Below are 69,811 nucleotides of genomic sequence, written 5' to 3' on the forward strand. Positions count from 1 at the left end.
AAAGGAAAGGAAAGTATAAATGAAAGGAAAGTCTAAGTTTAAAAATAGGAATTGAAATGAAAGTGTAAAGGAAAAGAAAGTATACAGAAAAGGAAAGGGAAAGTATAAAAGAAAGGAAAGCGAAGGTAAGTATATTGGAAAGGATAAGAAAGTATAAATGAAAGGAATGGGTAAGTTTAAAAATAGGAATGGAAAGGAAAGTATAAGGGAATGGAAAGTATAAAGGAAGGGAAAGTATAAAAGAAAGGAAGCAAAGGTAAGTATAAAGGAAGGGAAAGGAAGGGAATAGAAAAGAAAGGAAAGGTAGATATAATGGAAAGGAAAGCAATGTATAAAGAAAAATCAATATATGTAGAATTGTAAGTATGGGGAAGTATATAAAAAAGGAAAGGAAAGGTTAATTTAAAAAAAAAAAAGGAATGGAAAGGAAGGTCTAAAGGAAAATGTTACAGAACAGAAAGGGAATGTAGGTATAATGCAAAGGGAAGGGAATTATAAAAGAAGGGAATTTATAAAACATAGGAAAGCAAAGGTAAGTATGAAAGGAAAGGAAAGTATAAATGAAAGGAAAGTCTAAGTTTAAAAATAGGAATTGAAATGAAAGTGTAAAGGAAAAGAAAGTATACAGAAAAGGAAAGGGAAAGTATAAAAGAAAGGAAAGCAAAGGTAAGTATATTGGAAAGGATAAAAAAGTATAAATAAAAGGAATGGGTAAGTTTAAAAATAGGAATGGAAAGGAAAGTATAAGGGAATGGAAAGTATAAAGGAAGGGAAAGTATAAAAGAAAGGAAGCAAAGGTAAGTATAAAGGAAGGGAAAGCAAGGGAATAGAAAAGAAAGGAAAGGTAGATATAATGGAAAGGAAAGCAATGTATAAAGGAAAGTCAATGTATGTAGAATTGTAAGGATAGGGAAGTATATAAAAAAGGAAAGGAAAGGTTAATTTAAAAAAAAAAAAGGAATGGAAAGGAAGGTCTAAAGGAAAATGTTACAGAACAGAAAGGGAATGTAGGTATAATGCAAAGGGAAGGGAATTATAAAAGAAGGGAATTTATAAAAGAAAGGAAAGCAAAGGTAAGTATGAATGGAAAGGAAAGGAAAGTATAAATGAAAGGAGAGGCTAAGTTTAAAAATAGGAATTGAAATGAAAGTGTAAAGGAAAGGAAAGTATACAGAAAAGGAAAGTATAAAGGAAAGGAAAGTATAAAGAAAAGGAAAGTATAAAGGAAGGGAAAGTATAAAGGAAAGGAAAGTATAAAGGAAGGGAAAGTATAAAAGAAAGGAAAGCAAAGGTAAGTATATTGGAAAGGATAAGAAAGTATAAATGAAAGGAATGGGTAAGTTTAAAAATAGGAATGGAAAGGAAAGTATAAGGGAATGGAAAGTATAAAGGAAGGGAAAGTATAAAAGAAAGGAAGCAAAGGTAAGTATAAAGGAAGGGAAAGGAAGGGAATAAAAAAGAAAGGAAAGGTAGATATAATGGAAAGGAAAGCAATGTATAAAGGAAAATCAATGTATGTAGAATTGTAAGTATAGGGAAGTATATAAAAAAGGAAAGGAAAGGTTAATTTAAAAAAAAAAAAAGGAATGGAAAGGAAGGTCTAAAGGAAAATGTTACAGAACAGAAAGGGAATGTAGGTATAATGCAAAGGGAAGGGAATTATAAAAGATGGGAATTTATAAAAGAAAGAAATGCAAATGAAAGGAAAGGAAAGGAAAGTATAAATGAAAGGAGAGGCTAAGTTTAAAAATAGGAATTGAAATGAAAGTGTAAAGGAAAGGAAAGTATACAGAAAAGGAAAGTATAAAGGAAAGGAAAGTATAAAGAAAAGGAAAGTATAAAGGAAGGGAAAGTATAAAAGAAAGGAAAGCAAAGGTAAGTATATTGGAAAGGAGAAGAAAGTATAAATGAAAGGAATGGGTAAGTTTAAAAATAGGAATGGAAAGGAAAGTATAAGGGAATGGAAAGTATAAAGGAAGGGAAAGTATAAAAGAAAGGAAGCAAAGGTAAGTATAAAGGAAGGGAAAGGAAGGGAATAGAAAAGAAAGGAAAGGTAGATATAATGGAAAGGAAAGCAATGTATAAAGGAAAATCAATGTATGTAGAATTGTAAGTATAGGGAAGTATATAAAAAAGGAAAGGAAAGGTTAATTTAAAAAAAAAAAAGGAATGGAAAGGAAGGTCTAAAGGAAAATGTTACAGAACAGAAAGGGAATGTAGGTATAATGCAAAGGGAAGGGAATTATAAAAGAAGGGAATTTATAAAACATAGGAAAGCAAAGGTAAGTATGAAAGGAAAGGAAAGTATAAATGAAAGGAAAGTCTAAGTTTAAAAATAGGAATTGAAATGAAAGTGTAAAGGAAAAGAAAGTATACAGAAAAGGAAAGGGAAAGTATAAAAGAAAGGAAAGCAAAGGTAAGTATATTGGAAAGGATAAAAAAGTATAAATGAAAGGAATGGGTAAGTTTAAAAATAGGAATGGAAAGGAAAGTATAAGGGAATGGAAAGTATAAAGGAAGGGAAAGTATAAAAGAAAGGAAGCAAAGGTAAGTATAAAGGAAGGGAAAGCAAGGGAATAGAAAAGAAAGGAAAGGTAGATATAATGGAAAGGAAAGCAATGTATAAAGGAAAGTCAATGTATGTAGAATTGTAAGGATAGGGAAGTATATAAAAAAGGAAAGGAAAGGTTAATTTAAAAAAAAAAAAGGAATGGAAAGGAAGGTCTAAAGGAAAATGTTACAGAACAGAAAGGGAATGTAGGTATAATGCAAAGGGAAGGGAATTATAAAAGAAGGGAATTTATAAAAGAAAGGAAAGCAAAGGTAAGTATGAATGGAAAGGAAAGGAAAGTATAAATGAAAGGAGAGGCTAAGTTTAAAAATAGGAATTGAAATGAAAGTGTAAAGGAAAGGAAAGTATACAGAAAAGGAAAGTATAAAGGAAAGGAAAGTATAAAGAAAAGGAAAGTATAAAGGAAGGGAAAGTATAAAGGAAAGGAAAGTATAAAGGAAGGGAAAGTATAAAAGAAAGGAAAGCAAAGGTAAGTATATTGGAAAGGATAAGAAAGTATAAATGAAAGGAATGGGTAAGTTTAAAAATAGGAATGGAAAGGAAAGTATAAGGGAATGGAAAGTATAAAGGAAGGGAAAGTATAAAAGAAAGGAAACAAAGGTAAGTATAAAGGAAGGGAAAGGAAGGGAATAAAAAAGAAAGGAAAGGTAGATATAATGGAAAGGAAAGCAATGTATAAAGGAAAATCAATGTATGTAGAATTGTAAGTATAGGGAAGTATATAAAAAAGGAAAGGAAAGGTTAATTTAAAAAAAAAAAAAGGAATGGAAAGGAAGGTCTAAAGGAAAATGTTACAGAACAGAAAGGGAATGTAGGTATAATGCAAAGGGAAGGGAATTATAAAAGATGGGAATTTATAAAAGAAAGAAATGCAAATGAAAGGAAAGGAAAGGAAAGTATAAATGAAAGGAGAGGCTAAGTTTAAAAATAGGAATTGAAATGAAAGTGTAAAGGAAAGGAAAGTATACAGAAAAGGAAAGTATAAAGGAAAGGAAAGTATAAAGAAAAGGAAAGTATAAAGGAAGGGAAAGTATAAAAGAAAGGAAAGCAAAGGTAAGTATATTGGAAAGGAGAAGAAAGTATAAATGAAAGGAATGGGTAAGTTTAAAAATAGGAATGGAAAGGAAAGTATAAGGGAATGGAAAGTATAAAGGAAGGGAAAGTATAAAAGAAAGGAAGCAAAGGTAAGTATAAAGGAAGGGAAAGGAAGGGAATAGAAAAGAAAGGAAAGGTAGATATAATGGAAAGGAAAGCAAAGTATAAAGGAAAGTCAATGTATGTAGAATTGTAAGGATAAGGAGGTATATAAAAAAGGAAAGGAAAGGTTAATTTAAAAAAAAAAAAAGGAATGGAAAGGAAGGTTTAAGGGAAAATGTTACAGAACAGAAAGGGAATGTAGGTATAATGCAAAGGGAAGGGAATTATAAAAGAAGGGAATTTATAAAAGAAAGGAAAGCAAAGGTAAGTATGAAAGGAAAGGAAAGGAAAGTATAAATGAAAGGAGAGGCTAAGTTTAAAAATAGGAATTGAAATGAAAGTGTAAAGGAAAGGAAAGTATACAGAAAAGGAAAGTATAAAGGAAAGGAAAGTATAAAGAAAAGGAAAGTATAAAGGAAGGGAAAGTATAAAGGAAAGGAAAGTATAAAGGAAGGGAAAGTATAAAAGAAAGGAAAGCAATAGTAAGTACATTGGAAAGGATAAGAAAGTATAAATGAAAGGAATGGGTAAGTTTAAAAATAGGAATGGAAAGGAAAGTATAAGGGAATGGAAAGTATAAAGGAAGGGAAAGTATAAAAGAAAGGAAGCAAAGGTAAGTATAAAGGAAGGGAAAGGAAGGGAATAGAAAAGAAAGGAAAGGTAGATATAATGGAAAGGAAAGCAATGTATAAAGGAAAATCAATGTATGTAGAATTGTAAGTATAGGGAAGTATATAAAAAAGGAAAGGAAAGGTTAATTTAAAAAAAAAAAAAGGAATGGAAAGGAAGGTCTAAAGGAAAATGTTACAGAACAGAAAGGGAATGTAGGTATAATGCAAAGGGAAGGGAATTATAAAAGATGGGAATTTATAAAAGAAAGAAATGCAAATGAAAGGAAAGGAAAGGAAAGTATAAATGAAAGGAGAGGCTAAGTTTAAAAATAGGAATTGAAATGAAAGTGTAAAGGAAAGGAAAGTATACAGAAAAGGAAAGTATAAAGGAAAGGAAAGTATAAAGAAAAGGAAAGTATAAAGGAAGGGAAAGTATAAAAGAAAGGAAAGCAAAGGTAAGTATATTGGAAAGGAGAAGAAAGTATAAATGAAAGGAATGGGTAAGTTTAAAAATAGGAATGGAAAGGAAAGTATAAGGGAATGGAAAGTATAAAGGAAGGGAAAGTATAAAAGAAAGGAAGCAAAGGTAAGTATAAAGGAAGGGAAAGGAAGGGAATAGAAAAGAAAGGAAAGGTAGATATAATGTAAAGGAAAGCAAAGTATAAAGGAAAGTCAATGTATGTAGAATTGTAAGGATAGGGAAGTATATAAAAAAGGAAAGGAAAGGTTAATTTAAAAAAAAAAAAAGGAATTGAAAGGAAGGTTTAAGGGAAAATGTTACAGAACAGAAAGGGAATGTAGGTATAATTCAAAGGGAAGGGAATTATAAAAGAAGGGAATTTATAAAAGAAAGGAAAGCAAAGGTAAGTATGAAAGGAAAGGAAAGGAAAGTATAAATGAAAGGAGAGGCTAAGTTTAAAAATAGGAATTGAAATGAAAGTGTAAAGGAAAGGAAAGTATACAGAAAAGGAAAGTATAAAGGAAAGGAAAGTATAAAGAAAAGGAAAGTATAAAGGAAGGGAAAGTATAAAGGAAAGGAAAGTATAAAGGAAGGGAAAGTATAAAAGAAAGGAAAGCAAAGGTAAGTACATTGGAAAGGATAAGAAAGTATAAATGAAAGGAATGGGTAAGTTTAAAAATAGGAATGGAAAGGAAAGTATAAGGGAATGGAAAGTATAAAGGAAGGGAAAGTATAAAAGAAAGGAAGCAAAGGTAAGTATAAAGGAAGGGAAAGGAAGGGAATAGAAAAGAAAGGAAAGGTAGATATAATGGAAAGGAAAGCAATGTATAAAGGAAAATCAATGTATGTAGAATTGTAAATATAGGGAAGTATATAAAAAAGGAAAGGAAAGGTTAATTTAAAAAAAAAAAAAGGAATGGAAAGGAAGGTCTAAAGGAAAATGTTACAGAACAGAAAGGGAATGTAGGTATAATGCAAAGGGAAGGGAATTATAAAAGATGGGAAATTATAAAAGAAAGAAATGCAAATGAAAGGAAAGGAAAGGAAAGTATAAATGAAAGGAGAGGCTAAGTTTAAAAATAGGAATTGAAATGAAAGTGTAAAGGAAAGGAAAGTATACAGAAAAGGAAAGTATAAAGGAAAGGAAAGTATAAAGAAAAGGAAAGTATAAAGGAAGGGAAAGTATAAAGGAAAGGAAAGTATAAAGGAAGGGAAAGTATAAAAGAAAGGAAAGCAAAGGTAAGTATATTGGAAAGGATAAGAAAGTATACATGAAAGGAATGGGTAAGTTTAAAAATAGGAATGGAAAGGAAAGTATAAGGCAATGGAAAGTATAAAGGAAGGGAAAGTATAAAAGAAAGGAAGCAAAGGTAAGTATAAAGGAAGGGAAAGGAAGGGAATAGAAAAGAAAGGAAAGGTAGATATAATGGAAAGGAAAGCAATGTATAAAGGAAAGTCAATGTATGTAGAATTGTAAGGATAGGGAAGTATATAAAAAAGGAAAGGAAAGGTTAATTTAAAAAAAAAAAAGGAATGGAAAGGAAGGTCTAAAGGAAAATGTTACAGAATAGAAAGGGAATGTAGGTATAATGCAAAGGGAAGGGAATTATAAAAGAAGGGAATTTATAAAAGATAGGAAAGCAAATGTAAGTATGAAAGGAAAGGAAAGTATAAATGAAAGGAAAGTCTAAGTTTAAAAATAGGAATTGAAATGAAAGTGTAAAGGAAAAGAAAGTATACAGAAAAGGAAAGGGAAAGTATAAAAGAAAGGAAAGCGAAGGTAAGTATATTGGAAAGGATAAGAAAGTATAAATGAAAGGAATGGGTAAGTTTAAAAATAGGAATGGAAAGGAAAGTATAAGGGAATGGAAAGTATAAAGGAAGGGAAAGTATAAAAGAAAGGAAGCAAAGGTAAGTATAAAGGAAGGGAAAGGAAGGGAATAGAAAAGAAAGGAAAGGTAGATATAATGGAAAGGAAAGCAATGTATAAAGGAAAATCAATGTATGTAGAATTGTAAGGATAGGGAAGTATATAAAAAAGGAAAGGAAAGGTTAATTTAAAAAAAAAAAAAGGAATGGAAAGGAAGGTCTAAAGGAAAATGTTACAGAACAGAAAGGGAATGTAGGTATAATGCAAAGGGAAGGGAATTATAAAAGAAGGGAATTTATAAAAGAAAGGAAAGCAAAGGTAAGTATGAAAGGAAAGGAAAGGAAAGTATAAATGAAAGGAGAGGCTAAGTTTAAAAATAGGAATTGAAATGAAAGTGTAAAGGAAAAGAAAGTATACAGAAAAGGAAAGGGAAAGTATAAAAGAAAGGAAAGCAAAGGTAAGTATATTGGAAAGGATAAAAAAGTATAAATGAAAGGAATGGGTAAGTTTAAAAATAGGAATGGAAAGGAAAGTATAAGGGAATGGAAAGTATAAAGGAAGGGAAAGTATAAAAGAAAGGAAGCAAAGGTAAGTATAAAGGAAGGGAAAGCAAGGGAATAGAAAAGAAAGGAAAGGTAGATATAATGGAAAGGAAAGCAATGTATAAAGGAAAGTCAATGTATGTAGAATTGTAAGGATAGGGAAGTATATAAAAAAGGAAAGGAAAGGTTAATTTAAAAAAAAAAAAGGAATGGAAAGGAAGGTCTAAAGGAAAATGTTACAGAACAGAAAGGGAATGTAGGTATAATGCAAAGGGAAGGGAATTATAAAAGAAGGGAATTTATAAAAGAAAGGAAAGCAAAGGTAAGTATGAAAGGAAAGGAAAGGAAAGTATAAATGAAAGGAGAGGCTAAGTTTAAAAATAGGAATTGAAATGAAAGTGTAAAGGAAAGGAAAGTATACAGAAAAGGAAAGTATAAAGGAAAGGAAAGTATAAAGAAAAGGAAAGTATAAAGGAAGGGAAAGTATAAAGGAAAGGAAAGTATAAAGGAAGGGAAAGTATAAAAAAAGGAAAGCAAAGGTAAGTATATTGGAAAGGATAAGAAAGTATAAATGAAAGGAATGGGTAAGTTTAAAAATAGGAATGGAAAGGAAAGTATAAGGGAATGGAAAGTATAAAGGAAGGGAAAGTATAAAAGAAAGGAAGCAAAGGTAAGTATAAAGGAAGGGAAAGGAAGGGAATAGAAAAGAAAGGAAAGGTAGATATAATGGAAAGGAAAGCAATGTATAAAGGAAAATCAATGTATGTAGAATTGTAAGTATAGGGAAGTATATAAAAAAGGAAAGGAAAGGTTAATTTAAAAAAAAAAAAAGGAATGGAAAGGAAGGTCTAAAGGAAAATGTTACAGAACAGAAAGGGAAAGTAGGTATAATGCAAAGGGAAGGGAATTATAAAAGATGGGAATTTATAAAAGAAAGAAATGCAAATGAAAGGAAAGGAAAGGAAAGTATAAATGAAAGGAGAGGCTAAGTTTAAAAATAGGAATTGAAATGAAAGTGTAAAGGAAAGGAAAGTATACAGAAAAGGAAAGTATAAAGGAAAGGAAAGTATAAAGAAAAGGAAAGTATAAAGGAAGGGAAAGTATAAAAGAAAGGAAAGCAAAGGTAAGTATATTGGAAAGGAGAAGAAAGTATAAATGAAAGGAATGGGTAAGTTTAAAAATAGGAATGGAAAGGAAAGTATAAGGGAATGGAAAGTATAAAGGAAGGGAAAGTATAAAAGAAAGGAAGCAAAGGTAAGTATAAAGGAAGGGAAAGGAAGGGAATAAAAAAGAAAGGAAAGGTAGATATAATGGAAAGGAAAGCAATGTATAAAGGAAAATCAATGTATGTAGAATTGTAAGTATAGGGAAGTATATAAAAAAGGAAAGGAAAGGTTAATTTAAAAAAAAAAAAAAGGAATGCAAAGGAAGGTCTAAGGGAAAATGTTACAGAATAGAAAGGGAATCTAGGTATAATGCAAAGGGAAGGGAATTATAAAAGAAGGGAATTTATAAAAGAAAGGAAAGCAAAGGTAAGGAAAGGAAAGGAAAGTATAAATGAAAGGAGAGGCTAAGTTTAAAAATAGGAATTGAAATGAAAGTGTAAAGGAAAGGAAAGTATACAGAAAAGGAAAGTATAAAGGAAAGGAAAGTATAAAGAAAAGGAAAGTATAAAGGAAGGGAAAGTATAAAAGAAAGGAAAGCAAAGGTAAGTATATTGGAAACAAGAAGAAAGTATAAATGAAAGGAATGGGTAAGTTTAAAAATAGGAATGGAAAGGAAAGTATAAGGGAATGGAAAGTATAAAGGAAGGGAAAGTATAAAAGAAAGGAAGCAAAGGTAAGTATAAAGGAAGGGAAAGGAAGGGAATAGAAAAGAAAGGAAAGGTAGATATAATGGAAAGGAAAGCAAAGTATAAAGGAAAGTCAATGTATGTAGAATTGTAAGGATAGGGAAGTATATAAAAAAGGAAAGGAAAGGTTAATTTAAAAAAAAAAAAAGGAATGGAAAGGAAGGTTTTAGGGAAAATGTTACAGAACAGAAAGGGAATGTAGGTATAATGCAAAGGGAAGGGAATTATAAAAGAAGGGAATTTATAAAAGAAAGGAAAGCAAAGGTAAGTATGAAAGGAAAGGAAAGGAAAGTATAAATGAAAGGAGAGGCTAAGTTTAAAAATAGGAATTGAAATGAAAGTGTAAAGGAAAGGAAAGTATACAGAAAAGGAAAGTATAAAGGAAAGGAAAGAATAAAGAAAAGGAAAGTATAAAGGAAGGGAAAGTATAAAGGAAAGGAAAGTATAAAGGAAGGGAAAGTATAAAAGAAAGGAAAGCAAAGGTAAGTATATTGGAAAGGATAAGAAAGTATAAATGAAAGGAATGGGTAAGTTTAAAAATAGGAATGGAAAGGAAAGTATAAGGGAATGGAAAGTATAAAGGAAGGGAAAGTATAAAAGAAAGGAAGCAAAGGTAAGTATAAAGGAAGGGAAAGGAAGGGAATAAAAAAGAAAGGAAAGGTAGATATAATGGAAAGGAAAGCAATGTATAAAGGAAAATCAATGTATGTAGAATTGTAAGTATAGGGAAGTATATAAAAAAGGAAAGGAAAGGTTAATTTAAAAAAAAAAAAAGGAATGGAAAGGAAGGTCTAAAGGAAAATGTTACAGAACAGAAAGGGAATGTAGGTATAATGCAAAGGGAAGGGAATTATAAAAGATGGGAATTTATAAAAGAAAGAAATGCAAATGAAAGGAAAGGAAAGGAAAGTATAAACGAAAGGAGAGGCTAAGTTTAAAAATAGGAATTGAAATGAAAGTGTAAAGGAAAGGAAAGTATACAGAAAAGGAAAGTATAAAGGAAAGGAAAGTATAAAGAAAAGGAAAGTATAAAGGAAGGGAAAGTATAAAAGAAAGGAAAGCAAAGGTAAGTATATTGGAAACAAGAAGAAAGTATAAATGAAAGGAATGGGTAAGTTTAAAAATAGGAATGGAAAGGAAAGTATAAGGGAATGGAAAGTATAAAGGAAGGGAAAGTATAAAAGAAAGGAAGCAAAGGTAAGTATAAAGGAAGGGAAAGGAAGGGAATAGAAAAGAAAGGAAAGGTAGATATAATGGAAAGGAAAGCAAAGTATAAAGGAAAGTCAATGTATGTAGAATTGTAAGGATAGGGAAGTATATAAAAAAGGAAAGGAAAGGTTAATTTAAAAAAAAAAAAAGGAATGGAAAGGAAGGTTTTAGGGAAAATGTTACAGAACAGAAAGGGAATGTAGGTATAATGCAAAGGGAAGGGAATTATAAAAGAAGGGAATTTATAAAAGAAAGGAAAGCAAAGGTAAGTATGAAAGGAAAGGAAAGGAAAGGAAAGTATAAATGAAAGGAGAGGCTAAGTTTAAAAATAGGAATTGAAATGAAAGTGTAAAGGAAAGGAAAGTATACAGAAAAGGAAAGTATAAAGGAAAGGAAAGTATAAAGAAAAGGAAAGTATAAAGGAAGGGAAAGTATAAAGAAAAGGAAAGTATAAAGGAAGGGAAAGTATAAAAGAAAGGAAAGCAAAGGTAAGTATATTGGAAAGGAGAAGAAAGTATAAATGAAAGGAATGGGTAAGTTTAAAAATAGGAATGGAAAGGAAAGTATAAGGGAATGGAAAGTATAAAGGAAGGGAAAGTATAAAAGAAAGGAAGCAAAGGTAAGTATAAAGGAAGGGAAAGGAAGGGAATAAAAAAGAAAGGAAAGGTAGATATAATGGAAAGGAAAGCAATGTATAAAGGAAAATCAATGTATGTAGAATTGTAAGTATAGGGAAGTATATAAAAAAGGAAAGGAAAGGTTAATTTAAAAAAAAAAAAAGGAATGGAAAGGAAGGTCCAAAGGAAAATGTTACAGAACAGAAAGGGAATGTAGGTATAATGCAAAGGGAAGGGAATTATAAAAGATGGGAATTTATAAAAGAAAGAAATGCAAATGAAAGGAAAGGAAAGGAAAGTATAAATGAAAGGAGAGGCTAAGTTTAAAAATAGGAATTGAAATGAAAGTGTAAAGGAAAGGAAAGTATACAGAAAAGGAAAGTATAAAGGAAAGGAAAGTATAAAGAAAAGGAAAGTATAAAGGAAGGGAAAGTATAAAAGAAAGGAAAGCAAAGGTAAGTATATTGGAAAGGAGAAGAAAGTATAAATGAAAGGAATGGGTAAGTTTAAAAATAGGAATGGAAAGGAAAGTATAAGGGAATGGAAAGTATAAAGGAAGGGAAAGTATAAAAGAAAGGAAGCAAAGGTAAGTATAAAGGAAGGGAAAGGAAGGGAATAGAAAAGAAAGGAAAGGTAGATATAATGGAAAGGAAAGCAAAGTATAAAGGAAAGTCAATGTATGTAGAATTGTAAGGATAGGGAAGTATATAAAAAAGGAAAGGAAAGGTTAATTTTAAAAAAAAAAAAGGAATGGAAAGGAAGGTTTAAGGGAAAATGTTACAGAACAGAAAGGGAATGTAGGTATAATGCAAAGGGAAGGGAATTATAAAAGAAGGGAATTTATAAAAGAAAGGAAAGCAAAGGTAAGTATGAAAGGAAAGGAAAGGAAAGTATAAATGAAAGGAGAGGCTAAGTTTAAAAATAGGAATTGAAATGAAAGTGTAAAGGAAAGGAAAGTATACAGAAAAGGAAAGTATAAAGGAAAGGAAAGTATAAAGAAAAGGAAAGTATAAAGGAAGGGAAAGTATAAAGGAAAGGAAAGTATAAAGGAAGGGAAAGTATAAAAGAAAGGAAAGCAAAGGTAAGTACATTGGAAAGGATAAGAAAGTATAAATGAAAGGAATGGGTAAGTTTAAAAATAGGAATGGAAAGGAAAGTATAAGGGAATGGAAAGTATAAAGGAAGGGAAAGTATAAAAGAAAGGAAGCAAAGGTAAGTATAAAGGAAGGGAAAGGAAGGGAATAGAAAAGAAAGGAAAGGTAGATATAATGGAAAGGAAAGCAATGTATAAAGGAAAATCAATGTATGTAGAATTGTAAGTATAGGGAAGTATATAAAAAAGGAAAGGAAAGGTTAATTTAAAAAAATAAAAAGGAATGGAAAGGAAGGTCTAAAGGAAAATGTTACAGAACAGAAAGGGAATGTAGGTATAATGCAAAGGGAAGGGAATTATAAAAGATGGGAATTTATAAAAGAAAGAAATGCAAATGAAAGGAAAGGAAAGTATAAATGAAAGGAGAGGCTAAGTTTAAAAATAGGAATTGAAATGAAAGTGTAAAGGAAAGGAAAGTATACAGAAAAGGAAAGTATAAAGGAAAGGAAAGTATAAAGAAAAGGAAAGTATAAAGGAAGGGAAAGTATAAAAGAAAGGAAAGCAAAGGTAAGTACATTGGAAAGGATAAGAAAGTATAAATGAAAGGAATGGGTAAGTTTAAAAATAGGAATGGAAAGGAAAGTATAAGGGAATGGAAAGTATAAAGGAAGGGAAAGTATAAAAGAAAGGAAGCAAAGGTAAGTATAAAGGAAGGGAAAGGAAGGGAATAGAAAAGAAAGGAAAGGTAGATATAATGGAAAGGAAAGCAATGTATAAAGGAAAATCAATGTATGTAGAATTGTAAGTATAGGGAAGTATATAAAAAAGGAAAGGAAAGGTTAATTTAAAAAAAAAAAAGGAATGGAAAGGAAGGTCTAAAGGAAAATGTTACAGAACAGAAAGGGAATGTAGGTATAATGCAAAGGGAAGGGAATTATAAAAGATGGGAATTTATAAAAGAAAGAAATGCAAATGAAAGGAAAGGAAAGTATAAATGAAAGGAATGGGTAAGTTTAAAAATAGGAATTGAAATGAAAGTGTAAAGGAAAGGAAAGTATACAGAAAAGGAAAGTATAAAGGAAAGGAAAGTATAAAGAAAAGGAAAGTATAAAGGAAGGGAAAGTATAAAAGAAAGGAAAGCAAAGGTAAGTATATTGGAAAGGAGAAGAAAGTATAAATGAAAGGAATGGGTAAGTTTAAAAATAGGAATGGAAAGGAAAGTATAAGGGAATGGAAAGTATAAAGGAAGGGAAAGTATAAAAGAAAGGAAGCAAAGGTAAGTATAAAGGAAGGGAAAGGAAGGGAATAGAAAAGAAAGGAAAGGTAGATATAATGGAAAGGAAAGCAATGTATAAAGGAAAGTCAATGTATGTAGAATTGTAAGGATAGGGAAGTATATAAAAAAGGAAAGGAAAGGTTAATTTAAAAAAAAAAAAGGAATGGAAAGGAAGGTCTAAGGGAAAATGTTACAGAACAGAAAGGGAATGTAGGTATAATGCAAAGGGAAGGGAATTATAAAAGAAGGGAATTTATAAAAGAAAGGAAAGCAAAGGTAAGTATGAAAGGAAAGGAAAGGAAAGTATAAATGAAAGGAGAGGCTAAGTTTAAAAATAGGAATTGAAATGAAAGTGTAAAGGAAAGGAAAGTATACAGAAAAGGAAAGTATAAAGGAAAGGAAAGTATAAAGAAAAGGAAAGTATAAAGGAAGGGAAAGTATAAAAGAAAGGAAAGCAAAGGTAAGTATATTGGAAAGGAGAAGAAAGTATAAATGAAAGGAATGGGTAAGTTTAAAAATAGGAATGGAAAGGAAAGTATAAGGGAATGGAAAGTATAAAGGAAGGGAAAGTATAAAAGAAAGGAAGCAAAGGTAAGTATAAAGGAAGGGAAAGGAAGGGAATAGAAAAGAAAGGAAAAATAGATATAATGGAAAGGAAAGCAATGTATAAAGGAAAGTCAATGTATGTAGAATTGTAAGGATAGGGAAGTATATAAAAAAGGAAAGGAAAGGTTAATTTAAAAAAAAAAAAGGAATGGAAAGGAAGGTCTAAAGGAAAATGTTAGAGAACAGAAAGGGAATGTAGGTATAATGCAAAGGGAAGGGAATTATAAAAGAAGGGAATTTATAAAAGATAGGAAAGCAAAGGTAAGTATGAAAGGAAAGTATAAATGAAAGGAAAGTCTAAGTTTAAAAATAGGAATTGAAATGAAAGTGTAAAGGAAAAGAAAGTATACAGAAAAGGAAAGTATAAAGGAAAGGAAAGTATAAAGAAAAGGAAAGTATAAAGGAAGGGAAAGTATAAAGGAAAGGAAAGTATAAAGGAAGGGAAAGTATAAAAGAAAGGAAAGCAAAGGTAAGTACATTGGAAAGGATAAGAAAGTATAAATGAAAGGAATGGGTAAGTTTAAAAATAGGAATGGAAAGGAAAGTATAAGGGAATGGAAAGTATAAAGGAAGGGAAAGTATAAAAGAAAGGAAGCAAAGGTAAGTATAAAGGAAGGGAAAGGAAGGGAATAGAAAAGAAAGGAAAGGTAGATATAATGGAAAGGAAAGCAATGTATAAAGGAAAATCAATGTATGTAGAATTGTAAGTATAGGGAAGTATATAAAAAAGGAAAGGAAAGGTTAATTTAAAAAAATAAAAAGGAATGGAAAGGAAGGTCTAAAGGAAAATGTTACAGAACAGAAAGGGAATGTAGGTATAATGCAAAGGGAAGGGAATTATAAAAGATGGGAATTTATAAAAGAAAGAAATGCAAATGAAAGGAAAGGAAAGTATAAATGAAAGGAGAGGCTAAGTTTAAAAATAGGAATTGAAATGAAAGTGTAAAGGAAAGGAAAGTATACAGAAAAGGAAAGTATAAAGGAAAGGAAAGTATAAAGAAAAGGAAAGTATAAAGGAAGGGAAAGTATAAAAGAAAGGAAAGCAAAGGTAAGTACATTGGAAAGGATAAGAAAGTATAAATGAAAGGAATGGGTAAGTTTAAAAATAGGAATGGAAAGGAAAGTATAAGGGAATGGAAAGTATAAAGGAAGGGAAAGTATAAAAGAAAGGAAGCAAAGGTAAGTATAAAGGAAGGGAAAGGAAGGGAATAGAAAAGAAAGGAAAGGTAGATATAATGGAAAGGAAAGCAATGTATAAAGGAAAATCAATGTATGTAGAATTGTAAGTATAGGGAAGTATATAAAAAAGGAAAGGAAAGGTTAATTTAAAAAAAAAAAAGGAATGGAAAGGAAGGTCTAAAGGAAAATGTTACAGAACAGAAAGGGAATGTAGGTATAATGCAAAGGGAAGGGAATTATAAAAGATGGGAATTTATAAAAGAAAGAAATGCAAATGAAAGGAAAGGAAAGTATAAATGAAAGGAATGGGTAAGTTTAAAAATAGGAATTGAAATGAAAGTGTAAAGGAAAGGAAAGTATACAGAAAAGGAAAGTATAAAGGAAAGGAAAGTATAAAGAAAAGGAAAGTATAAAGGAAGGGAAAGTATAAAAGAAAGGAAAGCAAAGGTAAGTATATTGGAAAGGAGAAGAAAGTATAAATGAAAGGAATGGGTAAGTTTAAAAATAGGAATGGAAAGGAAAGTATAAGGGAATGGAAAGTATAAAGGAAGGGAAAGTATAAAAGAAAGGAAGCAAAGGTAAGTATAAAGGAAGGGAAAGGAAGGGAATAGAAAAGAAAGGAAAGGTAGATATAATGGAAAGGAAAGCAATGTATAAAGGAAAGTCAATGTATGTAGAATTGTAAGGATAGGGAAGTATATAAAAAAGGAAAGGAAAGGTTAATTTAAAAAAAAAAAAGGAATGGAAAGGAAGGTCTAAGGGAAAATGTTACAGAACAGAAAGGGAATGTAGGTATAATGCAAAGGGAAGGGAATTATAAAAGAAGGGAATTTATAAAAGAAAGGAAAGCAAAGGTAAGTATGAAAGGAAAGGAAAGGAAAGTATAAATGAAAGGAGAGGCTAAGTTTAAAAATAGGAATTGAAATGAAAGTGTAAAGGAAAGGAAAGTATACAGAAAAGGAAAGTATAAAGGAAAGGAAAGTATAAAGAAAAGGAAAGTATAAAGGAAGGGAAAGTATAAAAGAAAGGAAAGCAAAGGTAAGTATATTGGAAAGGAGAAGAAAGTATAAATGAAAGGAATGGGTAAGTTTAAAAATAGGAATGGAAAGGAAAGTATAAGGGAATGGAAAGTATAAAGGAAGGGAAAGTATAAAAGAAAGGAAGCAAAGGTAAGTATAAAGGAAGGGAAAGGAAGGGAATAGAAAAGAAAGGAAAAATAGATATAATGGAAAGGAAAGCAATGTATAAAGGAAAGTCAATGTATGTAGAATTGTAAGGATAGGGAAGTATATAAAAAAGGAAAGGAAAGGTTAATTTAAAAAAAAAAAAGGAATGGAAAGGAAGGTCTAAAGGAAAATGTTAGAGAACAGAAAGGGAATGTAGGTATAATGCAAAGGGAAGGGAATTATAAAAGAAGGGAATTTATAAAAGATAGGAAAGCAAAGGTAAGTATGAAAGGAAAGTATAAATGAAAGGAAAGTCTAAGTTTAAAAATAGGAATTGAAATGAAAGTGTAAAGGAAAAGAAAGTATACAGAAAAGGAAAGGGAAAGTATAAAAGAAAGGAAAGCAAAGGTAAGTATATTGGAAACAAGAAGAAAGTATAAATGAAAGGAATGGGTAAGTTTAAAAATAGGAATGGAAAGGAAAGTATAAGGGAATGGAAAGTATAAAGGAAGGGAAAGTATAAATGAAAGGAAGCAAAGGTAAGTATAAAGGAAGGGAAAGGAAGGGAATAGAAAAGAAAGGAAAGGTAGATATAATGGAAAGGAAAGCAAAGTATAGAGGAAAGTCAATGTATGTAGAATTGTAAGGATAGGGAAGTATATAAAAAAGGAAAGGAAAGGTTAATTTAAAAAAAAAAAAAAGGAATGCAAAGGAAGGTCTAAGGGAAAATGTTACAGAATAGAAAGGGAATGTAGGTATAATGCAAAGGGAAGGGAATTATAAAAGAAGGGAATTTATAAAAGAAAGGAAAGCAAAGGTAAGTATGAAAGGAAATGAAAAGGAAACTATAAATGAAAGGAGAGGCTAAGGTTAAAAATAGGAATTGAAATGAAAGTGTAAAGGAAAGGAAAGTATACAGAAAAGGAAAGTATAAAGGAAAGGAAAGTATAAAGAAAAGGAAAGTATAAAGGAAGGGAAAGTATAAAAGAAAGGAAAGCAAAGGTAAGTATATTGGAAACAAGAAGAAAGTATAAATGAAAGGAATGGGTAAGTTTAAAAATAGGAATGGAAAGGAAAGTATAAGGGAATGGAAAGTATAAAGGAAGGGAAAGTATAAAAGAAAGGAAGCAAAGGTAAGTATAAAGGAAGGGAAAGGAAGGGAATAGAAAAGAAAGGAAAGGTAGATATAATGGAAAGGAAAGCAAAGTATAAAGGAAAGTCAATGTATGTAGAATTGTAAGGATAGGGAAGTATATAAAAAAGGAAAGGAAAGGTTAATTTAAAAAAAAAAAAAGGAATGGAAAGGAAGGTTTTAGGGAAAATGTTACAGAACAGAAAGGGAATGTAGGTATAATGCAAAGGGAAGGGAATTATAAAAGAAGGGAATTTATAAAAGAAAGGAAAGCAAAGGTAAGTATGAAAGGAAAGGAAAGGAAAGTATAAATGAAAGGAGAGGCTAAGTTTAAAAATAGGAATTGAAATGAAAGTGTAAAGGAAAGGAAAGTATACAGAAAAGGAAAGTATAAAGGAAAGGAAAGTATAAAGAAAAGGAAAGTATAAAGGAAGGGAAAGTATAAAGGAAAGGAAAGTATAAAGGAAGGGAAAGTATAAAAGAAAGGAAAGCAAAGGTAAGTATATTGGAAAGGATAAGAAAGTATAAATGAAAGGAATGGGTAAGTTTAAAAATAGGAATGGAAAGGAAAGTATAAGGGAATGGAAAGTATAAAGGAAGGGAAAGTATAAAAGAAAGGAAGCAAAGGTAAGTATAAAGGAAGGGAAAGGAAGGGAATAAAAAAGAAAGGAAAGGTAGATATAATGGAAAGGAAAGCAATGTATAAAGGAAAATCAATGTATGTAGAATTGTAAGTATAGGGAAGTATATAAAAAAGGAAAGGAAAGGTTAATTTAAAAAAAAAAAAAGGAATGGAAAGGAAGGTCTAAAGGAAAATGTTACAGAACAGAAAGGGAATGTAGGTATAATGCAAAGGGAAGGGAATTATAAAAGATGGGAATTTATAAAAGAAAGAAATGCAAATGAAAGGAAAGGAAAGGAAAGTATAAATGAAAGGAGAGGCTAAGTTTAAAAATAGGAATTGAAATGAAAGTGTAAAGGAAAGGAAAGTATACAGAAAAGGAAAGTATAAAGGAAAGGAAAGTATAAAGAAAAGGAAAGTATAAAGGAAGGGAAAGTATAAAAGAAAGGAAAGCAAAGGTAAGTATATTGGAAACAAGAAGAAAGTATAAATGAAAGGAATGGGTAAGTTTAAAAATAGGAATGGAAAGGAAAGTATAAGGGAATGGAAAGTATAAAGGAAGGGAAAGTATAAAAGAAAGGAAGCAAAGGTAAGTATAAAGGAAGGGAAAGGAAGGGAATAGAAAAGAAAGGAAAGGTAGATATAATGGAAAGGAAAGCAAAGTATAAAGGAAAGTCAATGTATGTAGAATTGTAAGGATAGGGAAGTATATAAAAAAGGAAAGGAAAGGTTAATTTAAAAAAAAAAAAAGGAATGGAAAGGAAGGTTTAAGGGAAAATGTTACAGAACAGAAAGGGAATGTAGGTATAATGCAAAGGGAAGGGAATTATAAAAGAAGGGAATTTATAAAAGAAAGGAAAGCAAAGGTAAGTATGAAAGGAAAGGAAAGGAAAGTATAAATGAAAGGAGAGGCTAAGTTTAAAAATAGGAATTGAAATGAAAGTGTAAAGGAAAGGAAAGTATACAGAAAAGGAAAGTATAAAGGAAAGGAAAGTATAAAGAAAAGGAAAGTATAAAGGAAGGGAAAGTATAAAGGAAAGGAAAGTATAAAGGAAGGGAAAGTATAAAAGAAAGGAAAGCAAAGGTAAGTATATTGGAAAGGAGAAGAAAGTATAAATGAAAGGAATGGGTAAGTTTAAAAATAGGAATGGAAAGGAAAGTATAAGGGAATGGAAAGTATAAAGGAAGGGAAAGTATAAAAGAAAGGAAGCAAAGGTAAGTATAAAGGAAGGGAAAGGAAGGGAATAAAAAAGAAAGGAAAGGTAGATATAATGGAAAGGAAAGCAATGTATAAAGGAAAATCAATGTATGTAGAATTGTAAGTATAGGGAAGTATATAAAAAAGGAAAGGAAAGGTTAATTTAAAAAAAAAAAAAGGAATGGAAAGGAAGGTCTAAAGGAAAATGTTACAGAACAGAAAGGGAATGTAGGTATAATGCAAAGGGAAGGGAATTATAAAAGATGGGAATTTATAAAAGAAAGAAATGCAAATGAAAGGAAAGGAAAGGAAAGTATAAATGAAAGGAGAGGCTAAGTTTAAAAATAGGAATTGAAATGAAAGTGTAAAGGAAAGGAAAGTATACAGAAAAGGAAAGTATAAAGGAAAGGAAAGTATAAAGAAAAGGAAAGTATAAAGGAAGGGAAAGTATAAAAGAAAGGAAAGCAAAGGTAAGTATATTGGAAAGGAGAAGAAAGTATAAATGAAAGGAATGGGTAAGTTTAAAAATAGGAATGGAAAGGAAAGTATAAGGGAATGGAAAGTATAAAGGAAGGGAAAGTATAAAAGAAAGGAAGCAAAGGTAAGTATAAAGGAAGGGAAAGGAAGGGAATAGAAAAGAAAGGAAAGGTAGATATAATGGAAAGGAAAGCAAAGTATAAAGGAAAGTCAATGTATGTAGAATTGTAAGGATAGGGAAGTATATAAAAAAGGAAAGGAAAGGTTAATTTAAAAAAAAAAAAAGGAATGGAAAGGAAGGTTTAAGGGAAAATGTTACAGAACAGAAAGGGAATGTAGGTATAATGCAAAGGGAAGGGAATTATAAAAGAAGGGAATTTATAAAAGAAAGGAAAGCAAAGGTAAGTATGAAAGGAAAGGAAAGGAAAGTATAAATGAAAGGAGAGGCTAAGTTTAAAAATAGGAATTGAAATGAAAGTGTAAAGGAAAGGAAAGTATACAGAAAAGGAAAGTATAAAGGAAAGGAAAGTATAAAGAAAAGGAAAGTATAAAGGAAGGGAGAGTATAAAAGAAAGGAAAGTATAAAGGAAGGGAAAGTATAAAAGAAAGGAAAGCAAAGGTAAGTATATTGGAAAGGATAAGAAAGTATAAATGAAAGGAATGGGTAAGTTTAAAAATAGGAATGGAAAGGAAAGTATAAGGCAATGGAAAGTATAAAGGAAGGGAAAGTATAAAAGAAAGGAAGCAAAGGTAAGTATAAAGGAAGGGAAAGGAAGGGAATAGAAAAGAAAGGAAAGGTAGATATAATGGAAAGGAAAGCAATGTATAAAGGAAAGTCAATGTATGTAGAATTGTAAGGATAGGGAAGTATATAAAAAAGGAAAGGAAAGGTTAATTTAAAAAAAAAAAAGGAATGGAAAGGAAGGTCTAAAGGAAAATGTTACAGAATAGAAAGGGAATGTAGGTATAATGCAAAGGGAAGGGAATTATAAAAGAAGGGAATTTATAAAAGATAGGAAAGCAAATGTAAGTATGAAAGGAAAGGAAAGTATAAATGAAAGGAAAGTCTAAGTTTAAAAATAGGAATTGAAATGAAAGTGTAAAGGAAAAGAAAGTATACAGAAAAGGAAAGGGAAAGTATAAAAGAAAGGAAAGCGAAGGTAAGTATATTGGAAAGGATAAGAAAGTATAAATGAAAGGAATGGGTAAGTTTAAAAATAGGAATGGAAAGGAAAGTATAAGGGAATGGAAAGTATAAAGGAAGGGAAAGTATAAAAGAAAGGAAGCAAAGGTAAGTATAAAGGAAGGGAAAGGAAGGGAATAGAAAAGAAAGGAAAGGTAGATATAATGGAAAGGAAAGCAATGTATAAAGAAAAATCAATATATGTAGAATTGTAAGTATGGGGAAGTATATAAAAAAGGAAAGGAAAGGTTAATTTAAAAAAAAAAAAGGAATGGAAAGGAAGGTCTAAAGGAAAATGTTACAGAACAGAAAGGGAATGTAGGTATAATGCAAAGGGAAGGGAATTATAAAAGAAGGGAATTTATAAAACATAGGAAAGCAAAGGTAAGTATGAAAGGAAAGGAAAGTATAAATGAAAGGAAAGTCTAAGTTTAAAAATAGGAATTGAAATGAAAGTGTAAAGGAAAAGAAAGTATACAGAAAAGGAAAGGGAAAGTATAAAAGAAAGGAAAGCAAAGGTAAGTATATTGGAAAGGATAAAAAAGTATAAATAAAAGGAATGGGTAAGTTTAAAAATAGGAATGGAAAGGAAAGTATAAGGGAATGGAAAGTATAAAGGAAGGGAAAGTATAAAAGAAAGGAAGCAAAGGTAAGTATAAAGGAAGGGAAAGCAAGGGAATAGAAAAGAAAGGAAAGGTAGATATAATGGAAAGGAAAGCAATGTATAAAGGAAAGTCAATGTATGTAGAATTGTAAGGATAGGGAAGTATATAAAAAAGGAAAGGAAAGGTTAATTTAAAAAAAAAAAAGGAATGGAAAGGAAGGTCTAAAGGAAAATGTTACAGAACAGAAAGGGAATGTAGGTATAATGCAAAGGGAAGGGAATTATAAAAGAAGGGAATTTATAAAAGAAAGGAAAGCAAAGGTAAGTATGAATGGAAAGGAAAGGAAAGTATAAATGAAAGGAGAGGCTAAGTTTAAAAATAGGAATTGAAATGAAAGTGTAAAGGAAAGGAAAGTATACAGAAAAGGAAAGTATAAAGGAAAGGAAAGTATAAAGAAAAGGAAAGTATAAAGGAAGGGAAAGTATAAAGGAAAGGAAAGTATAAAGGAAGGGAAAGTATAAAAGAAAGGAAAGCAAAGGTAAGTATATTGGAAAGGATAAGAAAGTATAAATGAAAGGAATGGGTAAGTTTAAAAATAGGAATGGAAAGGAAAGTATAAGGGAATGGAAAGTATAAAGGAAGGGAAAGTATAAAAGAAAGGAAGCAAAGGTAAGTATAAAGGAAGGGAAAGAAAGGGAATAAAAAAGAAAGGAAAGGTAGATATAATGGAAAGGAAAGCAATGTATAAAGGAAAATCAATGTATGTAGAATTGTAAGTATAGGGAAGTATATAAAAAAGGAAAGGAAAGGTTAATTTAAAAAAAAAAAAAGGAATGGAAAGGAAGGTCTAAAGGAAAATGTTACAGAACAGAAAGGGAATGTAGGTATAATGCAAAGGGAAGGGAATTATAAAAGATGGGAATTTATAAAAGAAAGAAATGCAAATGAAAGGAAAGGAAAGGAAAGTATAAATGAAAGGAGAGGCTAAGTTTAAAAATAGGAATTGAAATGAAAGTGTAAAGGAAAGGAAAGTATACAGAAAAGGAAAGTATAAAGGAAAGGAAAGTATAAAGAAAAGGAAAGTATAAAGGAAGGGAAAGTATAAAAGAAAGGAAAGCAAAGGTAAGTATATTGGAAAGGAGAAGAAAGTATAAATGAAAGGAATGGGTAAGTTTAAAAATAGGAATGGAAAGGAAAGTATAAGGGAATGGAAAGTATAAAGGAAGGGAAAGTATAAAAGAAAGGAAGCAAAGGTAAGTATAAAGGAAGGGAAAGGAAGGGAATAGAAAAGAAAGGAAAGGTAGATATAATGGAAAGGAAAGCAATGTATAAAGGAAAATCAATGTATGTAGAATTGTAAGTATAGGGAAGTATATAAAAAAGGAAAGGAAAGGTTAATTTAAAAAAAAAAAAGGAATGGAAAGGAAGGTCTAAAGGAAAATGTTACAGAACAGAAAGGGAATGTAGGTATAATGCAAAGGGAAGGGAATTATAAAAGAAGGGAATTTATAAAACATAGGAAAGCAAAGGTAAGTATGAAAGGAAAGGAAAGTATAAATGAAAGGAAAGTCTAAGTTTAAAAATAGGAATTGAAATGAAAGTGTAAAGGAAAAGAAAGTATACAGAAAAGGAAAGGGAAAGTATAAAAGAAAGGAAAGCAAAGGTAAGTATATTGGAAAGGATAAAAAAGTATAAATGAAAGGAATGGGTAAGTTTAAAAATAGGAATGGAAAGGAAAGTATAAGGGAATGGAAAGTATAAAGGAAGGGAAAGTATAAAAGAAAGGAAGCAAAGGTAAGTATAAAGGAAGGGAAAGCAAGGGAATAGAAAAGAAAGGAAAGGTAGATATAATGGAAAGGAAAGCAATGTATAAAGGAAAGTCAATGTATGTAGAATTGTAAGGATAGGGAAGTATATAAAAAAGGAAAGGAAAGGTTAATTTAAAAAAAAAAAAGGAATGGAAAGGAAGGTCTAAAGGAAAATGTTACAGAACAGAAAGGGAATGTAGGTATAATGCAAAGGGAAGGGAATTATAAAAGAAGGGAATTTATAAAAGAAAGGAAAGCAAAGGTAAGTATGAATGGAAAGGAAAGGAAAGTATAAATGAAAGGAGAGGCTAAGTTTAAAAATAGGAATTGAAATGAAAGTGTAAAGGAAAGGAAAGTATACAGAAAAGGAAAGTATAAAGGAAAGGAAAGTATAAAGAAAAGGAAAGTATAAAGGAAGGGAAAGTATAAAGGAAAGGAAAGTATAAAGGAAGGGAAAGTATAAAAGAAAGGAAAGCAAAGGTAAGTATATTGGAAAGGATAAGAAAGTATAAATGAAAGGAATGGGTAAGTTTAAAAATAGGAATGGAAAGGAAAGTATAAGGGAATGGAAAGTATAAAGGAAGGGAAAGTATAAAAGAAAGGAAACAAAGGTAAGTATAAAGGAAGGGAAAGGAAGGGAATAAAAAAGAAAGGAAAGGTAGATATAATGGAAAGGAAAGCAATGTATAAAGGAAAATCAATGTATGTAGAATTGTAAGTATAGGGAAGTATATAAAAAAGGAAAGGAAAGGTTAATTTAAAAAAAAAAAAAGGAATGGAAAGGAAGGTCTAAAGGAAAATGTTACAGAACAGAAAGGGAATGTAGGTATAATGCAAAGGGAAGGGAATTATAAAAGATGGGAATTTATAAAAGAAAGAAATGCAAATGAAAGGAAAGGAAAGGAAAGTATAAATGAAAGGAGAGGCTAAGTTTAAAAATAGGAATTGAAATGAAAGTGTAAAGGAAAGGAAAGTATACAGAAAAGGAAAGTATAAAGGAAAGGAAAGTATAAAGAAAAGGAAAGTATAAAGGAAGGGAAAGTATAAAAGAAAGGAAAGCAAAGGTAAGTATATTGGAAAGGAGAAGAAAGTATAAATGAAAGGAATGGGTAAGTTTAAAAATAGGAATGGAAAGGAAAGTATAAGGGAATGGAAAGTATAAAGGAAGGGAAAGTATAAAAGAAAGGAAGCAAAGGTAAGTATAAAGGAAGGGAAAGGAAGGGAATAGAAAAGAAAGGAAAGGTAGATATAATGGAAAGGAAAGCAAAGTATAAAGGAAAGTCAATGTATGTAGAATTGTAAGGATAAGGAGGTATATAAAAAAGGAAAGGAAAGGTTAATTTAAAAAAAAAAAAAGGAATGGAAAGGAAGGTTTAAGGGAAAATGTTACAGAACAGAAAGGGAATGTAGGTATAATGCAAAGGGAAGGGAATTATAAAAGAAGGGAATTTATAAAAGAAAGGAAAGCAAAGGTAAGTATGAAAGGAAAGGAAAGGAAAGTATAAATGAAAGGAGAGGCTAAGTTTAAAAATAGGAATTGAAATGAAAGTGTAAAGGAAAGGAAAGTATACAGAAAAGGAAAGTATAAAGGAAAGGAAAGTATAAAGAAAAGGAAAGTATAAAGGAAGGGAAAGTATAAAGGAAAGGAAAGTATAAAGGAAGGGAAAGTATAAAAGAAAGGAAAGCAATAGTAAGTACATTGGAAAGGATAAGAAAGTATAAATGAAAGGAATGGGTAAGTTTAAAAATAGGAATGGAAAGGAAAGTATAAGGGAATGGAAAGTATAAAGGAAGGGAAAGTATAAAAGAAAGGAAGCAAAGGTAAGTATAAAGGAAGGGAAAGGAAGGGAATAGAAAAGAAAGGAAAGGTAGATATAATGGAAAGGAAAGCAATGTATAAAGGAAAATCAATGTATGTAGAATTGTAAGTATAGGGAAGTATATAAAAAAGGAAAGGAAAGGTTAATTTAAAAAAAAAAAAAGGAATGGAAAGGAAGGTCTAAAGGAAAATGTTACAGAACAGAAAGGGAATGTAGGTATAATGCAAAGGGAAGGGAATTATAAAAGATGGGAATTTATAAAAGAAAGAAATGCAAATGAAAGGAAAGGAAAGGAAAGTATAAATGAAAGGAGAGGCTAAGTTTAAAAATAGGAATTGAAATGAAAGTGTAAAGGAAAGGAAAGTATACAGAAAAGGAAAGTATAAAGGAAAGGAAAGTATAAAGAAAAGGAAAGTATAAAGGAAGGGAAAGTATAAAAGAAAGGAAAGCAAAGGTAAGTATATTGGAAAGGAGAAGAAAGTATAAATGAAAGGAATGGGTAAGTTTAAAAATAGGAATGGAAAGGAAAGTATAAGGGAATGGAAAGTATAAAGGAAGGGAAAGTATAAAAGAAAGGAAGCAAAGGTAAGTATAAAGGAAGGGAAAGGAAGGGAATAGAAAAGAAAGGAAAGGTAGATATAATGTAAAGGAAAGCAAAGTATAAAGGAAAGTCAATGTATGTAGAATTGTAAGGATAGGGAAGTATATAAAAAAGGAAAGGAAAGGTTAATTTAAAAAAAAAAAAAGGAATTGAAAGGAAGGTTTAAGGGAAAATGTTACAGAACAGAAAGGGAATGTAGGTATAATTCAAAGGGAAGGGAATTATAAAAGAAGGGAATTTATAAAAGAAAGGAAAGCAAAGGTAAGTATGAAAGGAAAGGAAAGGAAAGTATAAATGAAAGGAGAGGCTAAGTTTAAAAATAGGAATTGAAATGAAAGTGTAAAGGAAAGGAAAGTATACAGAAAAGGAAAGTATAAAGGAAAGGAAAGTATAAAGAAAAGGAAAGTATAAAGGAAGGGAAAGTATAAAGGAAAGGAAAGTATAAAGGAAGGGAAAGTATAAAAGAAAGGAAAGCAAAGGTAAGTACATTGGAAAGGATAAGAAAGTATAAATGAAAGGAATGGGTAAGTTTAAAAATAGGAATGGAAAGGAAAGTATAAGGGAATGGAAAGTATAAAGGAAGGGAAAGTATAAAAGAAAGGAAGCAAAGGTAAGTATAAAGGAAGGGAAAGGAAGGGAATAGAAAAGAAAGGAAAGGTAGATATAATGGAAAGGAAAGCAATGTATAAAGGAAAATCAATGTATGTAGAATTGTAAATATAGGGAAGTATATAAAAAAGGAAAGGAAAGGTTAATTTAAAAAAAAAAAAAGGAATGGAAAGGAAGGTCTAAAGGAAAATGTTACAGAACAGAAAGGGAATGTAGGTATAATGCAAAGGGAAGGGAATTATAAAAGATGGGAAATTATAAAAGAAAGAAATGCAAATGAAAGGAAAGGAAAGGAAAGTATAAATGAAAGGAGAGGCTAAGTTTAAAAATAGGAATTGAAATGAAAGTGTAAAGGAAAGGAAAGTATACAGAAAAGGAAAGTATAAAGGAAAGGAAAGTATAAAGAAAAGGAAAGTATAAAGGAAGGGAAAGTATAAAGGAAAGGAAAGTATAAAGGAAGGGAAAGTATAAAAGAAAGGAAAGCAAAGGTAAGTATATTGGAAAGGATAAGAAAGTATACATGAAAGGAATGGGTAAGTTTAAAAATAGGAATGGAAAGGAAAGTATAAGGCAATGGAAAGTATAAAGGAAGGGAAAGTATAAAAGAAAGGAAGCAAAGGTAAGTATAAAGGAAGGGAAAGGAAGGGAATAGAAAAGAAAGGAAAGGTAGATATAATGGAAAGGAAAGCAATGTATAAAGGAAAGTCAATGTATGTAGAATTGTAAGGATAGGGAAGTATATAAAAAAGGAAAGGAAAGGTTAATTTAAAAAAAAAAAAGGAATGGAAAGGAAGGTCTAAAGGAAAATGTTACAGAATAGAAAGGGAATGTAGGTATAATGCAAAGGGAAGGGAATTATAAAAGAAGGGAATTTATAAAAGATAGGAAAGCAAATGTAAGTATGAAAGGAAAGGAAAGTATAAATGAAAGGAAAGTCTAAGTTTAAAAATAGGAATTGAAATGAAAGTGTAAAGGAAAAGAAAGTATACAGAAAAGGAAAGGGAAAGTATAAAAGAAAGGAAAGCGAAGGTAAGTATATTGGAAAGGATAAGAAAGTATAAATGAAAGGAATGGGTAAGTTTAAAAATAGGAATGGAAAGGAAAGTATAAGGGAATGGAAAGTATAAAGGAAGGGAAAGTATAAAAGAAAGGAAGCAAAGGTAAGTATAAAGGAAGGGAAAGGAAGGGAATAGAAAAGAAAGGAAAGGTAGATATAATGGAAAGGAAAGCAATGTATAAAGGAAAATCAATGTATGTAGAATTGTAAGGATAGGGAAGTATATAAAAAAGGAAAGGAAAGGTTAATTTAAAAAAAAAAAAAGGAATGGAAAGGAAGGTCTAAAGGAAAATGTTACAGAACAGAAAGGGAATGTAGGTATAATGCAAAGGGAAGGGAATTATAAAAGAAGGGAATTTATAAAAGAAAGGAAAGCAAAGGTAAGTATGAAAGGAAAGGAAAGGAAAGTATAAATGAAAGGAGAGGCTAAGTTTAAAAATAGGAATTGAAATGAAAGTGTAAAGGAAAAGAAAGTATACAGAAAAGGAAAGGGAAAGTATAAAAGAAAGGAAAGCAAAGGTAAGTATATTGGAAAGGATAAAAAAGTATAAATGAAAGGAATGGGTAAGTTTAAAAATAGGAATGGAAAGGAAAGTATAAGGGAATGGAAAGTATAAAGGAAGGGAAAGTATAAAAGAAAGGAAGCAAAGGTAAGTATAAAGGAAGGGAAAGCAAGGGAATAGAAAAGAAAGGAAAGGTAGATATAATGGAAAGGAAAGCAATGTATAAAGGAAAGTCAATGTATGTAGAATTGTAAGGATAGGGAAGTATATAAAAAAGGAAAGGAAAGGTTAATTTAAAAAAAAAAAAGGAATGGAAAGGAAGGTCTAAAGGAAAATGTTACAGAACAGAAAGGGAATGTAGGTATAATGCAAAGGGAAGGGAATTATAAAAGAAGGGAATTTATAAAAGAAAGGAAAGCAAAGGTAAGTATGAAAGGAAAGGAAAGGAAAGTATAAATGAAAGGAGAGGCTAAGTTTAAAAATAGGAATTGAAATGAAAGTGTAAAGGAAAGGAAAGTATACAGAAAAGGAAAGTATAAAGGAAAGGAAAGTATAAAGAAAAGGAAAGTATAAAGGAAGGGAAAGTATAAAGGAAAGGAAAGTATAAAGGAAGGGAAAGTATAAAAAAAGGAAAGCAAAGGTAAGTATATTGGAAAGGATAAGAAAGTATAAATGAAAGGAATGGGTAAGTTTAAAAATAGGAATGGAAAGGAAAGTATAAGGGAATGGAAAGTATAAAGGAAGGGAAAGTATAAATGAAAGGAAGCAAAGGTAAGTATAAAGGAAGGGAAAGGAAGGGAATAGAAAAGAAAGGAAAGGTAGATATAATGGAAAGGAAAGCAATGTATAAAGGAAAATCAATGTATGTAGAATTGTAAGTATAGGGAAGTATATAAAAAAGGAAAGGAAAGGTTAATTTAAAAAAAAAAAAAGGAATGGAAAGGAAGGTCTAAAGGAAAATGTTACAGAACAGAAAGGGAAAGTAGGTATAATGCAAAGGGAAGGGAATTATAAAAGATGGGAATTTATAAAAGAAAGAAATGCAAATGAAAGGAAAGGAAAGGAAAGTATAAATGAAAGGAGAGGCTAAGTTTAAAAATAGGAATTGAAATGAAAGTGTAAAGGAAAGGAAAGTATACAGAAAAGGAAAGTATAAAGGAAAGGAAAGTATAAAGAAAAGGAAAGTATAAAGGAAGGGAAAGTATAAAAGAAAGGAAAGCAAAGGTAAGTATATTGGAAAGGAGAAGAAAGTATAAATGAAAGGAATGGGTAAGTTTAAAAATAGGAATGGAAAGGAAAGTATAAGGGAATGGAAAGTATAAAGGAAGGGAAAGTATAAATGAAAGGAAGCAAAGGTAAGTATAAAGGAAGGGAAAGGAAGGGAATAGAAAAGAAAGGAAAGGTAGATATAATGGAAAGGAAAGCAAAGTATAGAGGAAAGTCAATGTATGTAGAATTGTAAGGATAGGGAAGTATATAAAAAAGGAAAGGAAAGGTTAATTTAAAAAAAAAAAAAAGGAATGCAAAGGAAGGTCTAAGGGAAAATGTTACAGAATAGAAAGGGAATCTAGGTATAATGCAAAGGGAAGGGAATTATAAAAGAAGGGAATTTATAAAAGAAAGGAAAGCAAAGGTAAGTATGAAAGGAAATGAAAAGGAAACTATAAATGAAAGGAGAGGCTAAGGTTAAAAATAGGAATTGAAATGAAAGTGTAAAGGAAAGGAAAGTATACAGAAAAGGAAAGTATAAAGGAAAGGAAAGTATAAAGAAAAGGAAAGTATAAAGGAAGGGAAAGTATAAAAGAAAGGAAAGCAAAGGTAAGTATATTGGAAACAAGAAGAAAGTATAAATGAAAGGAATGGGTAAGTTTAAAAATAGGAATGGAAAGGAAAGTATAAGGGAATGGAAAGTATAAAGGAAGGGAAAGTATAAAAGAAAGGAAGCAAAGGTAAGTATAAAGGAAGGGAAAGGAAGGGAATAGAAAAGAAAGGAAAGGTAGATATAATGGAAAGGAAAGCAAAGTATAAAGGAAAGTCAATGTATGTAGAATTGTAAGGATAGGGAAGTATATAAAAAAGGAAAGGAAAGGTTAATTTAAAAAAAAAAAAAGGAATGGAAAGGAAGGTTTAAGGGAAAATGTTACAGAACAGAAAGGGAATGTAGGTATAATGCAAAGGGAAGGGAATTATAAAAGAAGGGAATTTATAAAAGAAAGGAAAGCAAAGGTAAGTATGAAAGGAAAGGAAAGGAAAGTATAAATGAAAGGAGAGGCTAAGTTTAAAAATAGGAATTGAAATGAAAGTGTAAAGGAAAGGAAAGTATACAGAAAAGGAAAGTATAAAGGAAAGGAAAGTATAAAGAAAAGGAAAGTATAAAGGAAGGGAAAGTATAAAGGAAAGGAAAGTATAAAGGAAGGGAAAGTATAAAAGAAAGGAAAGCAAAGGTAAGTACATTGGAAAGGATAAGAAAGTATAAATGAAAGGAATGGGTAAGTTTAAAAATAGGAATGGAAAGGAAAGTATAAGGGAATGGAAAGTATAAAGGAAGGGAAAGTATAAAAGAAAGGAAGCAAAGGTAAGTATAAAGGAAGGGAAAGGAAGGGAATAGAAAAGAAAGGAAAGGTAGATATAATGGAAAGGAAAGCAATGTATAAAGGAAAATCAATGTATGTAGAATTGTAAATATAGGGAAGTATATAAAAAAGGAAAGGAAAGGTTAATTTAAAAAAAAAAAAAGGAATGGAAAGGAAGGTCTAAAGGAAAATGTTACAGAACAGAAAGGGAATGTAGGTATAATGCAAAGGGAAGGGAATTATAAAAGACGGGAAATTATAAAAGAAAGAAATGCAAATGAAAGGAAAGGAAAGTAAAGTATAAATGAAAGGAGAGGCTAAGTTTAAAAATAGGAATTGAAATGAAAGTGTAAAGGAAAGGAAAGTATACAGAAAAGGAAAGTATAAAGGAAAGGAAAGTATAAAGAAAAGGAAAGTATAAAGGAAGGGAAAGTATAAAGGAAAGGAAAGTATAAAGGAAGGGAAAGTATAAAAGAAAGGAAAGCAAAGGTAAGTATATTGGAAAGGATAAGAAAGTATAAATGAAAGGAATGGGTAAGTTTAAAAATAGGAATGGAAAGGAAAGTATAAGGCAATGGAAAGTATAAAGGAAGGGAAAGTATAAAAGAAAGGAAGCAAAGGTAAGTATAAAGGAAGGGAAAGGAAGGGAATAGAAAAGAAAGGAAAGGTAGATATAATGGAAAGGAAAGCAATGTATAAAGGAAAGTCAATGTATGTAGAATTGTAAGGATAGGGAAGTATATAAAAAAGGAAAGGAAAGGTTAATTTAAAAAAAAAAAAGGAATGGAAAGGAAGGTCTAAAGGAAAATGTTACAGAATAGAAAGGGAATGTAGGTATAATGCAAAGGGAAGGGAATTATAAAAGAAGGGAATTTATAAAAGATAGGAAAGCAAATGTAAGTATGAAAGGAAAGGAAAGTATAAATGAAAGTCTAAGTTTAAAAATAGGAATTGAAATGAAAGTGTAAAGGAAAAGAAAGTATACAGAAAAGGAAAGGGAAAGTATAAAAGAAAGGAAAGCGAAGGTAAGTATATTGGAAAGGATAAGAAAGTATAAATGAAAGGAATGGGTAAGTTTAAAAATAGGAATGGAAAGGAAAGTATAAGGGAATGGAAAGTATAAAGGAAGGGAAAGTATAAAAGAAAGGAAGCAAAGGTAAGTATAAAGGAAGGGAAAGGAAGGGAATAGAAAAGAAAGGAAAGGTAGATATAATGGAAAGGAAAGCAATGTATAAAGGAAAATCAATGTATGTAGAATTGTAAGTATAGGGAAGTATATAAAAAAGGAAAGGAAAGGTTAATTTAAAAAAAAAAAAGGAATGGAAAGGAAGGTCTAAAGGAAAATGTTACAGAACAGAAAGGGAATGTAGGTATAATGCAAAGGGAAGGGAATTATAAAAGAAGGGAATTTATAAAAGAAAGGAAAGCAAAGGTAAGTATGAAAGGAAAGGAAAGGAAAGTATAAATGAAAGGAGAGGCTAAGTTTAAAAATAGGAATTGAAATGAAAGTGTAAAGGAAAGGAAAGTATACAGAAAAGGAAAGTATAAAGGAAAGGAAAGTATAAAGAAAAGGAAAGTATAAAGGAAGGGAAAGTATAAAAGAAAGGAAAGCAAAGGTAAGTATATTGGAAAGGAGAAGAAAGTATAAATGAAAGGAATGGGTAAGTTTAAAAATAGGAATGGAAAGGAAAGTATAAGGGAATGGAAAGTATAAAGGAAGGGAAAGTATAAAAGAAAGGAAGCAAAGGTAAGTATAAAGGAAGGGAAAGCAAGGGAATAGAAAAGAAAGGAAAGGTAGATATAATGGAAAGGAAAGCAAAGTATAAAGGAAAGTCAATGTATGTAGAATTGTAAGGATAGGGAAGTATATAAAAAAGGAAAGGAAAGGTTAATTTAAAAAAAAAAAAAGGAATGGAAAGGAAGGTTTAAGGGAAAATGTTACAGAACAGAAAGGGAATGTAGGTATAATGCAAAGGGAAGGGAATTATAAAAGAAGGGAATTTATAAAAGAAAGGAAAGCAAAGGTAAGTATGAAAGGAAAGGAAAGGAAACTATGAATGAAAGGAGAGGCTAAGTTTAAAAATAGGAATTGAAATGAAAGTGTAAAGGAAAGGAAAGTATACAGAAAAGGAAAATATAAAGGAAAGGAAAGTATAAAGAAAAGGAAAGTATAAAGGAAGGGAAAGTATAAAGGAAAGGAAAGTATAAAGGAAGGGAAAGTATAAAAGAAAGGAAAGCAAAGGTAAGTATATTGGAAAGGATAAGAAAGTATAAATGAAAGGAATGGGTAAGTTTAAAAATAGGAATGGAAAGGAAAGTATAAGGGAATGGAAAGTATAAAGGAAGGGAAAGTATAAAAGAAAGGAAGCAAAGGTAAGTATAAAGGAAGGGAAAGGAAGGGAATAGAAAAGAAAGGAAAGGTAGATATAATGGAAAGGAAAGCAATGTATAAAGGAAAGTCAATGTATGTAGAATTGTAAGGATAGGGAAGTATATAAAAAAGGAAAGGAAAGGTTAATTTAAAAAAAAAAAAGGAATGGAAAGGAAGGTCTAAAGGAAAATGTTACAGAATAGAAAGGGAATGTAGGTATAATGCAAAGGGAAGGGAATTATAAAAGAAGGGAATTTATAAAAGATAGGAAAGCAAATGTAAGTATGAAAGGAAAGGGAAGTATAAATGAAAGGAAAGTCTAAGTTTAAAAATAGGAATTGAAATGAAAGTGTAAAGGAAAAGAAAGTATACAGAAAAGGAAAGGGAAAGTATAAAAGAAAGGAAAGCGAAGGTAAGTATATTGGAAAGGATAAGAAAGTATAAATGAAAGGAATGGGTAAGTTTAAAAATAGGAATGGAAAGGAAAGTATAAGGGAATGGAAAGTATAAAGGAAGGGAAAGTATAAAAGAAAGGAAGCAAAGGTAAGTATAAAGGAAGGGAAAGCAAGGGAATAGAAAAGAAAGGAAAGGTAGATATAATGGAAAGGAAAGCAATGTATAAAGGAAAGTCAATGTATGTAGAATTGTAAGGATAGGGAAGTATATAAAAAAGGAAAGGAAAGGTTAATTTAAAAAAAAAAAAGGAATGGAAAGGAAGGTCTAAGGGAAAATGTAACAGAATAGAAAGGGAATGTAGGTATAATGCAAAGGGAAGGGAATTATAAAAGAAGGGAATTTATAAAGGAAAGGAAAGCAAAGGTAAGTATGAAAGGAAAGGAAAGGAAAGTATAAATGAAAGGAGAGGCTAAGTTTAAAAATAGGAATTGAAATGAAAGTGTAAAGGAAAGGAAAGTATACAGAAAAGGAAAGTATAAAGGAAAGGAAAGTATAAAGAAAAGGAAAGTATAAAGGAAGGGAAAGTATAAAAGAAAGGAAAGCAAAGGTAAGTATATTGGAAAGGATAAGAAAGTATAAATGAAAGGAATGGGTAAGTTTAAAAATAGGAATGGAAAGGAAAGTATAAGGGAATGGAAAGTATAAAGGAAGGGAAAGTATAAAAGAAAGGAAGCAAAGGTAAGTATAAAGGAAGGGAAAGGAAGGGAATAGAAAAGAAAGGAAAGGTAGATATAATGGAAAGGAAAGCAATGTATAAAGGAAAATCAATGTATGTAGAATTGTAAGTATAGGGAAGTATATAAAAAAGGAAAGGAAAGGTTAATTTAAAAAAAAAAAAGGAATGGAAAGGAAGGTCTAAAGGAAAATGTTACAGAACAGAAAGGGAATGTAGGTATAATGCAAAGGGAAGGGAATTATAAAAGAAGGGAATTTATAAAACATAGGAAAGCAAAGGTAAGTATGAAAGGAAAGGAAAGTATAAATGAAAGGAAAGTCTAAGTTTAAAAATAGGAATTGAAATGAAAGTGTAAAGGAAAAGAAAGTATACAGAAAAGGAAAGGGAAAGTATAAAAGAAAGGAAAGCAAAGGTAAGTATATTGGAAAGGATAAAAAAGTATAAATGAAAGGAATGGGTAAGTTTAAAAATAGGAATGGAAAGGAAAGTATAAGGGAATGGAAAGTATAAAGGAAGGGAAAGTATAAAAGAAAGGAAGCAAAGGTAAGTATAAAGGAAGGGAAAGCAAGGGAATAGAAAAGAAAGGAAAGGTAGATATAATGGAAAGGAAAGCAATGTATAAAGGAAAGTCAATGTATGTAGAATTGTAAGGATAGGGAAGTATATAAAAAAGGAAAGGAAAGGTTAATTTAAAAAAAAAAAAGGAATGGAAAGGAAGGTCTAAAGGAAAATGTTACAGAACAGAAAGGGAATGTAGGTATAATGCAAAGGGAAGGGAATTATAAAAGAAGGGAATTTATAAAAGAAAGGAAAGCAAAGGTAAGTATGAATGGAAAGGAAAGGAAAGTATAAATGAAAGGAGAGGCTAAGTTTAAAAATAGGAATTGAAATGAAAGTGTAAAGGAAAGGAAAGTATACAGAAAAGGAAAGTATAAAGGAAAGGAAAGTATAAAGAAAAGGAAAGTATAAAGGAAGGGAAAGTATAAAGGAAAGGAAAGTATAAAGGAAGGGAAAGTATAAAAAAAGGAAAGCAAAGGTAAGTATATTGGAAAGGATAAGAAAGTATAAATGAAAGGAATGGGTAAGTTTAAAAATAGGAATGGAAAGGAAAGTATAAGGGAATGGAAAGTATAAAGGAAGGGAAAGTATAAAAGAAAGGAAGCAAAGGTAAGTATAAAGGAAGGGAAAGGAAGGGAATAGAAAAGAAAGGAAAGGTAGATATAATGGAAAGGAAAGCAATGTATAAAGGAAAATCAATGTATGTAGAATTGTAAGTATAGGGAAGTATATAAAAAAGGAAAGGAAAGGTTAATTTAAAAAAAAAAAAAGGAATGGAAAGGAAGGTCTAAAGGAAAATGTTACAGAACAGAAAGGGAATGTAGGTATAATGCAAAGGGAAGGGAATTATAAAAGATGGGAATTTATAAAAGAAAGAAATGCAAATGAAAGGAAAGGAAAGGAAAGTATAAATGAAAGGAGAGGCTAAGTTTAAAAATAGGAATTGAAATGAAAGTGTAAAGGAAAGGAAAGTATACAGAAAAGGAAAGTATAAAGGAAAGGAAAGTATAAAGAAAAGGAAAGTATAAAGGAAGGGAAAGTATAAAAGAAAGGAAAGCAAAGGTAAGTATATTGGAAAGGAGAAGAAAGTATAAATGAAAGGAATGGGTAAGTTTAAAAATAGGAATGGAAAGGAAAGTATAAGGGAATGGAAAGTATAAAGGAAGGGAAAGTATAAAAGAAAGGAAGCAAAGGTAAGTATAAAGGAAGGGAAAGCAAGGGAATAGAAAAGAAAGGAAAGGTAGATATAATGGAAAGGAAAGCAATGTATAAAGGAAAGTCAATGTATGTAGAATTGTAAGGATAGGGAAGTATATAAAAAAGGAAAGGAAAGGTTAATTTAAAAAAAAAAAAAGGAATGGAAAGGAAGGTTTAAGGGAAAATGTTACAGAACAGAAAGGTAATGTAGGTATAATGCAAAGGGAAGGGAATTATAAAAGAAGGGAATTTATAAAAGAAAGGAAAGCAAAGGTAAGTATGAAAGGAAAGGAAAGGAAACTATGAATGAAAGGAGAGGCTAAGTTTAAAAATAGGAATTGAAATGAAAGTGTAAAGGAAAGGAAAGTATACAGAAAAGGAAAGTATAAAGGAAAGGAAAGTATAAAGAAAAGGAAAGTATAAAGGAAGGGAAAGTATAAAGGAAAGGAAAGTATAAAGGAAGGGAAAGTATAAAAGAAAGGAAAGCAAAGGTAAGTATATTGGAAAGGATAAGAAAGTATAAATGAAAGGAATGGGTAAGTTTAAAAATAGGAATGGAAAGGAAAGTATAAGGGAATGGAAAGTATAAAGGAAGGGAAAGTATAAAAGAAAGGAAGCAAAGGTAAGTATAAAGGAAGGGAAAGGAAGGGAATAGAAAAGAAAGGAAAGGTAGATATAATGGAAAGGAAAGCAATGTATAAAGGAAAGTCAATGTATGTAGAATTGTAAGGATAGGGAAGTATATAAAAAAGGAAAGGAAAGGTTAATTTAAAAAAAAAAAAGGAATGGAAAGGAAGGTCTAAAGGAAAATGTTACAGAATAGAAAGGGAATGTAGGTATAATGCAAAGGGAAGGGAATTATAAAAGAAGGGAATTTATAAAAGATAGGAAAGCAAATGTAAGTATGAAAGGAAAGGGAAGTATAAATGAAAGGAAAGTCTAAGTTTAAAAATAGGAATTGAAATGAAAGTGTAAAGGAAAAGAAAGTATACAGAAAAGGAAAGGGAAAGTATAAAAGAAAGGAAAGCGAAGGTAAGTATATTGGAAAGGATAAGAAAGTATAAATGAAAGGAATGGGTAAGTTTAAAAATAGGAATGGAAAGGAAAGTATAAGGGAATGGAAAGTATAAAGGAAGGGAAAGTATAAAAGACAGGAAGCAAAGGTAAGTATAAAGGAAGGGAAAGCAAGGGAATAGAAAAGAAAGGAAAGGTAGATATAATGGAAAGGAAAGCAATGTATAAAGGAAAGTCAATGTATGTAGAATTGTAAGGATAGGGAAGTATATAAAAAAGGAAAGGAAAGGTTAATTTAAAAAAAAAAAAGGAATGGAAAGGAAGGTCTAAGGGAAAATGTAACAGAATAGAAAGGGAATGTAGGTATAATGCAAAGGGAAGGGAATTATAAAAGAAGGGAATTTATAAAGGAAAGGAAAGCAAAGGTAAGTATGAAAGGAAAGGAAAGGAAAGTATAAATGAAAGGAGAGGCTAAGTTTAAAAATAGGAATTGAAATGAAAGTGTAAAGGAAAGGAAAGTATACAGAAAAGGAAAGTATAAAGGAAAGGAAAGTATAAAGAAAAGGAAAGTATAAAGGAAGGGAAAGTATAAAAGAAAGGAAAGCAAAGGTAAGTATATTGGAAAGGAGAAGAAAGTATAAATGAAAGGAATGGGTAAGTTTAAAAATAGGAATGGAAAGGAAAGTATAAGGGAATGGAAAGTATAAAGGAAGGGAAAGTATAAAAGAAAGGAAGCAAAGGTAAGTATAAAGGAAGGGAAAGGAAGGGAATAGAAAAGAAAGGAAAGGTACATATAAAGGAAAGGAAAGCAATGTATAAAGGAAAGTCAATGTATGTAGAATTGTAAGGATAGGGAAGTATATAAAAAAGGAAAGGAAAGGTTAATTTAAAAAAAAAAAGGAATGGAAAGGAAGGTCTAAGGGAAAATGTTACAGAACAGAAAGGGAATGTAGGTATAATGTAAAGGGAAGGGAATTATAAAAGAAGGGAATTTATAAAAGAAAGGAAAGCAAAGGTAAGTATGAAAGGAAAGGAAAGAAAGTATAAATGAAAGGAGAGGCTAAGTTTAAAAATAGGAATTGAAATGAAAGTGTAAAGGAAAGGAAAGTATACAGAAAAGGAAAGTATAAAGGAAAGGAAAGTATAAAGAAAAGGAAAGTATAAAGGAAGGGAAAGTATAAAAGAAAGGAAAGCAAAGGTAAGTATATTGGAAAGGATAAGAAAGTATAAATGAAAGGAATGGGTAAGTTTAAAAATAGGAATGGAAAGGAAAGTATAAGGGAATGGAAAGTATAAAGGAAGGGAAAGTATAAAAGAAAGGAAGCAAAGGTAAGTATAAAGGAAGGGAAAGGAAGGGAATAGAAAAGAAAGGAAAGGTAGATATAATGGAAAGGAAAGCAAAGTATAAAGGAAAGTCAATGTATGTAGAATTGTAAGGATACGGAAGTATATAAAAAAGGAAAGGAAAGGTTAATTTAAAAAAAAAAAAAGGAATGGAAAGGAAGGTTTAAGGGAAAATGTTACAGAACAGAAAGGGAATGTAGGTATAATGCAAAGGGAAGGGAATTATAAAAGAAGGGAATTTATAAAAGAAAGGAAAGCAAAGGTAAGTATGAAAGGAAAGGAAAGGAAACTATGAATGAAAGGAGAGGCTAAGTTTAAAAATAGGAATTGAAATGAAAGTGTAAAGGAAAGGAAAGTATACAGAAAAGGAAAGTATAAAGGAAAGGAAAGTATAAAGAAAAGGAAAGTATAAAGGAAGGGAAAGTATAAAGGAAAGGAAAGTATAAAGGAAGGGAAAGTATAAAAGAAAGGAAAGCAAAGGTAAGTATATTGGAAAGGATAAGAAAGTATAAATGAAAGGAATGGGTAAGTTTAAAAATAGGAATGGAAAGGAAAGTATAAGGGAATGGAAAGTATAAAGGAAGGGAAAGTATAAAAGAAAGGAAGCAAAGGTAAGTATAAAGGAAGGGAAAGGAAGGGAATAGAAAAGAAAGGAAAGGTAGATATAATGGAAAGGAAAGCAATGTATAAAGGAAAGTCAATGTATGTAGAATTGTAAGGATAGGGAAGTATATAAAAAAGGAAAGGAAAGGTTAATTTAAAAAAAAAAAAGGAATGGAAAGGAAGGTCTAAAGGAAAATGTTACAGAATAGAAAGGGAATGTAGGTATAATGCAAAGGGAAGGGAATTATAAAAGAAGGGAATTTATAAAGGAAAGGAAAGCAAATGTAAGTATGAAAGGAAAGGGAAGTATAAATGAAAGGAAAGTCTAAGTTTAAAAATAGGAATTGAAATGAAAGTGTAAAGGAAAAGAAAGTATACAGAAAAGGAAAGGGAAAGTATAAAAGAAAGGAAAGCGAAGGTAAGTATATTGGAAAGGATAAGAAAGTATAAATGAAAGGAATGGGTAAGTTTAAAAATAGGAATGGAAAGGAAAGTATAAGGGAATGGAAAGTATAAAGGAAGGGAAAGTATAAAAGAAAGGAAGCAAAGGTAAGTATAAAGGAAGGGAAAGCAAGGGAATAGAAAAGAAAGGAAAGGTAGATATAATGGAAAGGAAAGCAATGTATAAAGGAAAGTCAATGTATGTAGAATTGTAAGGATAGGGAAGTATATAAAAAAGGAAAGGAAAGGTTAATTTAAAAAAAAAAAAGGAATGGAAAGGAAGGTCTAAGGGAAAATGTAACAGAATAGAAAGGGAATGTAGGTATAATGCAAAGGGAAGGGAATTATAAAAGAAGGGAATTTATAAAGGAAAGGAAAGCAAAGGTAAGTATGAAAGGAAAGGAAAGGAAAGTATAAATGAAAGGAGAGGCTAAGTTTAACAATAGGAATTGAAGTGAAAGTGTAAAGGAAAGGAAAGTATACAGAAAAGGAAAGTATAAAGGAAAGGAAAGTATAAAGAAAAGGAAAGTATAAAGGAAGGGAAAGTATAAAAGAAAGGAAAGCAAAGGTAAGTATATTGGAAAGGAGAAGAAAGTATAAATGAAAGGAATGGGTAAGTTTAAAAATAGGAATGGAAAGGAAAGTATAAGGGAATGGAAAGTATAAAGGAAGGGAAAGTATAAAAGAAAGGAAGCAAAGGTAAGTATAAAGGAAGGGAAAGGAAGGGAATAGAAAAGAAAGGAAAGGTACATATAAAGGAAAGGAAAGCAATGTATAAAGGAAAGTCAATGTATGTAGAATTGTAAGGATAGGGAAGTATATAAAAAAGGAAAGGAAAGGTTAATTTAAAAAAAAAAAGGAATGGAAAGGAAGGTCTAAGGGAAAATGTTACAGAACAGAAAGGGAATGTAGGTATAATGCAAAGGGAAGGGAATTATAAAAGAAGGGAATTTATAAAAGATAGGAAAGCAAATGTAAGTATGAAAGGAAAGGAAAGTATAAATGAAAGGAAAGTCTAAGTTTAAAAATAGGAATTGAAATGAAAGTGTAAAGGAAAAGAAAGTATACAGAAAAGGAAAGGGAAAGTATAAAAGAAAGGAAAGCGAAGGTAAGTATATTGGAAAGGATAAGAAAGTATAAATGAAAGGAATGGGTAAGTTTAAAAATAGGAATGGAAAGGAAAGTATAAGGGAATGGAAAGTATAAAGGAAGGGAAAGTATAAAAGAAAGGAAGCAAAGGTAAGTATAAAGGAAGGGAAAGGAAGGGAATAGAAAAGAAAGGAAAGGTAGATATAATGGAAAGGAAAGCAATGTATAAAGGAAAATCAATGTATGTAGAATTGTAAGTATAGGGAAGTATATAAAAAAGGAAAGGAAAGGTTAATTTAAAAAAAAAAAAAGAATGGAAAGGAAGGTCTAAAGGAAAATGTTACAGAACAGAAAGGGAATGTAGGTATAATGCAAAGGGAAGGGAATTATAAAAGAAGGGAATTTATAAAGGAAAGGAAAGCAAAGGTAAGTATGAAAGGAAAGGAAAGTATAAATGAAAGGAGAGGCTAAGTTTAAAAATAGGAATTGAAATGAAAGTGTAAAGGAAAGGAAAGTATACAGAAAAGGAAAGTATAAAGGAAAGGAAAGTATAAAGAAAAGGAAAGTATAAAGGAAGGGAAAGTATAAAAGAAAGGAAAGCAAAGGTAAGTATATTGGAAAGGAGAAGAAAGTATAAATGAAAGGAATGGGTAAGTTTAAAAATAGGAATGGAAAGGAAAGTATAAGGGAATGGAAAGTATAAAGGAAGGGAAAGTATAAAAGAAAGGAAGCAAAGGTAAGTATAAAGGAAGGGAAAGCAAGGGAATAGAAAAGAAAGGAAAGGTAGATATAATGGAAAGGAAAGCAAAGTATAAAGGAAAGTCAATGTATGTAGAATTGTAAGGATAGGGAAGTATATAAAAAAGGAAAGGAAAGGTTAATTTAAAAAAAAAAAAAGGAATGGAAAGGAAGGTTTAAGGGAAAATGTTACAGAACAGAAAGGGAATGTAGGTATAATGCAAAGGGAAGGGAATTATAAAAGAAGGGAATTTATAAAAGAAAGGAAAGCAAAGGTAAGTATGAAAGGAAAGGAAAGGAAACTATGAATGAAAGGAGAGGCTAAGTTTAAAAATAGGAATTGAAATGAAAGTGTAAAGGAAAGGAAAGTATACAGAAAAGGAAAGTATAAAGGAAAGGAAAGTATAAAGAAAAGGAAAGTATAAAGGAAGGGAAAGTATAAAGGAAAGGAAAGTATAAAGGAAGGGAAAGTATAAAAGAAAGGAAAGCAAAGGTAAGTATATTGGAAAGGATAAGAAAGTATAAATGAAAGGAATGGGTAAGTTTAAAAATAGGAATGGAAAGGAAAGTATAAGGGAATGGAAAGTATAAAGGAAGGGAAAGTATAAAAGAAAGGAAGCAAAGGTAAGTATAAAGGAAGGGAAAGGAAGGGAATAGAAAAGAAAGGAAAGGTAGATATAATGGAAAGGAAAGCAATGTATAAAGGAAAGTCAATGTATGTAGAATTGTAAGGATAGGGAAGTATATAAAAAAGGAAAGGAAAGGTTAATTTAAAAAAAAAAAAGGAATGGAAAGGAAGGTCTAAAGGAAAATGTTACAGAATAGAAAGGGAATGTAGGTATAATGCAAAGGGAAGGGAATTATAAAAGAAGGGAATTTATAAAAGATAGGAAAGCAAATGTAAGTATGAAAGGAAAGGGAAGTATAAATGAAAGGAAAGTCTAAGTTTAAAAATAGGAATTGAAATGAAAGTGTAAAGGAAAAGAAAGTATACAGAAAAGGAAAGGGAAAGTATAAAAGAAAGGAAAGCGAAGGTAAGTATATTGGAAAGGATAAGAAAGTATAAATGAAAGGAATGGGTAAGTTTAAAAATAGGAATGGAAAGGAAAGTATAAGGGAATGGAAAGTATAAAGGAAGGGAAAGTATAAAAGAAAGGAAGCAAAGGTAAGTATAAAGGAAGGGAAAGCAAGGGAATAGAAAAGAAAGGAAAGGTAGATATAATGGAAAGGAAAGCAATGTATAAAGGAAAGTCAATGTATGTAGAATTGTAAGGATAGGGAAGTATATAAAAAAGGAAAGGAAAGGTTAATTTAAAAAAAAAAAAGGAATGGAAAGGAAGGTCTAAGGGAAAATGTAACAGAATAGAAAGGGAATGTAGGTATAATGCAAAGGGAAGGGAATTATAAAAGAAGGGAATTTATAAAGGAAAGGAAAGCAAAGGTAAGTATGAAAGGAAAGGAAAGGAAAGGAAAGTATAAATGAAAGGAGAGGCTAAGTTTAAAAATAGGAATTGAAATGAAAGTGTAAAGGAAAGGAAAGTATACAGAAAAGGAAAGTATAAAGGAAAGGAAAGTATAAAGAAAAGGAAAGTATAAAGGAAGGGAAAGTATAAAAGAAAGGAAAGCAAAGGTAAGTATATTGGAAAGGAGAAGAAAGTATAAATGAAAGGAATGGGTAAGTTTAAAAATAGGAATGGAAAGGAAAGTATAAGGGAATGGAAAGTATAAAGGAAGGGAAAGTATAAAAGAAAGGAAGCAAAGGTAAGTATAAAGGAAGGGAAAGGAAGGGAATAGAAAAGAAAGGAAAGGTACATATAAAGGAAAGGAAAGCAATGTATAAAGGAAAGTCAATGTATGTAGAATTGTAAGGATAGGGAAGTATATAAAAAAGGAATAGAAAGGTTAATTTAAAAAAAAAAAGGAATGGAAAGGAAGGTCTAAGGGAAAATGTTACAGAACAGAAAGGGAATGTAGGTATAATGCAAAGGGAAGGGAATTATAAAAGAAGGGAATTTATAAAAGATAGGAAAGCAAATGTAAGTATGAAAGGAAAGGAAAGTATAAATGAAAGGAAAGTCTAAGTTTAAAAATAGGAATTGAAATGAAAGTGTAAAGGAAAAGAAAGTATACAGAAAAGGAAAGGGAAAGTATAAAAGAAAGGAAAGCGAAGGTAAGTATATTGGAAAGGATAAGAAAGTATAAATGAAAGGAATGGGTAAGTTTAAAAATAGGAATGGAAAGGAAAGTATAAGGGAATGGAAAGTATAAAGGAAGGGAAAGTATAAAAGAAAGGAAGCAAAGGTAAGTATAAAGGAAGGGAAAGGAAGGGAATAGAAAAGAAAGGAAAGGTAGATATAATGGAAAGGAAAGCAATGTATAAAGGAAAATCAATGTATGTAGAATTGTAAGTATAGGGAAGTATATAAAAAAGGAAAGGAAAGGTTAATTTAAAAAAAAAAAAGGAATGGAAAGGAAGGTCTAAAGGAAAATGTTACAGAACAGAAAGGGAATGTAGGTATAATGCAAAGGGAAGGGAATTATAAAAGAAGGGAATTTATAAAACATAGGAAAGCAAAGGTAAGTATGAAAGGAAAGGAAAGTATAAATGAAAGGAAAGTCTAAGTTTAAAAATAGGAATTGAAATGAAAGTGTAAAGGAAAAGAAAGTATACAGAAAAGGAAAGGGAAAGTATAAAAGAAAGGAAAGCAAAGGTAAGTATATTGGAAAGGATAAAAAAGTATAAATGAAAGGAATGGGTAAGTTTAAAAATAGGAATGGAAAGGAAAGTATAAGGGAATGGAAAGTATAAAGGAAGGGAAAGTATAAAAGAAAGGAAGCAAAGGTAAGTATAAAGGAAGGGAAAGCAAGGGAATAGAAAAGAAAGGAAAGGTAGATATAATGGAAAGGAAAGCAATGTATAAAGGAAAGTCAATGTATGTAGAATTGTAAGGATAGGGAAGTATATAAAAAAGGAAAGGAAAGGTTAATTTAAAAAAAAAAAAGGAATGGAAAGGAAGGTCTAAAGGAAAATGTTACAGAACAGAAAGGGAATGTAGGTATAATGCAAAGGGAAGGGAATTATAAAAGAAGGGAATTTATAAAAGAAAGGAAAGCAAAGGTAAGTATGAATGGAAAGGAAAGGAAAGTATAAATGAAAGGAGAGGCTAAGTTTAAAAATAGGAATTGAAATGAAAGTGTAAAGGAAAGGAAAGTATACAGAAAAGGAAAGTATAAAGGAAAGGAAAGTATAAAGAAAAGGAAAGTATAAAGGAAGGGAAAGTATAAAGGAAAGGAAAGTATAAAGGAAGGGAAAGTATAAAAAAAGGAAAGCAAAGGTAAGTATATTGGAAAGGATAAGAAAGTATAAATGAAAGGAATGGGTAAGTTTAAAAATAGGAATGGAAAGGAAAGTATAAGGGAATGGAAAGTATAAAGGAAGGGAAAGTATAAATAAAAGGAAGCAAAGGTAAGTATAAAGGAAGGGAAAGGAAGGGAATAGAAAAGAAAGGAAAGGTAGATATAATGGAAAGGAAAGCAATGTATAAAGGAAAATCAATGTATGTAGAATTGTAAGTATAGGGAAGTATATAAAAAAGGAAAGGAAAGGTTAATTTAAAAAAAAAAAAAGGAATGGAAAGGAAGGTCTAAAGGAAAATGTTACAGAACAGAAAGGGAATGTAGGTATAATGCAAAGGGAAGGGAATTATAAAAGATGGGAATTTATAAAAGAAAGAAATGCAAATGAAAGGAAAGGAAAGGAAAGTATAAATGAAAGGAGAGGCTAAGTTTAAAAATAGGAATTGAAATGAAAGTGTAAAGGAAAGGAAAGTATACAGAAAAGGAAAGTATAAAGGAAAGGAAAGTATAAAGAAAAGGAAAGTATAAAGGAAGGGAAAGTATAAAAGAAAGGAAAGCAAAGGTAAGTATATTGGAAAGGAGAAGAAAGTATAAATGAAAGGAATGGGTAAGTTTAAAAATAGGAATGGAAAGGAAAGTATAAGGGAATGGAAAGTATAAAGGAAGGGAAAGTATAAAAGAAAGGAAGCAAAGGTAAGTATAAAGGAAGGGAAAGCAAGGGAATAGAAAAGAAAGGAAAGGTAGATATAATGGAAAGGAAAGCAATGTATAAAGGAAAGTCAATGTATGTAGAATTGTAAGGATAGGGAAGTATATAAAAAAGGAAAGGAAAGGTTAATTTAAAAAAAAAAAAAGGAATGGAAAGGAAGGTTTAAGGGAAAATGTTACAGAACAGAAAGGTAATGTAGGTATAATGCAAAGGGAAGGGAATTATAAAAGAAGGGAATTTATAAAAGAAAGGAAAGCAAAGGTAAGTATGAAAGGAAAGGAAAGGAAACTATGAATGAAAGGAGAGGCTAAGTTTAAAAATAGGAATTGAAATGAAAGTGTAAAGGAAAGGAAAGTATACAGAAAAGGAAAGTATAAAGGAAAGGAAAGTATAAAGAAAAGGAAAGTATAAAGGAAGGGAAAGTATAAAGGAAAGGAAAGTATAAAGGAAGGGAAAGTATAAAAGAAAGGAAAGCAAAGGTAAGTATATTGGAAAGGATAAGAAAGTATAAATGAAAGGAATGGGTAAGTTTAAAAATAGGAATGGAAAGGAAAGTATAAGGGAATGGAAAGTATAAAGGAAGGGAAAGTATAAAAGAAAGGAAGCAAAGGTAAGTATAAAGGAAGGGAAAGGAAGGGAATAGAAAAGAAAGGAAAGGTAGATATAATGGAAAGGAAAGCAATGTATAAAGGAAAGTCAATGTATGTAGAATTGTAAGGATAGGGAAGTATATAAAAAAGGAAAGGAAAGGTTAATTTAAAAAAAAAAAAGGAATGGAAAGGAAGGTCTAAAGGAAAATGTTACAGAATAGAAAGGGAATGTAGGTATAATGCAAAGGGAAGGGAATTATAAAAGAAGGGAATTTATAAAAGATAGGAAAGCAAATGTAAGTATGAAAGGAAAGGGAAGTATAAATGAAAGGAAAGTCTAAGTTTAAAAATAGGAATTGAAATGAAAGTGTAAAGGAAAAGAAAGTATACAGAAAAGGAAAGGGAAAGTATAAAAGAAAGGAAAGCGAAGGTAAGTATATTGGAAAGGATAAGAAAGTATAAATGAAAGGAATGGGTAAGTTTAAAAATAGGAATGGAAAGGAAAGTATAAGGGAATGGAAAGTATAAAGGAAGGGAAAGTATAAAAGAAAGGAAGCAAAGGTAAGTATAAAGGAAGGGAAAGCAAGGGAATAGAAAAGAAAGGAAAGGTAGATATAATGGAAAGGAAAGCAATGTATAAAGGAAAGTCAATGTATGTAGAATTGTAAGGATAGGGAAGTATATAAAAAAGGAAAGGAAAGGTTAATTTAAAAAAAAAAAAGGAATGGAAAGGAAGGTCTAAGGGAAAATGTAACAGAATAGAAAGGGAATGTAGGTATAATGCAAAGGGAAGGGAATTATAAAAGAAGGGAATTTATAAAAGAAAGGAAAGCAAAGGTAAGTATGAAAGGAAAGGAAAGGAAACTATGAATGAAAGGAGAGGCTAAGTTTAAAAATAGGAATTGAAATGAAAGTGTAAAGGAAAGGAAAGTATACAGAAAAGGAAAGTATAAAGGAAAGGAAAGTATAAAGAAAAGGAAAGTATAAAGGAAGGGAAAGTATAAAGGAAAGGAAAGTATAAAGGAAGGGAAAGTATAAAAGAAAGGAAAGCAAAGGTAAGTATATTGGAAAGGAGAAGAAAGTATAAATGAAAGGAATGGGTAAGTTTAAAAATAGGAATGGAAAGGAAAGTATAAGGGAATGGAAAGTATAAAGGAAGGGAAAGTATAAAAGAAAGGAAGCAAAGGTAAGTATAAAGGAAGGGAAAGGAAGGGAATAGAAAAGAAAGGAAAGGTACATATAAAGGAAAGGAAAGCAATGTATAAAGGAAAGTCAATGTATGTAGAATTGTAAGGATAGGGAAGTATATAAAAAAGGAAAGGAAAGGTTAATTTAAAAAAAAAAAGGAATGGAAAGGAAGGTCTAAGGGAAAATGTTACAGAACAGAAAGGGAATGTAGGTATAATGCAAAGGGAAGGGAATTATAAAAGAAGGGAATTTATAAAAGAAAGGAAAGCAAAGGTAAGTATGAAAGGAAAGGAAAGAAAGTATAAATGAAAGGAGAGGCTAAGTTTAAAAATAGGAATTGAAATGAAAGTGTAAAGGAAAGGAAAGTATACAGAAAAGGAAAGTATAAAGGAAAGGAAAGTATAAAGAAAAGGAAAGTATAAAGGAAGGGAAAGTATAAAAAAAGGAAAGCAAAGGTAAGTATATTGGAAAGGATAAGAAAGTATAAATGAAAGGAATGGGTAAGTTTAAAAATAGGATTGGAAAGGAAAGTATAAGGGAATGGAAAGTATAAAGGAAGGGAAAGTATAAAAGAAAGGAAGCAAAGGTAAGTATAAAGGAAGGGAAAGGAAGGGAATAGAAAAGAAAGGAAAGGTAGATATAATGGAAAGGAAAGCAATGTATAAAGGAAAGTCAATGTATGTAGAATTGTAAGGATAGGGAAGTATATAAAAAAGGAAAGGAAAGGTTAATTTAAAAAAAAAAAGGAATGGAAAGGAAGGTCTAAAGGAAAATGTTACAGAACAGAAAGGGAATGTAGGTATAATGCAAAGGGAAGGGAATTATAAAAGAAGGGAATTTATAAAAGATAGGAAAGCAAAGGTAAGTATGAAAGGAAAGGAAAGTATAAATGAAAGGAAAGTCTAAGTTTAAAAATAGGAATTGAAATGAAAGTGTAAAGGAAAAGAAAGTATACAGAAAAGGAAAGGGAAAGTATAAAAGAAAGGAAAGCAAAGGAAAGTATATTGGAAAGGATAAGAAAGTATAAATGAAAGGAATGGGTAAGTTTAAAAATAGGAATGGAAAGGAAAGTATAAGGGAATGGAAAGTATAAAGGAAGGGAAAGTATAAAAGAAAGGAAGCAAAGGTAAGTATAAAGGAAGGGAAAGCAAGGGAATAGAAAAGAAAGGAAGGGTAGATATAATGGAAAGGAAAGCAATGTATAAAGGAAAGTCAATGTATGTAGAATTGTAAGGATACGGAAGTATATAAAAAAGGAAAGGAAAGGTTAATTTAAAAAAAAAAAAGGAATGGAAAGGAAGGTCTAAGGGAAAATGTAACAGAATAGAAAGGGAATGTAGGTATAATGCAAAGGGAAGGGAATTATAAAAGAAGGGAATTTATAAAAGAAAGGAAAGCAAAGGTAAGTATGAAAGGAAAGGAAAGGAAAGGAAAGGAAAGTATAAATGAAAGGAGAGGCTAAGTTTAAAAATAGGAATTGAAATGAAAGTGTAAAGGAAAGGAAAGTATACAGAAAAGGAAAGTATAAAGGAAAGGAAAGTATAAAGAAAAGGAAAGTATAAAGGAAGGGAAAGTATAAAAGAAAGGAAAGCAAAGGTAAGTATATTGGAAAGGAGAAGAAAGTATAAATGAAAGGAATGGGTAAGTTTAAAAATAGGAATGGAAAGGAAAGTATAAGGGAATGGAAAGTATAAAGGAAGGGAAAGTATAAAAGAAAGGAAGCAAAGGTAAGTATAAAGGAAGGGAAAGGAAGGGAATAGAAAAGAAAGGAAAGGTACATATAAAGGAAAGGAAAGCAATGTATAAAGGAAAGTCAATGTATGTAGAATTGTAAGGATAGGGAAGTATATAAAAAAGGAAAGGAAAGGTTAATTTAAAAAAAAAAAGGAATGGAAAGGAAGGTCTAAGGGAAAATGTTACAGAACAGAAAGGGAATGTAGGTATAATGCAAAGGGAAGGGAATTATAAAAGAAGGGAATTTATAAAAGAAAGGAAAGCAAAGGTAAGTATGAAAGGAAAGGAAAGAAAGTATAAATGAAAGGAGAGGCTATGTTTAAAAATAGGAATTGAAATGAAAGTGTAAAGGAAAGGAAAGTATACAGAAAAGGAAAGTATAAAGGAAAGGAAAGTATAAAGAAAAGGAAAGTATAAAGGAAGGGAAAGTATAAAAGAAAGGAAAGCAAAGGTAAGTATATTGGAAAGGATAAGAAAGTATAAATGAAAGGAATGGGTAAGTTTAAAAATAGGAATGGAAAGGAAAGTATAAGGGAATGGAAAGTATAAAGGAAGGGAAAGTATAAAAGAAAGGAAGCAAAGGTAAGTATAAAGGAAGGGAAAGGAAGGGAATAGAAAAGAAAGGAAAGGTAGATATAATGGAAAGGAAAGCAATGTATAAAGGAAAGTCAATGTATGTAGAATTGTAAGGATAGGGAAGTATATAAAAAAGGAAAGGAAAGGTTAATTTAAAAAAAAAAAAGGAATGGAAAGGAAGGTCTAAAGGAAAATGTTACAGAACAGAAAGGGAATGTAGGTATAATGCAAAGGGAAGGGAATTATAAAAGAAGGGAATTTATAAAAGATAGGAAAGCAAAGGTAAGTATGAAAGGAAAGGAAAGTATAAATGAAAGGAAAGTCTAAGTTTAAAAATAGGAATTGAAATGAAAGTGTAAAGGAAAAGAAAGTATACAGAAAAGGAAAGGGAAAGTATAAAAGAAAGGAAAGCGAAGGTAAGTATATTGGAAAGGATAAGAAAGTATAAATGAAAGGAATGGGTAAGTTTAAAAATAGGAATGGAAAGGAAAGTATAAGGGAATGGAAAGTATAAAGGAAGGGAAAGTATAAAAGAAAGGAAGCAAAGGTAAGTATAAAGGAAGGGAAAGCAAGGGAATAGAAAAGAAAGGAAAGGTAGATATAATGGAAAGGAAAGCAATGTATAAAGGAAAGTCAATGTATGTAGAATTGTAAGGATAGGGAAGTATATAAAAAAGGAAAGGAAAGGTTAATTTAAAAAAAAAAAAGGAATGGAAAGGAAGGTCTAAAGGAAAATGTTACAGAATAGAAAGGGAATGTAGGTATAATGCAAAGGGAAGGGAATTATAAAAGAAGGGAATTTATAAAGGAAAGGAAAGCAAAGGTAAGTATGAAAGGAAAGGAAAGGAAAGTATAAATGAAAGGAGAGGCTAAGTTTAAAAATAGGAATTGAAATGAAAGTGTAAAGGAAAGGAAAGTATACAGAAAAGGAAAGTATAAAGGAAAGGAAAGTATAAAGAAAAGGAAAGTATAAAGGAAGGGAAAGTATAAAAGAAAGGAAAGCAAAGGTAAGTATATTGGAAAGGATAAGAAAGTATAAATGAAAGGAATGGGTAAGTTTAAAAATAGGAATGGAAAGGAAAGTATAAGGGAATGGAAAGTATAAAGGAAGGGAAAGTATAAAAGAAAGGAAGCAAAGGTAAGTATAAAGGAAGGGAAAGGAAGGGAATAGAAAAGAAAGGAAAGGTACATATAAAGGAAAGGAAAGCAATGTATAAAGGAAAGTCAATGTATGTAGAATTGTAAGGATAGGGAAGTATACAAAAAGGAAAGGAAAGGTTAATTTAAAAAAAAAAAAAAGGAATGGAATGGAAGGTCTAAGGGAAAATGTTACAGAACAGAAAGGGAATGTAGGTATAATGCAAAGGGAAGGGAATTATAAAAGAATGGAATTTATAAAAGAAAGGAAAGCAAAGGTAAGTATGAAAGGAAAGGAAAGTATAAATGAAAGGAGAGGCTAAGTTTAAAAATAGGAATTGAAATGAAAGTGTAAGGGAAAGGAAAGTATACAGAAAAGGAAAGTATAAAGGAAAGGAAAGTATAAAGAAAAGGAAAGTATAAAGGAAGGGAAAGTATAAAAGAAAGGAAAGCAAAGGTAAGTATATTGGAAAGGATAAGAAAGTATAAATGAGAGGAATGGGTAAGTTTAAAAATAGGAATGGAAAGGAAAGTATAAGGGAATGGAAAGTATAAAGGAAGGGAAAGTATAAAAGAAAGGAAGCAAAGGTAAGTATAAAGGAAGGGAAAGGAAGGGAATAGAAAAGAAAGGAAAGGTACATATAATGGAAAGGAAAGCAATGTATAAAGGAAAGTCAATGTATGTAGAATTGTAAGGATAGGGAAGTATATAAAAAAGGAAAGGAAAGGTTAATTTAAAAAAAAAAAAAGGAATGGAAAGGAAGGTCAAAAGGAAAATGTTACAGAACAGAAATAGAATGTAGGTATAATGCAAAGGGAAGGGAATTATAAAAGAAGGGAATTTATAAAAGATAGGAATGCAAAGGTAAGTATGAAAGGAAAGGAAAGTATAAATGAAAGGAAAGTCTAAGTTTAAAAATAGGAATTGAAATGAAAGTGTAAAGGAAAAGAAAGTATACAGAAAAGGAAAGGGAAAGTATAAAAGAAAGGAAAGCAAAGGTAAGTATATTGGAAAGGATAAGAAAGTATAAATGAAAGGAATGGGTAAGTTTAAAAATAGGAATGGAAAGGAAAGTATAAGGGAATGGAAAGTATAAAGGAAGGGAAAGTATAAAAGAAAGGAAGCAAAGGTAAGTATAAAGGAAGGGAAAGGAAGGGAATAGAAAAGAAAGGCAAGGTAGATATAATGGAAAGGAAAGCAATGTATAAAGGAAAATCAATGTATGTAGAATTGTAAGTATAGGGAAGTATATAAAAAAGGAAAGGAAAGGAAAGGTTAATTTAAAAAAAAAAAAGGAATGGAAAGGAGGGTCTAAAGGAAAATGTTACAGAACAGAAAGGGAATGTAGGTATAATGCAAAGGGAAGGGAATTATAAAAGAAGGGAATTTATAAAAGAAAGGAAAGCAAAGGTAAGTATGAAAGGAAAAGAAAGGAAAGTATAAATGAAAGGAGAGGCTAAGTTTAAAAATAGGAATTGAAATGAAAGTGTAAAGGAAAGGAAAGTATACAGAAAAGGAAAGTATAAAGGAAAGGAAAGTATAAAGAAAAGGAAAGTATAAAGGAAGGGAAAGTATAAAAGAAAGGAAAGCAAAGGTAAGTATATTGGAAAGGATAGGAAAGTATAAATGAAAGGAAAGTCTAAGTTTAAAAATAGGAATTGAAATGAAAGTGTAAAGGAAAAGAAAGTATACAGAAAAGGAAAGGGAAAGTATAAAAGAAAGGAAAGCAAAGGTAAGTATACTGGAAAGGATAAGAAAGTATAAATGAAAGGAATGGGTAAGTTTAAAAATAGGAATGGAAAGGAAAGTATAAGGGAATGGAAAGTATAAAGGAAGGGAAAGTATAAAAGAAAGGAAGCAAAGGTAAGTATAAAGGAAGGGAAAGCAAGGGAATAGAAAGAAAGGAAAGGTAGATATAATGGAAAGGAAAGCAATGTATAAAGGAAAATCAATGTATGTAGAATTGTAAGTATAGGGAAGTATATAAAAAAGGAAAGGAAAGGTTAATTTAAAAAAAAAAAAGGAATGGAAAGGAGGGTCTAAAGGAAAATGTTACAGAACAGAAAGGGAATGTAGGTATAATGCAAAGGGAAGGGAATTATAAAAGAAGGGAATTTTTAAAAGAAAGGAAAGCAAAGGTAAGTATGAAAGGAAAGGAAAGGAAAGTATAAATGAAAGGAGAGGCTAAGTTTAAAAATAGGAATTGAAATGAAAGTGTAAAGGAAAGGAAAGTATACAGAAAAGGAAAGTAAAAAGGAAAGGAAAGTATAAAGAAAAGGAAAGTATAAAGGAAGGGAAAGTATAAAAGAAAGGAAAGCAAAGGTCAGTATATTGGAAAGGATAGGAAAGTATAAATGAAAGGAATGGGTAAGTTTAAAAATAGGAATGGAAAGGAAAGTATAAGGGAATGGAAAGTATAAAGGAAGGGAAAGTATAAAAGAAAGGAAGCAAAGGTAAATATAAAGGAAGGGAAAGGAAGGGAATAGAAAAGAAAGGAAAGGTAGATATAATGGAAAGGAAAGCAATGTATAAAGGAAAATCAATGTATGTAGAATTGTAAGTATAGGGAAGTATATAAAAAAGGAAAGGTTAATTTAAAAAAAAAAAGGAATGGAAAGGAAGGTCTAAAAGAAAATGTTACAGAACAGAAAGGGAATGTAGGTATAATGCAAAGGGAAGGGAATTATAAAAGAAGGGAATTTATAAAAGAAAGGAAAGCAAAGGTAAGTATGAAAGGAAAGGAAAGGAAAGTATAAATGAAAGGAGAGGCTAAGTTTAAAAATAGGAATTGAAATGAAAGTGTAAAGGAATGGAAAGTATACAGAAAAGGAAAGTATAAAGGAAAGGAAAGTATAAAGAAAAGGAAAGTATAAAGGAAGGGAAAGTATAAAAGAAAGGAAAGCAATGGTAAGTATATTGGAAAGGATAAGAAAGTATAAATGAAAGGAATGGGTAAGTTTAAAAATAGGAATGGAAAGGAAAGTATAAGGGAATGGAAAGTATAAAGGAAGGGAAAGTATAAAAGAAAGGAAGCAAAGGTAAGTATAAAGGAAGGGAAAGGAAGGGAATAGAAAAGAAAGGAAAGGTACATATAAAGGAAAGGAAAGCAATGTATAAAGGAAAGTCAATGTATGTAGAATTGTAAGGATAGAGAAGTATACAAAAAGGAAAGGAAAGGTTAATTTAAAAAAAAAAAAAGGAATGGAAAGGAAGGTCTAAGGGAAAATGTTACAGAACAGAAAGGGAATGTAGGTATAATGCAAAGGGAAGGGAATTATAAAAGAAGGGAATTTATAAAAGAAAGGAAAGCAAAGGTAAGTATGAAAGGAAAGGAAAGTATAAATGAAAGGAGAGGCTAAGTTTAAAAATAGGAATTGAAATGAAAGTGTAAAGGAAAGGAAAGTATACAGAAAAGGAAAGTATAAAGGAAAGGAAAGTATAAAGAAAAGGAAAGTATAAAAGTATAAAAGAAAGGAAAGCAAAGGTAAGTATATTGGAAAGGATAAGAAAGTATAAATGAAAGGAATGGGTAAGTTTAAAAATAGGAATGGAAAGGAAAGTATAAGGGAATGGAAAGTATAAAGGAAGGGAAAGTATAAAAGAAAGGAAGCAAAGGTAAGTATAAAGGAAGGGAAAGGAAGGGAATAGAAAAGAAAGGAAAGGTACATATAAAGGAAAGGAAAGCAATGTATAAAGGAAAGTCAATGTATGTAGAATTGTAAGGATAGGGAAGTATATAAAAAAGGAAAGGAAAGGTTAATTTAAAAAAAAAAAAAGGAATGGAAAGGAAGGTCTAAGGGAAAATGTTACAGAACAGAAAGGGAATGTAAGTATAATGCAAAGGGAACGGAATTATAAAAGAAGGGAATTTATAAAAGAAAGGAAAGCAAAGGTAAGTATGAAAGGAAAGGAAAGTATAAATGAAAGGAGAGGCTAAGTTTAAAAATAGGAATTGAAATGAAAGTGTAAAGGAAAGGAAAGTATACAGAAAAGGAAAGTATAAAGGAAAGGAAAGTATAAAGAAAAGTAAAGTATAAAGGAAGGGAAAGTATAAAAGAAAGGAAAGCAAAGGTAAGTATACTGGAAAGGATAAGAAAGTATAAATGAAAGGAATGGGTAAGTTTAAAAATAGGAATGGAAAGGAAAGTATAAGGGAATGGAAAGTATAAAGGAAGGGAAAGTATAAAAGAAAGGAAGCAAAGGTAAGTATAAAGGAAGGGAAAGGAAGGGAATAGAAAAGAAAGGAAAGGTACATATAATGGAAAGGAAAGCAATGTATAAAGGAAAATCAATGTATGTAGAATTGTAAGGATAGGGAAGTATATAAAAAAGGAAAGGAAAGGTTAATTTAAAAAAAAAAGGAATGGAAAGGAAGGTCTAAAGGAAAATGTTACAGAACAGAAAGGGAATGTAGGTATAATGCAAAGGGAAGGGAATTATAAAAGAAGGGAATTTATAAAAGATAGGAAAGCAAAGGTAAGTATGAAAGGAAAGGAAAGTATAAATGAAAGGAAAGTCTAAGTTTAATAATAGGAATTGAAATGAAAGTGTAAAGGAAAAGAAAGTATACAGAAAAGGAAAGGGAAAGTATAAAAGAAAGGAAAGCAAAGGTAAGTATATTGGAAAGGATAAGAAAGTATAAATGAAAGGAATGGGTAAGTTTAAAAATAGGAATGGAAAGGAAAGTATAAGGGAATGGAAAGTATAAAGGAAGGGAAAGTATAAAAGAAAGGAAGCAAAGGTAAGTATAAAGGAAGGGAAAGGAAGGGAATAGAAAAGAAAGGAAAGGTACATATAATGGAAAGGAAAGCAATGTATAAAGGAAAATCAATGTATGTAGAATTGTAAGTAAAGGGAAGTATATAAAAAAGGAAAGGAAAGGTTAATTTAAAAAAAAAAAAGGAATGGAAAGGAAGGTCTAAAGGAAAATGTTACAGAACAGAAAGGGAATGTAGGTATAATGCAAAGGGAAGGGAATTATAAAAGAAGGGAATTTATAAAAGAAAGGAAAGCAAAGGTAAGTATGAAAGGAAAGGAAAGGAAAGGAAAGTATAAATGAAAGGAGAGGCTAAGTTTAAAAATAGGAATTGAAATGAAAGTGTAAAGGAAAGGAAAGTATACAGAAAAGGAAAGTATAAAGGAAAGGAAAGTATAAAGAAAAGTAAAGTATAAAGGAAGGGAAAGTATAAAAGAAAGGAAAGCAAAGGTAAGTATACTGGAAAGGATAAGAAAGTATAAATGAAAGGAATGGGTAAGTTTAAAAATAGGAATGGAAAGGAAAGTATAAGGGAATGGAAAGTATAAAGGAAGGGAAAGTATAAAAGAAAGGAAGCAAAGGTAAGTATAAAGGAAGGGAAAGGAAGGGAATAGAAAAGAAAGGAAAGGTACATATAAAGGAAAGGAAAGCAATGTATAAAGGAAAGTCAATGTATGTAGAATTGTAAGTATAGGGAAGTATATAAAAAAGGAAAGGAAAGGTTAATTTTAAAAAAAAAAAAGGAATGGAAAGGAAGGTCTAAGGGAAAATGTTACAGAACAGAAAGGGAATGTAGGTATAATGCAAAGGGAACGGAATTATAAAAGAAGGGAATTTATAAAAGAAAGGAAAGCAAAGGTAAGTATGAAAGGAAAGGAAAGGAAAGTATAAATGAAAGGAGAGGCTAAGTTTAAAAATAGGAATTGAAATGAAAGTGTAAAGGAAAGGAAAGTATACAGAAAAGGAAAGTATAAAGGAAAGGAAAGTATAAAGAAAAGTAAAGTATAAAGGAAGGGAAAGTATAAAAGAAAGGAAAGCAAAGGTAAGTATACTGGAAAGGATAAGAAAGTATAAATGAAAGGAATGGGTAAGTTTAAAAATAGGAATGGAAAGGAAAGTATAAGGGAATGGAAAGTATAAAGGAAGGGAAAGTATAAAAGAAAGGAAGCAAAGGTAAGTATAAAGGAAGGGAAAGGAAGGGAATAGAAAAGAAAGGAAAGGTAGATATAATGGAAAGGAAAGCAATGTATAAAGGAAAATCAATGTATGTAGAATTGTAAGGATAGGGAAGTATATAAAAAAGGAAAGGAAAGGTTAATTTAAAAAAAAAAGGAATGGAAAGGAAGGTCTAAAGGAAAATGTTACAGAACAGAAAGGGAATGTAGGTATAATGCAAAGGGAAGGGAATTATAAAAGAAGGGAATTTATAAAAGATAGGAAAGCAAAGGTAAGTATGAAAGGAAAGGAAAGTATAAATGTAAGGAGAGGCTAAGTTTAAAAATAGGAATTGAAATGAAAGTGTAAAGGAAAAGAAAGTATACAGAAAAGGAAAGGGAAAGTATAAAAGAAAGGAAAGCAAAGGTAAGTATATTGGAAAGGATAAGAAAGTATAAATGAAAGGAATGGGTAAGTTTAAAAATAGGAATGGAAAGGAAAGTATAAGGGAATGGAAAGTATAAAGGAAGGGAAAGTATAAAAGAAAGGAAGCAAAGGTAAGTATAAAGGAAGGGAAAGGAAGGGAATAGAAAAGAAAGGAAAGGTACATATAATGGAAAGGAAAGCAATGTATAAAGGAAAATCAATGTATGTAGAATTGTAAGTAAAGGGAAGTATATAAAAAAGGAAAGGAAAGGTTAATTTAAAAAAAAAAAAGGAATGGAAAGGAAGGTCTAAAGGAAAATGTTACAGAACAGAAAGGGAATGTAGGTATAATGCAAAGGGAAGGGAATTATAAAAGAAGGGAATTTATAAAAGAAAGGAAAGCAAAGGTAAGTATGAAAGGAAAGGAAAGGAAAGGAAAGGAAAGGAAAGGAAAGGAAAGGAAAGGAAAGGAAAGGAAAGGAAAGGAAAGGAAAGGAAAGGAAAGGAAAGGAAAGGAAAGGAAAGGAAAGGAAAGGAAAGGAAAGGAAAGGAAAGGAAAGTATAAATGAAAGGAGAGGCTAAGTTTAAAAATAGGAATTGAAATGAAAGTGTAAAGGAAAGGAAAGTATACAGAAAAGGAAAGTATAAAGGAAAGGAAAGTATAAAGAAAAGTAAAGTATAAAGGAAGGGAAAGTATAAAAGAAAGGAAAGCAAAGGTAAGTATACTGGAAAGGATAAGAAAGTATAAATGAAAGGAATGGGTAAGTTTAAAAATAGGAATGGAAAGGAAAGTATAAGGGAATGGAAAGTATAAAGGAAGGGAAAGTATAAAAGAAAGGAAGCAAAGGTAAGTATAAAGGAAGGGAAAGGAAGGGAATAGAAAAGAAAGGAAAGGTACATATAAAGGAAAGGAAAGCAATGTATAAAGGAAAGTCAATGTATGTAGAATTGTAAGGATAGAGAAGTATACAAAAAGGAAAGGAAAGGTTAATTTTAAAAAAAAAAAAGGAATGGAAAGGAAGGTCTAAGGGAAAATGTTACAGAACAGAAAGGGAATGTAGGTATAATGCAAAGGGAACGGAATTATAAAAGAAGGGAATTTATAAAAGAAAGGAAAGCAAAGGTAAGTATGAAAGGAAAAGAAAGGAAAGTATAAATGAAAGGAGAGGCTAAGTTTAAAAATAGGAATTGAAATGAAAGTGTAAAGGAAAGGAAAGTATACAGAAAAGGAAAGTATAAAGGAAAGGAAAGTATAAAGAAAAGGAAAGTATAAAGGAAGGGAAAGTATAAAAGAAAGGAAAGCAAAGGTAAGTATATTGGAAAGGATAGGAAAGTATAAATGAAAGGAATGGGTAAGTTTAAAAATAGGAATGGAAAGGAAAGTATAAGGGAATGGAAAGTATAAAGGAAGGGAAAGTATAAAAGAAAGGAAGCAAAGGTAAGTATAAAGGAAGGGAAAGGAAGGGAATAGAAAAGAAAGGAAAGGTAGATATAATGGAAAGGAAAGCAATGTATAAAGGAAAATCAATGTATGTAGAATTGTAAGTATAGGGAAGTATATAAAAAAGGAAAGGAAAGGTTAATTTACAAAAAAAAAGGTATGGAAAGGAAGGTCTAAAGGAAAATGTTACAGAACAGAAAGGGAATGTAGGTATAATGCAAAGGGAAGGGAATTATAAAAGAAGGGAATTTATAAAGGAAAGGAAAGCAAAGGTAAGTATGAAAGGAAAGGAAAGGAAAGTATAAATGAAAGGAGAGGCTAAGTTTAAAAATAGGAATTGAAATGAAAGTGTAAAGGAAAGGAAAGTATACAGAAAAGGAAAGTATAAAGGAAAGGAAAGTATAAAGAAAAGGAAAGTATAAAGGAAGGGAAAGTATAAAAGAAAGGAAAGCAAAGGTAAGTATATTGGAAAGGATAAGAAAGTATAAATGAAAGGAATGGGTAAGTTTAAAAATAGGAATGGAAAGGAAAGTATAAGGGAATGGAAAGTATAAAGGAAGGGAAAGTATAAAAGAAAGGAAGCAAAGGTAAGTATAAAGGAAGGGAAAGGAAGGGAATAGAAAAGAAAGGAAAGGTACATATAAAGGAAAGGAAAGCAATGTATAAAGGAAAGTCAATGTATGTAGAATTGTAAGGATAGGGAAGTATACAAAAAGGAAAGGAAAGGTTAATTTAAAAAAAAAAAAAAGGAATGGAATGGAAGGTCTAAGGGAAAATGTTACAGAACAGAAAGGGAATGTAGGTATAATGCAAAGGGAAGGGAATTATAAAAGAATGGAATTTATAAAAGAAAGGAAAGCAAAGGTAAGTATGAAAGGAAAGGAAAGTATAAATGAAAGGAGAGGCTAAGTTTAAAAATAGGAATTGAAATGAAAGTGTAAGGGAAAGGAAAGTATACAGAAAAGGAAAGTATAAAGGAAAGGAAAGTATAAAGAAAAGGAAAGTATAAAGGAAGGGAAAGTATAAAAGAAAGGAAAGCAAAGGTAAGTATATTGGAAAGGATAAGAAAGTATAAATGAGAGGAATGGGTAAGTTTAAAAATAGGAATGGAAAGGAAAGTATAAGGGAATGGAAAGTATAAAGGAAGGGAAAGTATAAAAGAAAGGAAGCAAAGGTAAGTATAAAGGAAGGGAAAGGAAGGGAATAGAAAAGAAAGGAAAGGTACATATAATGGAAAGGAAAGCAATGTATAAAGGAAAGTCAATGTATGTAGAATTGTAAGGATAGGGAAGTATATAAAAAAGGAAAGGAAAGGTTAATTTAAAAAAAAAAAAAGGAATGGAAAGGAAGGTCTAAAGGAAAATGTTACAGAACAGAAATAGAATGTAGGTATAATGCAAAGGGAAGGGAATTATAAAAGAAGGGAATTTATAAAAGATAGGAATGCAAAGGTAAGTATGAAAGGAAAGGAAAGTATAAATGAAAGGAAAGTCTAAGTTTAAAAATAGGAATTGAAATGAAAGTGTAAAGGAAAAGAAAGTATACAGAAAAGGAAAGGGAAAGTATAAAAGAAAGGAAAGCAAAGGTAAGTATATTGGAAAGGATAAGAAAGTATAAATGAAAGGAATGGGTAAGTTTAAAAATAGGAATGGAAAGGAAAGTATAAGGGAATGGAAAGTATAAAGGAAGGGAAAGTATAAAAGAAAGGAAGCAAAGGTAAGTATAAAGGAAGGGAAAGGAAGGGAATAGAAAAGAAAGGCAAGGTAGATATAATGGAAAGGAAAGCAATGTATAAAGGAAAATCAATGTATGTAGAATTGTAAGTATAGGGAAGTATATAAAAAAGGAAAGGAAAGGAAAGGTTAATTTAAAAAAAAAAAAGGAATGGAAAGGAGGGTCTAAAGGAAAATGTTACAGAACAGAAAGGGAATGTAGGTATAATGCAAAGGGAAGGGAATTATAAAAGAAGGGAATTTATAAAAGAAAGGAAAGCAAAGGTAAGTATGAAAGGAAAAGAAAGGAAAGTATAAATGAAAGGAGAGGCTAAGTTTAAAAATAGGAATTGAAATGAAAGTGTAAAGGAAAGGAAAGTATACAGAAAAGGAAAGTATAAAGGAAAGGAAAGTATAAAGAAAAGGAAAGTATAAAGGAAGGGAAAGTATAAAAGAAAGGAAAGCAAAGGTAAGTATATTGGAAAGGATAGGAAAGTATAAATGAAAGGAAAGTCTAAGTTTAAAAATAGGAATTGAAATGAAAGTGTAAAGGAAAAGAAAGTATACAGAAAAGGAAAGGGAAAGTATAAAAGAAAGGAAAGCAAAGGTAAGTATACTGGAAAGGATAAGAAAGTATAAATGAAAGGAATGGGTAAGTTTAAAAATAGGAATGGAAAGGAAAGTATAAGGGAATGGAAAGTATAAAGGAAGGGAAAGTATAAAAGAAAGGAAGCAAAGGTAAGTATAAAGGAAGGGAAAGCAAGGGAATAGAAAGAAAGGAAAGGTAGATATAATGGAAAGGAAAGCAATGTATAAAGGAAAATCAATGTATGTAGAATTGTAAGTATAGGGAAGTATATAAAAAAGGAAAGGAAAGGTTAATTTAAAAAAAAAAAAGGAATGGAAAGGAGGGTCTAAAGGAAAATGTTACAGAACAGAAAGGGAATGTAGGTATAATGCAAAGGGAAGGGAATTATAAAAGAAGGGAATTTATAAAAGAAAGGAAAGCAAAGGTAAGTATGAAAGGAAAGGAAAGTATAAATGAAAGGAGAGGCTAAGTTTAAAAATAGGAATTGAAATGAAAGTGTAAAGGAAAGGAAAGTATACAGAAAAGGAAAGTAAAAAGGAAAGGAAAGTATAAAGAAAAGGAAAGTATAAAGGAAGGGAAAGTATAAAAGAAAGGAAAGCAAAGGTCAGTATATTGGAAAGGATAGGAAAGTATAAATGAAAGGAATGGGTAAGTTTAAAAATAGGAATGGAAAGGAAAGTATAAGGGAATGGAAAGTATAAAGGAAGGGAAAGTATAAAAGAAAGGAAGCAAAGGTAAATATAAAGGAAGGGAAAGGAAGGGAATAGAAAAGAAAGGAAAGGTAGATATAATGGAAAGGAAAGCAATGTATAAAGGAAAATCAATGTATGTAGAATTGTAAGTATAGGGAAGTATATAAAAAAGGAAAGGTTAATTTAAAAAAAAAAAGGAATGGAAAGGAAGGTCTAAAAGAAAATGTTACAGAACAGAAAGGGAATGTAGGTATAATGCAAAGGGAAGGGAATTATAAAAGAAGGGAATTTATAAAAGAAAGGAAAGCAAAGGTAAGTATGAAAGGAAAGGAAAGGAAAGTATAAATGAAAGGAGAGGCTAAGTTTAAAAATAGGAATTGAAATGAAAGTGTAAAGGAATGGAAAGTATACAGAAAAGGAAAGTATAAAGGAAAGGAAAGTATAAAGAAAAGGAAAGTATAAAGGAAGGGAAAGTATAAAAGAAAGGAAAGCAAAGGTAAGTATATTGGAAAGGATAAGAAAGTATAAATGAAAGGAATGGGTAAGTTTAAAAATAGGAATGGAAAGGAAAGTATAAGGGAATGGAAAGTATAAAGGAAGGGAAAGTATAAAAGAAAGGAAGCAAAGGTAAGTATAAAGGAAGGGAAAGGAAGGGAATAGAAAAGAAAGGAAAGGTACATATAAAGGAAAGGAAAGCAATGTATAAAGGAAAGTCAATGTATGTAGAATTGTAAGGATAGAGAAGTATACAAAAAGGAAAGGAAAGGTTAATTTAAAAAAAAAAAAAGGAATGGAAAGGAAGGTCTAAGGGAAAATGTTACAGAACAGAAAGGGAATGTAGGTATAATGCAAAGGGAAGGGAATTATAAAAGAAGGGAATTTATAAAAGAAAGGAAAGCAAAGGTAAGTATGAAAGGAAAGGAAAGTATAAATGAAAGGAGAGGCTAAGTTTAAAAATAGGAATTGAAATGAAAGTGTAAAGGAAAGGAAAGTATACAGAAAAGGAAAGTATAAAGGAAAGGAAAGTATAAAGAAAAGGAAAGTATAAAAGTATAAAAGAAAGGAAAGCAAAGGTAAGTATATTGGAAAGGATAAGAAAGTATAAATGAAAGGAATGGGTAAGTTTAAAAATAGGAATGGAAAGGAAAGTATAAGGGAATGGAAAGTATAAAGGAAGGGAAAGTATAAAAGAAAGGAAGCAAAGGTAAGTATAAAGGAAGGGAAAGGAAGGGAATAGAAAAGAAAGGAAAGGTACATATAAAGGAAAGGAAAGCAATGTATAAAGGAAAGTCAATGTATGTAGAATTGTAAGGATAGGGAAGTATATAAAAAAGGAAAGGAAAGGTTAATTTAAAAAAAAAAAAAGGAATGGAAAGGAAGGTCTAAGGGAAAATGTTACAGAACAGAAAGGGAATGTAGGTATAATGCAAAGGGAACGGAATTATAAAAGAAGGGAATTTATAAAAGAAAGGAAAGCAAAGGTAAGTATGAAAGGAAAGGAAAGTATAAATGAAAGGAGAGGCTAAGTTTAAAAATAGGAATTGAAATGAAAGTGTAAAGGAAAGGAAAGTATACAGAAAAGGAAAGTATAAAGGAAAGGAAAGTATAAAGAAAAGTAAAGTATAAAGGAAGGGAAAGTATAAAAGAAAGGAAAGCAAAGGTAAGTATACTGGAAAGGATAAGAAAGTATAAATGAAAGGAATGGGTAAGTTTAAAAATAGGAATGGAAAGGAAAGTATAAGGGAATGGAAAGTATAAAGGAAGGGAAAGTATAAAAGAAAGGAAGCAAAGGTAAGTATAAAGGAAGGGAAAGGAAGGGAATAGAAAAGAAAGGAAAGGTAGATATAATGGAAAGGAAAGCAATGTATAAAGGAAAATCAATGTATGTAGAATTGTAAGGATAGGGAAGTATATAAAAAAGGAAAGGAAAGGTTAATTTAAAAAAAAAAGGAATGGAAAGGAAGGTCTAAAGGAAAATGTTACAGAACAGAAAGGGAATGTAGGTATAATGCAAAGGGAAGGGAATTATAAAAGAAGGGAATTTATAAAAGATAGGAAAGCAAAGGTAAGTATGAAAGGAAAGGAAAGTATAAATGAAAGGAAAGTCTAAGTTTAATAATAGGAATTGAAATGAAAGTGTAAAGGAAAAGAAAGTATACAGAAAAGGAAAGGGAAAGTATAAAAGAAAGGAAAGCAAAGGTAAGTATATTGGAAAGGATAAGAAAGTATAAATGAAAGGAATGGGTAAGTTTAAAAATAGGAATGGAAAGGAAAGTATAAGGGAATGGAAAGTATAAAGGAAGGGAAAGTATAAAAGAAAGGAAGCAAAGGTAAGTATAAAGGAAGGGAAAGGAAGGGAATAGAAAAGAAAGGAAAGGTACATATAATGGAAAGGAAAGCAATGTATAAAGGAAAATCAATGTATGTAGAATTGTAAGTAAAGGGAAGTATATAAAAAAGGAAAGGAAAGGTTAATTTAAAAAAAAAAAAGGAATGGAAAGGAAGGTCTAAAGGAAAATGTTACAGAACAGAAAGGGAATGTAGGTATAATGCAAAGGGAAGGGAATTATAAAAGAAGGGAATTTATAAAAGAAAGGAAAGCAAAGGTAAGTATGAAAGGAAAGGAAAGGAAAGGAAAGGAAAGTATAAATGAAAGGAGAGGCTAAGTTTAAAAATAGGAATTGAAATGAAAGTGTAAAGGAAAGGAAAGTATACAGAAAAGGAAAGTATAAAGGAAAGGAAAGTATAAAGAAAAGTAAAGTATAAAGGAAGGGAAAGTATAAAAGAAAGGAAAGCAAAGGTAAGTATACTGGAAAGGATAAGAAAGTATAAATGAAAGGAATGGGTAAGTTTAAAAATAGGAATGGAAAGGAAAGTATAAGGGAATGGAAAGTATAAAGGAAGGGAAAGTATAAAAGAAAGGAAGCAAAGGTAAGTATAAAGGAAGGGAAAGGAAGGGAATAGAAAAGAAAGGAAAGGTACATATAAAGGAAAGGAAAGCAATGTATAAAGGAAAGTCAATGTATGTAGAATTGTAAGTATAGGGAAGTATATAAAAAAGGAAAGGAAAGGTTAATTTTAAAAAAAAAAAAGGAATGGAAAGGAAGGTCTAAGGGAAAATGTTACAGAACAGAAAGGGAATGTAGGTATAATGCAAAGGGAACGGAATTATAAAAGAAGGGAATTTATAAAAGAAAGGAAAGCAAAGGTAAGTATGAAAGGAAAGGAAAGGAAAGTATAAATGAAAGGAGAGGCTAAGTTTAAAAATAGGAATTGAAATGAAAGTGTAAAGGAAAGGAAAGTATACAGAAAAGGAAAGTATAAAGGAAAGGAAAGTATAAAGAAAAGTAAAGTATAAAGGAAGGGAAAGTATAAAAGAAAGGAAAGCAAAGGTAAGTATACTGGAAAGGATAAGAAAGTATAAATGAAAGGAATGGGTAAGTTTAAAAATAGGAATGGAAAGGAAAGTATAAGGGAATGGAAAGTATAAAGGAAGGGAAAGTATAAAAGAAAGGAAGCAAAGGTAAGTATAAAGGAAGGGAAAGGAAGGGAATAGAAAAGAAAGGAAAGGTAGATATAATGGAAAGGAAAGCAATGTATAAAGGAAAATCAATGTATGTAGAATTGTAAGGATAGGGAAGTATATAAAAAAGGAAAGGAAAGGTTAATTTAAAAAAAAAAGGAATGGAAAGGAAGGTCTAAAGGAAAATGTTACAGAACAGAAAGGGAATGTAGGTATAATGCAAAGGGAAGGGAATTATAAAAGAAGGGAATTTATAAAAGATAGGAAAGCAAAGGTAAGTATGAAAGGAAAGGAAAGTATAAATGAAAGGAAAGTCTAAGTTTAATAATAGGAATTGAAATGAAAGTGTAAAGGAAAAGAAAGTATACAGAAAAGGAAAGGGAAAGTATAAAAGAAAGGAAAGCAAAGGTAAGTATATTGGAAAGGATAAGAAAGTATAAATGAAAGGAATGGGTAAGTTTAAAAATAGGAATGGAAAGGAAAGTATAAGGGAATGGAAAGTATAAAGGAAGGGAAAGTATAAAAGAAAGGAAGCAAAGGTAAGTATAAAGGAAGGGAAAGGAAGGGAATAGAAAAGAAAGGAAAGGTACATATAATGGAAAGGAAAGCAATGTATAAAGGAAAATCAATGTATGTAGAATTGTAAGTAAAGGGAAGTATATAAAAAAGGAAAGGAAAGGTTAATTTAAAAAAAAAAAAGGAATGGAAAGGAAGGTCTAAAGGAAAATGTTACAGAACAGAAAGGGAATGTAGGTATAATGCAAAGGGAAGGGAATTATAAAAGAAGGGAATTTATAAAAGAAAGGAAAGCAAAGGTAAGTATGAAAGGAAAGGAAAGGAAAGGAAAGGAAAGGAAAGGAAAGGAAAGGAAAGTATAAATGAAAGGAGAGGCTAAGTTTAAAAATAGGAATTGAAATGAAAGTGTAAAGGAAAGGAAAGTATACAGAAAAGGAAAGTATAAAGGAAAGGAAAGTATAAAGAAAAGTAAAGTATAAAGGAAGGGAAAGTATAAAAGAAAGGAAAGCAAAGGTAAGTATACTGGAAAGGATAAGAAAGTATAAATGAAAGGAATGGGTAAGTTTAAAAATAGGAATGGAAAGGAAAGTATAAGGGAATGGAAAGTATAAAGGAAGGGAAAGTATAAAAGAAAGGAAGCAAAGGTAAGTATAAAGGAAGGGAAAGGAAGGGAATAGAAAAGAAAGGAAAGGTACATATAAAGGAAAGGAAAGCAATGTATAAAGGAAAGTCAATGTATGTAGAATTGTAAGGATAGGGAAGTATATAAAAAAGGAAAGGAAAGGTTAATTTTAAAAAAAAAAAAGGAATGGAAAGGAAGGTCTAAGGGAAAATGTTACAGAACAGAAAGGGAATGTAGGTATAATGCAAAGGGAACGGAATTATAAAAGAAGGGAATTTATAAAAGAAAGGAAAGCAAAGGTAAGTATGAAAGGAAAGGAAAGGAAAGTATAAATGAAAGGAGAGGCTAAGTTTAAAAATAGGAATTGAAATGAAAGTGTAAAGGAAAGGAAAGTATACAGAAAAGGAAAGTATAAAGGAAAGGAAAGTATAAAGAAAAGTAAAGTATAAAGGAAGGGAAAGTATAAAAGAAAGGAAAGCAAAGGTAAGTATACTGGAAAGGATAAGAAAGTATAAATGAAAGGAATGGGTAAGTTTAAAAATAGGAATGGAAAGGAAAGTATAAGGGAATGGAAAGTATAAAGGAAGGGAAAGTATAAAAGAAAGGAAGCAAAGGTAAGTATAAAGGAAGGGAAAGGAAGGGAATAGAAAAGAAAGGAAAGGTAGATATAATGGAAAGGAAAGCAATGTATAAAGGAAAATCAATGTATGTAGAATTGTAAGTATAGGGAAGTATATAAAAAAGGAAAGGAAAGGTTAATTTTAAAAAAAAAAAAGGAATGGAAAGGAAGGTCTAAGGGAAAATGTTACAGAACAGAAAGGGAATGTAGGTATAATGCAAAGGGAAGGGAATTATAAAAGAAGGGAATTTATAAAGGAAAGGAAAGCAAAGGTAAGTATGAAAGGAAAGGAAAGGAAAGGAAAGGAAAGTATAAATGAAAGGAGAGGCTAAGTTTAAAAATAGGAATTGAAATGAAAGTGTAAAGGAAAGGAAAGTATACAGAAAAGGAAAGTATAAAGGAAAGGAAAGTATAAAGAAAAGGAAAGTATAAAGGAAGGGAAAGTATAAAAGAAAGGAAAGCAAAGGTAAGTATATTGGAAAGGATAAGAAAGTATAAATGAAAGGAATGGGTAAGTTTAAAAATAGGAATGGAAAGGAAAGTATAAGGGAATGGAAAGTATAAAGGAAGGGAAAGTATAAAAGAAAGGAAGCAAAGGTAAGTATAAAGGAAGGGAAAGGAAGGGAATAGAAAAGAAAGGAAAGGTACATATAAAGGAAAGGAAAGCAATGTATAAAGGAAAGTCAATGTATGTAGAATTGTAAGGATAGGGAAGTATATAAAAAAGGAAAGGAAAGGTTAATTTAAAAAAAAAAAAAGGAATGGAAAGGAAGGTCTAAGGGAAAATGTTACAGAACAGAAAGGGAATGTAGGTATAATGCAAAGGGAAGGGAATTATAAAAGAAGGGAATTTATAAAAGAAAGGAAAGCAAAGGTAAGTATGAAAGGAAAGGAAAGGAAAGGAAAGGAATGGAAAGTATAAATGAAAGGAGAGGCTAAGTTTAAAAATAGGAATTGAAATGAAAGTGTAAAGGAAAGGAAAGTATACAGAAAAGGAAAGTATAAAGGAAAGGAAAGTATAAAGAAAAGGAAAGTATAAAGGAAGGGAAAGTATAAAAAGAAAGGAAAGCAAAGGTAAGTATATTGGAAAGGATAAGGAAGTATAAATGAAAGGAATGGGTAAGTTTAAAAATAGGAATGGAAAGGAAAGTATAAGGGAATGGAAAGTATAAAGGAAGGGAAAGTATAAAATAAAGGAAGGGAAAGGTAAGTATAAAGGAAGGGAAAGGAAGGGAATAGAAAAGAAAGGAAAGGTAGATATAATGGAAAGGAAAGCAATGTATAAAGGAAAATCAATGTATGTAGAATTGTAAGGATAGGGAAGTATATAAAAAGGAAAGGAAAGGTTAATTTAAAAAAAAAAGGAATGGAAAGGAAGGTCTAAAGGAAAATGTTACAGAACAGAAAGGGAATGTAGGTATAATGCAAAGGGAAGGGAATTATAAAAGAAGGGAATTTATAAAAGATAGGAAAGCAAAGGTAAGTATGAAAGGAAAGGAAAGTATAAATGAAAGGAAAGTCTAAGTTTAATAATAGGAATTGAAATGAAAGTGTAAAGGAAAAGAAAGTATACAGAAAAGGAAAGGGAAAGTATAAAAGAAAGGAAAGCAAAGGTAAGTATATTGGAAAGGATAAGGAAGTATAAATGAAAGGAATGGGTAAGTTTAAAAATAAGAATGGAAAGGAAAGTATAAGGGAATGGAAAGTATAAAGGAAGGGAAAGTATAAAAGAAAGGAAGCAAAGGTAAGTATAAAGGAAGGGAAAGGAAGGGAATAGAAAAGAAAGGAAAGGTACATATAAAGGAAAGGAAAGCAATGTATAAAGGAAAGTCAATGTATGTAGAATTGTAAGGATAGGGAAGTATATAAAAAAGGAAAGGAAAGGTTAATTTAAAAAAAAAAAGGAATGGAAAGGAAGGTCTAAAGGAAAATGTTACAGAACAGAAAGGGAATGTAGGTATAATGCAAAGGGAAGGGAATTATAAAAGAAGGGAATTTATAAAAGATAGGAAAGCAAAGGTAAGTATGAAAGGAAAGGAAAGTATAAATGAAAGGAAAGTCTAAGTTTAAAAATAGGAATTGAAATGAAAGTGTAAAGGAAAAGAAAGTATACAGAAAAGGAAAGGGAAAGTATAAAAGAAAGGAAAGCAAAGGTAAGTATATTGGAAAGGATAAGAAAGTATAAATGAAAGGAATGGGTAAGTTTAAAAATAGGAATGGAAAGGAAAGTATAAGGGAATGGAAAGTATAAAGGAAGGGAAAGTATAAAAGAAAGGAAGCAAAGGTAAGTATAAAGGAAGGGAAAGGAAGGGAATAGAAAAGAAAGGAAGGGTAGATATAATGGAAAGGAAAGCAATGTATAAAGGAAAGTCAATGTATGTAGAATTGTAAGGATACGGAAGTATATAAAAAAGGAAAGGAAAGGTTAATTTAAAAAAAAAAAAGGAATGGAAAGGAAGGTCTAAGGGAAAATGTAACAGAATAGAAAGGGAATGTAGGTATAATGCAAAGGGAAGGGAATTATAAAAGAAGGGAATTTATAAAAGAAAGGAAAGCAAAGGTAAGTATGAAAGGAAAGGAAAGGAAAGGAAAGGAAAGGAAAGTATAAATGAAAGGAGAGGCTAAGTTTAAAAATAGGAATTGAAATGAAAGTGTAAAGGAAAGGAAAGTATACAGAAAAGGAAAGTATAAAGGAAAGGAAAGTATAAAGAAAAGGAAAGTATAAAGGAAGGGAAAGTATAAAAGAAAGGAAAGCAAAGGTAAGTATACTGGAAAGGATAAGAAAGTATAAATGAAAGGAATGGGTAAGTTTAAAAATAGGAATGGAAAGGAAAGTATAAGGGAATGGAAAGTATAAAGGAAGGGAAAGTATAAAAGAAAGGAAGCAAAGGTAAGTATAAAGGAAGGGAAAGGAAGGGGATAGAAAAGAAAGGAATGGTAGATATAATGGAAAGGAAAGGAATGTATAAAGGAAAGTCAATGTATGTAGAATTGTAAGTATAGGGAAGTATATAAAAAAGGAAAGGAAAGGTTAATTTAAAAAAAAAAAGGAATGGAAAGGAAGGTCTAAAGGAAAATGTTACAGAACAGAAAGGGAATGTAGGTATAATGCAAAGGGAAGGGAATTATAAAAGAAGGGAATTTATAAAGGAAAGGAAAGCAAAGGTAAGTATGAAAGGAAAGGAAAGGAAAGTATAAATGAAAGGAGAGGCTAAGTTTAAAAATAGGAATTGAAATGAAAGTGTAAAGGAAAGGAAAGTATACAGAAAAGGAAAGTATAAAGGAAAGGAAAGTATAAAGAAAAGTAAAGTATAAAGGAAGGGAAAGTATAAAAGAAAGGAAAGCAAAGGTAAGTATATTGGAAAGGATAAGAAAGTATAAATGAAAGGAATGGGTAAGTTTAAAAATAGGAATGGAAAGGAAAGTATAAGGGAATGGAAAGTATAAAGGAAGGGAAAGTATAAAAGAAAGGAAGCAAAGGTAAGTATAAAGGAAGGGAAAGGAAGGAATAGAAAAGAAAGGAAAGGTACATATAAAGGGAAA

At 30.4% G+C, this 69,811-nt stretch overlaps 2 long non-coding RNA genes across 2 annotated transcripts; both read left to right on the top strand.

The window, feature by feature from the left end:
* Positions 1 to 35,487: 35,487 nt before the first annotated feature.
* LOC146751456 (uncharacterized) lies at positions 35,488 to 42,911 on the top strand. The gene is made up of 2 exons (XR_014941566.1): positions 35,488 to 35,868; positions 37,035 to 42,911. It is a non-coding gene; the product is annotated as an uncharacterized LOC146751456 (long non-coding RNA).
* A 1,859-nt stretch (positions 42,912 to 44,770) lies between these two features.
* LOC146751457 (uncharacterized) lies at positions 44,771 to 60,225 on the top strand. Its single transcript, XR_014941567.1, has 2 exons — positions 44,771 to 45,151; positions 46,318 to 60,225. It is a non-coding gene; the product is annotated as an uncharacterized LOC146751457 (long non-coding RNA).
* The last annotated feature ends 9,586 nt before the right edge of the window (positions 60,226 to 69,811 follow it).

The sequence above is a fragment of the Coturnix japonica genome, unplaced genomic scaffold (genome assembly GCF_054131305.1).
Source record: "Coturnix japonica strain WE unplaced genomic scaffold, WE-NBRP24 Scf090, whole genome shotgun sequence".
Taxonomy (NCBI): Eukaryota; Metazoa; Chordata; class Aves; order Galliformes; family Phasianidae; genus Coturnix; species Coturnix japonica.